This window comes from Orcinus orca, unplaced genomic scaffold (assembly GCF_937001465.1).
Source record: "Orcinus orca unplaced genomic scaffold, mOrcOrc1.1 scaffold_77, whole genome shotgun sequence".
Taxonomy (NCBI): Eukaryota; Metazoa; Chordata; class Mammalia; order Artiodactyla; family Delphinidae; genus Orcinus; species Orcinus orca.
The window spans coordinates 219054-291142 of NW_026043869.1; the positions used below are offsets into that span (position 1 = coordinate 219054).

At 44.3% G+C, this 72089-nt stretch overlaps 1 long non-coding RNA gene across 1 annotated transcript; it reads left to right on the forward strand.

The window, feature by feature from the left end:
• Positions 1–15743: 15743 nt before the first annotated feature.
• LOC125963346 (uncharacterized) lies at positions 15744–52831 on the forward strand. Its single transcript, XR_007475172.1, has 3 exons — positions 15744–15780; positions 26992–27073; positions 52800–52831. It is a non-coding gene; the product is annotated as an uncharacterized LOC125963346 (long non-coding RNA).
• Positions 52832–72089: the final 19258 nt, after the last annotated feature.

The window sequence follows — 72089 nt, forward strand, 5'->3', positions numbered from 1 at the left end:
TGTGAGCTGGCCGCAACACCGCAGGATTGCTTCAGGCCCTAATCTGGTTCCGGCATGGCACGCTGAGCCTTTGGTTAATTCCTCTTCCTGGTGGGAAATGAGAGTTAAATTTTCCCGTCCAGACACCTCCAGCTAGTCTCTCATTGGTTCTCCCTATTCCTGTTCATCTTCCACGGAATTTGCAAACTGGGCCAAACAGGAGGTTAGAGGCACTGACTCTCCAAGTCGGGAGAGTGTTAGTAAAGCATCTGGAATGTTGCACCCGAGTACCAGGGGACGAGAACTGAGACATATTTCAACACGTCTCCCGATCACACGGTTGATCATACTCTGGGTTCCACATGCATGTTTTAGCTGAAGGAAGAATCCCTTAAACCTGGAGAGTTGAGACCCGTGGAATGGGTACCATGCAATATGACTTCAAAGGGTCTTCATTTGCTCACCAAAACTCTCCAATCCTATCACTGCTGCGTTTTTGCCCCTGTACTCACGATTGATTCACTTTCAGAGACATAGCAATCCATAGGTTTTAAGATACTTACTAGTCAGGTACATTATTAGGCGTTTAATATGGGGTTTTGAGTCCATTTCGTTGAGCAAGGAGTAGCTCTTGTCTATTACATATTTGGCTTAAGGAACTTTATCTGTGCTCATTTCAATCTCTGGTTTTATGCAGCACCCCAACTCACCTTTCCCCTTAAGCAAGCATAAGTTGATTTTCTAAATTTGGGACCATGTTCTGTTTTGAAATTCAGTTCCTGTGTAGCCAAGTTTACATTCCGTGTATTAGTGATATCTTATGATGTTTCTTTTTCTGTGTGACTTATTTCAGTTAGAATCATCTTACCTGAATCCACTCATTATGCTGCTATGGGCCTGATGACATAGATGTCATTGCTGAGTGATATTGCATTGTACGTAAGTACCACAACTTCTTTATCCATTTTTCGCTTTATGCGATATTGAACTTGTACCGTAAACGAGTTTCTTGTAAACAGAGCCATTCCAAACTTTGGGGTGGCTGTGTCTTTTTGATTTTAATTTCCCTAAGCTGCAGGACCATAAGTGGAAGTGCCCTAGGCTCTGTTGCTTTGTTTTTTAGATGTTTCAGGAAACACCATACACTTCTCCCGAGTGGCTGTTGGCAATTTACATCCCGCCCATCAGCATAACAAGGCTCCCAGTTCTCCATGGCCTGTCCTGCCTTTCTGGATTTTACACTTTTTTCAGATGGCCCTTTTGACGGGGTGGGGAAGTGAAACTTCATTGTAGTGCAGATTTCCTTTGCAAGCTTGCTTGGTTGGCCAAAAAGGGCGTATGCGTTTTTTCCTGAATATATTCAGGAAAAAACGCATACGCCCTTTTTGGCCAAGTGCATCATTGTCGACCTTCTGCCTCTTTTCCTATGCTTTAAATGCAATTCCAGTCTACCTCCTGAAATCGGTTTCCTGCAATTCTGCCCGGCTTTCAAGTCCTCTTGGCAACCTTACTTCAGTATATTTTTGGATGATAGCTGTCATTTATAACTCTGCAGGTTTGTGAATTACAGTGCCCCTGAGCTCCTTTCTTCAACTCGCTTTCTTGTGAGCTGGCCGCAACACCGCAGGATTGCTTCAGGCCCTAATCTGGTTCCGGCATGGCACGCTGAGCCTTTGGTTAATTCCTCTTCCTGGTGGGAAATGAGAGTTAAATTTTCCCGTCCAGACACCTCCAGCTAGTCTCTCATTGGTTCTCCCTATTCCTGTTCATCTTCCGCGGAATTTGCAAACTGGGCCAAACAGGAGGTTAAAGGCACTGACTCTCCAAGTCGGGAGAGTGTTAGTAAAGCATCTGGAATGTTGCACCCGAGTACCAGGGGACGAGAACTGAGACATATTTCAACACGTCTCCCGATCACACGGTTGATCATACTCTGGGTTCCACATGCATGTTTTAGCTGAAGGAAGAATCCCTTAAACCTGGAGAGTTGAGACCCGTGGAATGGGTACCATGCAATATGACTTCAAAGGGTCTTCATTTGCTCACCAAAACTCTCCAATCCTATCACTGCTGCGTTTTTGCCCCTGTACTCACGATTGATTCACTTTCAGAGACATAGCAATCCATAGGTTTTAAGATACTTACTAGTCAGGTACATTATTAGGCGTTTAATATGGGGTTTTGAGTCCATTTCGTTGAGCAAGGAGTAGCTCTTGTCTATTACATATTTGGCTTAAGGAACTTTATCTGTGCTCATTTCAATCTCTGGTTTTATGCAGCACCCCAACTCACCTTTCCCCTTAAGCAAGCATAAGTTGATTTTCTAAATTTGGGACCATGTTCTGTTTTGAAATTCAGTTCCTGTGTAGCCAAGTTTACATTCCGTGTATTAGTGATATCTTATGATGTTTCTTTTTCTGTGTGACTTATTTCAGTTAGAATCATCATACCTGAATCCACTCATTATGCTGCTATGGGCCTGATGACATAGATGTCATTGCTGAGTGATATTGCATTGTACGTAAGTACCACAACTTCTTTATCCATTTTTCGCTTTATGCGATATTGAACTTGTACCGTAAACGAGTTTCTTGTAAACAGAGCCATCCCAAACTTTGGGGTGGCTGTGTCTTTTTGATTTTAATTTCCCTAAGCTGCAGGACCATAAGTGGAAGTGCCCTAGGCTCTGTTGCTTTGTTTTTTAGATGTTTCAGGAAACACCATACACTTCTCCCGAGTGGCTGTTGGCAATTTACATCCCGCCCATCAGCATAACAAGGCTCCCAGTTCTCCATGGCCTGTCCTGCCTTTCTGGATTTTACACTTTTTACAGATGGCCCTTTTGACGGGGGCGGGGGGGGGGGGAAGTGAGACTTCATTGTAGTGCAGATTTCCTTTGCAAGCTTGCTTGGTTGGCCAAAAAGGGCGTATGCGTTTTTTCCTGAATATATTCAGGAAAAAACGCATACGCCCTTTTTGGCCAAGTGCATCATTGTCGACCTTCTGCCTCTTTTCCTATGCTTTAAATGCAATTCCAGTCTACCTCCTGAAATCGGTTTCCTGCAATTCTGCCCGGCTTTCAAGTCCTCTTGGCAGCCTTACTTCAGTATATTTTTGGATGATAGCTGTCATTTATAACTCTGCAGGTTTGTGAATTACAGTGCCCCTGAGCTCCTTTCTTCAACTCGCTTTCTTGTGAGCTGGCCGCAACACCGCAGGATTGCTTCAGGCCCTAATCTGGTTCCGGCATGGCACGCTGAGCCTTTGGTTAATTCCTCTTCCTGGTGGGAAATGAGAGTTAAATTTTCCCGTCCAGACACCTCCAGCTAGTCTCTCATTGGTTCTCCCTATTCCTGTTCATCTTCCGCGGAATTTGCAAACTGGGCCAAACAGGAGGTTAAAGGCACTGACTCTCCAAGTCGGGAGAGTGTTAGTAAAGCATCTGGAATGTTGCACCCGAGTACCAGGGGACGAGAACTGAGACATATTTCAACACGTCTCCCGATCACACGGTTGATCATACTCTGGGTTCCACATGCATGTTTTAGCTGAAGGAAGAATCCCTTAAACCTGGAGAGTTGAGACCCGTGGAATGGGTACCATGCAATATGACTTCAAAGGGTCTTCATTTGCTCACCAAAACTCTCCAATCCTATCACTGCTGCGTTTTTGCCCCTGTACTCACGATTGATTCACTTTCAGAGACATAGCAATCCATAGGTTTTAAGATACTTACTAGTCAGGTACATTATTAGGCGTTTAATATGGGGTTTTGAGTCCATTTCGTTGAGCAAGGAGTAGCTCTTGTCTATTACATATTTGGCTTAAGGAACTTTATCTGTGCTCATTTCAATCTCTGGTTTTATGCAGCACCCCAACTCACCTTTCCCCTTAAGCAAGCATAAGTTGATTTTCTAAATTTGGGACCATGTTCTGTTTTGAAATTCAGTTCCTGTGTAGCCAAGTTTACATTCCGTGTATTAGTGATATCTTATGATGTTTCTTTTTCTGTGTGACTTATTTCAGTTAGAATCATCATACCTGAATCCACTCATTATGCTGCTATGGGCCTGATGACATAGATGTCATTGCTGAGTGATATTGCATTGTACATAAGTACCACAACTTCTTTATCCATTTTTCGCTTTATGCGATATTGAACTTGTACCGTAAACGAGTTTCTTGTAAACAGAGCCATCCCAAACTTTGGGGTGGCTGTGTCTTTTTGATTTTAATTTCCCTAAGCTGCAGGACCATAAGTGGAAGTGCCCTAGGCTCTGTTGCTTTGTTTTTTAGATGTTTCAGGAAACACCATACACTTCTCCCCAGTGGCTGTTGGCAATTTACATCCCGCCCATCAGCATAACAAGGCTCCCAGTTCTCCATGGCCTGTCCTGCCTTTCTGGATTTTACACTTTTTTCAGATGGCCCTTTTGACGGGGGGGAAGTGAGACTTCATTGTAGTGCAGATTTCCTTTGCAAGCTTGCTTGGTTGGCCAAAAAGGGCGTATGCGTTTTTTCCTGAATATATTCAGGAAAAAACGCATACGCCCTTTTTGGCCAAGTGCATCATTGTCGACCTTCTGCCTCTTTTCCTATGCTTTAAATGCAATTCCAGTCTACCTCCTGAAATCGGTTTCCTGCAATTCTGCCCGGCTTTCAAGTCCTCTTGGCAGCCTTACTTCAGTATATTTTTGGATGATAGCTGTCATTTATAACTCTGCAGGTTTGTGAATTACAGTGCCCCTGAGCTCCTTTCTTCAACTCGCTTTCTTGTGAGCTGGCCGCAACACCGCAGGATTGCTTCAGGCCCTAATCTGGTTCCGGCATGGCACGCTGAGCCTTTGGTTAATTCCTCTTCCTGGTGGGAAATGAGAGTTAAATTTTCCCGTCCAGACACCTCCAGCTAGTCTCTCATTGGTTCTCCCTATTCCTGTTCATCTTCCGCGGAATTTGCAAACTGGGCCAAACAGGAGGTTAAAGGCACTGACTCTCCAAGTCGGGAGAGTGTTAGTAAAGCATCTGGAATGTTGCACCCGAGTACCAGGGGACGAGAACTGAGACATATTTCAACACGTCTCCCGATCACACGGTTGATCATACTCTGGGTTCCACATGCATGTTTTAGCTGAAGGAAGAATCCCTTAAACCTGGAGAGTTGAGACCCGTGGAATGGGTACCATGCAATATGACTTCAAAGGGTCTTCATTTGCTCACCAAAACTCTCCAATCCTATCACTGCTGCGTTTTTGCCCCTGTACTCACGATTGATTCACTTTCAGAGACATAGCAATCCATAGGTTTTAAGATACTTACTAGTCAGGTACATTATTAGGCGTTTAATATGGGGTTTTGAGTCCATTTCGTTGAGCAAGGAGTAGCTCTTGTCTATTACATATTTGGCTTAAGGAACTTTATCTGTGCTCATTTCAATCTCTGGTTTTATGCAGCACCCCAACTCACCTTTCCCCTTAAGCAAGCATAAGTTGATTTTCTAAATTTGGGACCATGTTCTGTTTTGAAATTCAGTTCCTGTGTAGCCAAGTTTACATTCCGTGTATTAGTGATATCTTATGATGTTTCTTTTTCTGTGTGACTTATTTCAGTTAGAATCATCATACCTGAATCCACTCATTATGCTGCTATGGGCCTGATGACATAGATGTCATTGCTGAGTGATATTGCATTGTACGTAAGTACCACAACTTCTTTATCCATTTTTCGCTTTATGCGATATTGAACTTGTACCGTAAACGAGTTTCTTGTAAACAGAGCCATCCCAAACTTTGGGGTGGCTGTGTCTTTTTGATTTTAATTTCCCTAAGCTGCAGGACCATAAGTGGAAGTGCCCTAGGCTCTGTTGCTTTGTTTTTTAGATGTTTCAGGAAACACCATACACTTCTCCCCAGTGGCTGTTGGCAATTTACATCCCGCCCATCAGCATAACAAGGCTCCCAGTTCTCCATGGCCTGTCCTGCCTTTCTGGATTTTACACTTTTTTCAGATGACCCTTTTGACGGGGGGGAAGTGAGACTTCATTGTAGTGCAGATTTCCTTTGCAAGCTTGCTTGGTTGGCCAAAAAGGGCGTATGCGTTTTTTCCTGAATATATTCAGGAAAAAACGCATACGCCCTTTTTGGCCAAGTGCATCATTGTCGACCTTCTGCCTCTTTTCCTATGCTTTAAATGCAATTCCAGTCTACCTCCTGAAATCGGTTTCCTGCAATTCTGCCCGGCTTTCAAGTCCTCTTGGCAGCCTTACTTCAGTATATTTTTGGATGATAGCTGTCATTTATAACTCTGCAGGTTTGTGAATTACAGTGCCCCTGAGCTCCTTTCTTCAACTCGCTTTCTTGTGAGCTGGCCGCAACACCGCAGGATTGCTTCAGGCCCTAATCTGGTTCCGGCATGGCACGCTGAGCCTTTGGTTAATTCCTCTTCCTGGTGGGAAATGAGAGTTAAATTTTCCCGTCCAGACACCTCCAGCTAGTCTCTCATTGGTTCTCCCTATTCCTGTTCATCTTCCGCGGAATTTGCAAACTGGGCCAAACAGGAGGTTAAAGGCACTGACTCTCCAAGTCGGGAGAGTGTTAGTAAAGCATCTGGAATGTTGCACCCGAGTACCAGGGGACGAGAACTGAGACATATTTCAACACGTCTCCCGATCACACGGTTGATCATACCCTGGGTTCCTCATGCATGTTTTAGCTGAAGGAAGAATCCCTTAAACCTGGAGATTTGAGACCCGTGGAATGGGTACCATGCAATATGACTTCAAAGGGTCTTCATTTGCTCACCAAAACTCTCCAATCCTATCACTGCTGCGTTTTTGCCCCTGTACTCACGATTGATTCACTTTCAGAGACATAGCAATCCATAGGTTTTAAGATACTTACTAGTCAGGTACATTATTAGGCGTTTAATATGGGGTTTTGAGTCCATTTCGTTGAGCAAGGAGTAGCTCTTGTCTATTACATATTTGGCTTAAGGAACTTTATCTGTGCTCATTTCAATCTCTGGTTTTATGCAGCACCCCAACTCACCTTTCCCCTTAAGCAAGCATAAGTTGGTTTTCTAAATTTGGGAGCATGTTCTGTTTTGAAATTCAGTTCCTGTGTAGCCAAGTTTACATTCCGTGTATTAGTGATATCTTATGATGTTTCTTTTTCTGTGTGACTTATTTCAGTTAGAATCATCATACCTGAATCCACTCATTATGCTGCTATGGGCCTGATGACATAGATGTCATTGCTGAGTGATATTGCATTGTACGTAAGTACCACAACTTCTTTATGCATTTTTCGCTTTATGCGATATTGAACTTGTACCGTAAACGAGTTTCTTGTAAACAGAGCCATCCCAAACTTTGGGGTGGCTGTGTCTTTTTGATTTTAATTTCCCTAAGCTATAGGACCATAAGTGGAAGTGCCCTAGGCTCTGTTGCTTTGTTTTTTAGATGTTTCAGGAAACACCATACACTTCTCCCGAGTGGCTGTTGGCAATTTACATCCCGCCCATCAGCATAACAAGGCTCCCAGTTCTCCATGGCCTGTCCTGCCTTTCTGGATTTTACACTTTTTTCAGATGGCCCTTTTGACGGGGGGGAAGTGAGACTTCATTGTAGTGCAGATTTCCTTTGCAAGCTTGCTTGGTTGGCCAAAAAGGGCGTATGCGTTTTTTCCTGAATATATTCAGGAAAAAACGCATACGCCCTTTTTGGCCAAGTGCATCATTGTCGACCTTCTGCCTCTTTTCCTATGCTTTAAATGCAATTCCAGTCTACCTCCTGAAATCGGTTTCCTGCAATTCTGCCCGGCTTTCAAGTCCTCTTGGCAGCCTAACTTCAGTATATTTTTGGATGATAGCTGTCATTTATAACTCTGCAGGTTTGTGAATTACAGTGCCCCTGAGCTCCTTTCTTCAACTCGCTTTCTTGTGAGCTGGCCGCAACACCACAGGATTGCTTCAGGCCCTAATCTGGTTCCGGCAGGGCACGCTGAGCCTTTGGTTAATTGCTCTTCCTGGTGGGAAATGAGAGTTAAATTTGCCCGTCCAGACACCTCCAGCTAGTCTCTCATTGGTTCTCCCTATTCCTGTTCATCTTCCGCAGAAATTGCAAACTGGGCCAAACAGGAGGTTAAAGGCACTGACTCTCCACGTCGGGAGAGTGTTAGTAAAGCATCTGGAATGTTGCACCCGAGTACCAGGGGAGGAAAACTGAGACATATTTGAACACGTCTCCCGATCACACGGTTGATCATACTCTGGGTTCCACATGCATGTTTTAGCTGAAGGAAGAATCACTTAAACCTAGAGAGTTGAGACCCGTGGAATGGGTACCATGAAATATGACTTCAAAGGGTCTTCGTTTGCTCACCGAACCTCTCCAATCCTATCACTGCTGCGTTTATGACCCTCTACACATGCTTGATTCTCTTTCGGAGACATAGCAATCCATAGATTTTAAGATATTACTAGTCAGGTACATTCTTAGGCGTTTAATATGGGGTTTTGAGTCCATTTCATTGAGCAAGGAGTAGCTCTTGTCTATTACATATTTGGCTTAAGGAACTTTATTTGTGCTCATTTCAATCTCTGTTTTTATGCAGCACCCCAACTCACCTTTCCCCTTATGCAAGCATAAGTTGGTTTTCTCAATTTGAGACCCTCTTTTTTTGGAATCCAGTTCCTGTGTAGCCAAGTTTACAGTCCATGTATTAGTGATATCTTGTGATGTTTCTGTTTCTGTGTGACTTATTTCAGTTAGAGTCATCATACCTGAATCCACTCATTATGCTGCTACGGGCCTGATGACATAGATTTCATTGCTGAGTGATATTGCATTGTACGTAAGTACCACAACTTCTTTATCCATTTTTTGCTATCTGCGATATTGAACTTGGACCATAAATGAGGTTCTTGTAAACAGAGCCATCCCAAACTTTGGGGTGGCTGTGTCTTTTTGATTTTAATTTCCCTAAGCTATAGGACCATAAGTGGAAGTGCCCTAGGCTCTGTTGCTTTGTTTTTTAGATGTTTCAGGAAACACCATACACTTCTCCCGAGTGGCTGTTGGCAATTTACATCCCGCCCATCAGCATAACAAGGCTCCCAGTTCTCCATGGCCTGTCCTGCCTTTCTGGATTTTACACTTTTTTCAGATGGCCGTTTTGACCGGGGGGAAGTGAGACTTCATTGTAGTGCAGATTTCCTTTGCAAGCTTGCTTGGTTGGCCAAAAAGTGCGTATGCGATTTTTCCTGAATATAATCAGGAAAAAATGCATACGCCCTTTTTGGCCAAGTGTATCATTGTCGACGTTCTGCCTCTTTTCCTATGCTTTAAATGCAATTCCAGTCTACCTCCTGAAATCGGTTTCCTGCAATTTTGGCCTGCTTTCAAGTCCGCTTGGCAGCCTTGCTTCAGTATATTTTTGGATGATAGCTGTCATTTATAACTCTGCAGGTTTGTGAATTACCGTGCCCCTGAGCTCCTTTCTTCAACTCGCTTTCTTGTGAGCTGGCCGCAACACCGCAGGATTGCTTCAGGCCCTAATCAGGTTCCAGCACGCCACGCTGAGCCTTCGGTTAATTCCTCTTCCTGGTGGGAAATTAGAGTTAAATTTGCCCGTCCAGACACCCCCAGCTAGTCTCTCATTGGTTCTCCCTATTTCTGTTCATCTTCCGCAGAAATTGCAAACTGGGCCAAACAGGAGGTTAAAGGCACTGACTCTCCAAGTCGGGAGAGTGTTAGTAAAGCATCTGGAATGTTGCACCCAAGTACCACGGGATGAGAACTGAGACATATTTGAACACGTCTCCCGATCACACGGTTGATCATACTCTGGGTTCCACATGCATGTTTTAGCTGAAGGAAGAATCCCTTAAACCTGGAAAGTTGAGACCTGTGGAATGTGTACCATGCAATATTATTTCAAAGGGTCTTCATTTGCTCACCGAACCTCTCCAATCCTATCACTGCTGCGTTTATGCCCCTCTACACACGCTTGATTCTCTTTCGGAGACATAGCATTCCATAGGTTTTAAGATACTTACTAGTCAGGTACATTATTAGGCGTTTAATATGGGGTGTTGAGTCCATTTCGTTGAGCAAGGAGTAGCTCTTGTCTATTCCATATTTGGCTTAAGGAACTTTATCTGTGCTCATTTCAATCTCTGGTTTTATGAAGCACGCTAACTCACCTTTCCCCTTAAGCAAGCATAAGTTGGTTTTCTAAATTTGAGACCCTGTTCTCTTTTGTAATCCATTTCCTGTGTAGCCAAGTTTACATTCCGTGTATTAGTGATATCTTATGAGGTTTCTTTTTCTGTGTGACTTATTTCAGTTAGAATCATCATACCTGAATCCACTCATTATGCTGCTATGGGCCTGATGACATAGATTTCATTGCTGAGTGATATTGCATTGTACGTAAGTACCACAACTTCTTTATCCATTTTTCGCTTTCTGCGATATTGAACTTGTACCGTAAACGAGGTTCTTGTAAACAGAGCCGTCCCAAACTTTGGGGTGGCTGTGTCTTTTTGATTTTAATTTCCCTAAGCTATAGGACCATAAGTGGAAGTGCCCTAGGCTCTGTTGCTTTGTTTTTTAGATGTTTCAGGAAACACCATACATTTCTCCCTAGTGGCTGTTGGCAATTTACATCCGGCCCATCAGCATAACAAGGCTCCCAGTTCTCCATGGCCTGTCCTGCCTTTCTGGATTTTACACTTTTTTCAGATGGCCCTTTTGACCGGGGGGAAGTGAGACTTCATTGTAGTGCAGATTTCCTTTGCAAGCTTGCTTGGTTGGCCAAAAAGGGCGTATGCGTTTTTTTCTGAATATATTCAGGAAAAAACGCATACGCCCTTTTTGGCCAAGTGCATCATTGTCGACGTTCTGCCTCTTTTCCTATGCTTTAAATGCAATTCCAGTCTACCTCCTGAAATCGGTTTCCTGCAATTGTGCCTTGCTTTCAATGCCTCTTCATAGCCTTATCTCAATATATTTTTTGAAAATAGTTGGCCTTTATAACTCTGCAGGTTTTTGAATTGCAGTGGCCCTTAGCTCCATTTTTCAGCTCTTATTTTTGTGATCTTGCCTCATAACCACAGGATTCCTTCAGGCCCTATTCTTCTTCTGGGGCACCTTGCTGTGCCTTTGGTTAATTCTTCTTACTGATGTGAAATTAGAGTGACATGTGCCCATTGACACTGTTACAGCTAGTTTCTCTTTGGTTCCCCCTATTCCCATTCATCCTCCGCACTAACTGCAGACTGTGCGATACCAGAACTTAAAGGCATTGACTCTCCATGTGGGGATATTGTTAGTAAAGTGGCTGGAATGTCGATCTGGAGCCCCAGGAGAGGAAAAATGATGTGTGTTTTAGAAACCTTTCCCGATCATATGGTATACCAGTCGCTGGGTTTCCCAAGCATGGTTTAGCTGTAGGAAGATTCCCTTCAACCTGGAGTTTTGGGACCCTTGGAATGAGTAGCATGAAGTATTGCATTAAACTTTTGGCAGTTGCTCACCAAAGCTCACCAATCCTCTCAGCCCCAAGTGTCCAGCCTTATGTCTTATCCAGCTGTGGGTTTATATGTGGTCAATCCAGGTTGCATCACAGCCCCTGAGCAAATTTTGTAAGAATTTTTCTCTCTTTCATTGTTTCTGCGTTTTGTTTTTAAAATTTATTTCTATAATGGGGTTTAGCTCATTTTCACTGCTGTGTTTGTGCCGCTCTGCACACACTTGATTCCCTTATGGAGATATATCAATACATGGGTTTTAAGATTCTTATTACTCAGATATATTTCTCTGCGGTGTATAGGGTGTGTTGAGGCCAGTTCATTGAGCAAGGTGTAGATCTTGTCTAATATCTATTTGGTTTATTGAACGGTATCTGTGCTAATTTCAAACTCTGGTTTTATGCATCACCCCACCTTTCCTTTCCCCTTAAGCTGACATAAGTGTGTTTTCTAAATGTGAGACACTGTTCTGTTCTGTAATTCATTTCTTGTGCAGCCATATTTACCCTCCCTCTATAAGTGATATCTTATGATATGTTTCTTTTTCTGTTTGACTTATTTCAAGTAGTATTATCGGACCTAAATCCACTCTTTATCCTTCTACTAGCCTTATTACCTTGATTTCATGGTGAAGAGATATTCCATTGTACATAAGTACCACATCTTCTTTATCCATTGTTCTCTTTCCTGGGATATTTAAGGTGTACTGAAGTTGAGGTTCTTGTAAACAGAGTAGCCCTAAACTGTGGTGTGCTTGTGTCTTGTTGATTTTTAGACTTCCCTAGATATACTCCCATGATTGGAAGTGTCCTATGCTCTGTAGCTCTGTTTTTTAGATGATTTAGGAACCACCATACACTTCTCCAGAGTGGCTCTTGGCAGTTCACACACTGCCCATCAGCGTATAAAGGCTCCCTGTTCTCTATGGCCTGTCCTGCATTTCTGGTTTTTACAATTTTTTAGGATGGCCCTTTTGACCGGTGGGAAATGAGACTTCTTTGTTGTGCACATTTGCATTGCTTGCTTGCTTCGTTGCCCATAAAGTGCGTATGCGTTATTTCCTGGATATAATCAGGAAAAAATGCATACGCCCTTTTGGGCCAACTGCATCATTGTCGAAATTCTGCCGCTTTTCATGTGCTTTAAAGACGAGTCCAATCTATCTCTTGAAATCTGTTTCTTGCAATTCTGTCTTGCATTCAGATCCTCTTCTTTGCCTTACCTCAACATATTTTTGGACGTTAGTTTTCATTTATAACTCTGCAGGTTTGTGAATTGCAGTGACCCTGAGCTCCATTTTTTAAGTTGCTCTTTTGTGAGCTGGCCTCAAACCCGCAGGATTGCTTCAGGCCCTATTTTGGCTCCGGCGAGGCGGGCTGAGCCTTTTTTCAATTCTTATTCTTAATGGGAAATTAGAGTGATATGTGCCCGTCCAAACCCCTACAACTATTCTCTCATTGGTTCCCCCTCTTCCCATTCATCCTCCTCACAATTTGCAAAATGTGTGAAACAGAAGTTGAAATGTGCTGATTCTCCAAGTGGGGAGATTCTAAGTAACGTGGCTGGAATGGTGAACAGGTGCACCAGGAGAGGATAAATGAGCTGCATTTTAGACACATCTCCCGATCACATGGTGTACAGTCCTCTGGGTTTTCCATGCATGTTTTAGCTGTAGGAAGATCCCTTGAACCTGCAGATTTGGGACCCATTGAATGGGTACCAGGTAGTATTACTTTAAAGGGTGTGCATTTCCTCACCCAACCTCACATTTCTCTTAGTGCAAACAGTTTCCAGCCTTATGTCTCATCCTGCTGTGGGTCTAGATGTGTTCAATCCATGTTGCATCACCGTCCCTGAGGAAAAGTTGTAAGAGGTTTTCTCTGTCTCTCTGTCGTTTATTTTTGTCAATTTATTACTATATTGGTTACAGCTGATTTTCAAAGCTCTGTTTCTTGCTGCTGTACATCCACTTGATTCACGTACAGAGAGACATCAGTAAATTCTTTTTCAGATTCTTACCAGTCGTATATATTCTTTTCCGGTGACTTGAGTGTGCTGAGTGCAGTTCTTTTAGCTACCGTGTAGGCCTTGTTGATTATCAGTTTGGTATTTGGAATGGTATCTTTGCTAATTTCAACCTCCTGGATGATGCCTCACCCCTCCCCACCTTTCCCGTTTAGCAGCCTTATGCGTGTTTTCTACATATTTGACTATGTTTTTGTTTTGTAATTTATTTCATGTGTAGCCATTTTGGATTCCACCTTTAAGTGATATCTTATGATATGTGTCTTTTTCTTTTTGAATTATGTCACTTAGAAAGATCATACGTAACTCCTCCGGAGTTGTTACAACTGGCCATATTTCATTGATTTCCAGGCTGAATAATATTCCACTCTACCTAAGTACCACATCTCTATCCATTTTTTCCCTCCAGAGACATTTAAGTTATATCCTAGTCGAGGATCTTTTAAACAGAGAGGGGGTAAACATTGGGGTGCCTGTGTCCTCTCAATTTTTGTTTTTCCCAAGATATACGCCCATGAGTGCAAGTGCCCTATGCTCTGTAGCTCATTTTTTAGATGCTTTAGTAAACACAATACACTTCTCCAGAATGGCCGTTGGCAATATACATTTCCACTATAAGTCTCACAGGGCTCCCTCTTCTCCTTGCCCTGTCCTGCATTTCTGTTGTTTACGCTTTATGAGGATGGCTCTTCTGACTGATGCGAAGTGATATCTTTTGTAGTATTGACTTCCAGTGCCCACCTGTTTGGTTGGCTAAAAAAGTGTATGCCCTTTTCTTGAATATATACAGAAAAAAACGCATACACCCTTTTTGGCCAACTGCAATGTTGGCAATGTTCAGCTCCTTTTCTTGTGCTTAATGGCGAGTCCTTTCTACCTCCTCAAATCCCTTTCCTGCCATTCTCCCTTGCTTACAAGTCCTTTTCTCTGACTTTCCTCAAGACATTTTTCAGTGATGGATATTTTCAACTCTGCAGTTTCATGAATTTTACTGCCCCTGAGTTCCATTGTTCAACTTGTGTTTATGGGAACTGGCCACAAAGCAGCGGGATTTCCTCAAGCCCTATACTGTTTCCATGGGCAATCCTAGCCTTTGGTCAGTTCATCTTCCTGATTGGAAATTAGAGTGACATGTGCCTGTCTGAACACCTAGGACTTGTCTCTCATTGTTCCTCATCCTTCTGCTTCATCCTCTGGACAAATTCCAAACTGTACACAACAGGATGTTGACAGTGCTGACATCTCCAAGTGGGGAGACTGTTAGTAAAGACGCTGGAGGGGTGAACCCGAGCACCAGGAGATGAGGAGATGAGATGCCTTTTCCAAACTCTTCCCGATCAGACGGTATATCATCCTCTGGGTGTGACAGACATGTTTTAGCAGTAGGAAGAGTCCCATTCATGTAAGGAGAACACCAGGGCTTTTTCAAAATCAGTGTCTCCCCGAAACCCAAACTGGGGAATTTTTTAAGCTACGGCTACACATATGTTCATTAAGGGCCTTGGGAAGTAGGCAGAGTCCAAACTTTAGATGATTGAAGTCTTCAGGGTCAGAAGCACTCACCACCAGCTTCCCTTAGGTTACACTTTAACTGTCATTGATAGATGATGTCAATAAAAATATCTATTCTTTTCCAGATTATTTCCCCTTATAGGTTATTGCAAAATGTTGAGTGTAGTTCCCTGTGCTATACAGTAGTTCCTTGTTGATGATCTATTTTATACATAGCAGTGTGTATGTGTTAATCCCAAACTGTTAATTTATCCCTCCTCCCACCTTTCCCCTTTGGTAATAATAAATTATAAGATTTTATACTTCTCAGAAATGGGGGAGCTGAAAGAGAGGTATCATTTTCAATGGAAAAGCATTTAAAACAAGATTGAAGCTTTAACCAAGATTATTAGATGTACATCCTTGGAAAGAAATCACTTCGTTTCTCTAATATTGACCTGACAAATAAGACAAACCTTTTCACTGAACTTGCTTATAATAAAGTGATGGAAATATCAAATGGAAGTGTTAGAAACATCTTATTTTACCTGAGCCTTATACACTGTTCTATGTTAACTACAGTTTGGCTCACACATCTGTTCATTGAGGTTACAATAGTCTCAATTTCTGTTACTGATCCTCCAGAGTGGACCCCAACAAGTGTCCCCCTGCCCAGTGTCATTGGGGCCAACAGATCGAGACTGAGTTTGGTTCACAAGCAAAGGAAACTTTATATTTTGATCAGAGAATGGAGAGGTGAGAGCATGCACTACCCCATGGGCTGTGGGCTGGGCTGTTGTGTAGAGATCCTGTCAGAGTCAGTGGGAGGGAGGGGGCGGAGCTCTCGAGGGCCGGGTTGGCTGCAGCTCAGGCTCTATATCGCGGAGTCTGCACTGGGCCCCAGGAGCTGAGGTGTCGACCCAGCCATTCTGCACTAGGAAATCTGGTCTGAAGTGCCGGGTGTGGAACCTCTGCATGCGGGACCCTAGGAGCACATGAAATTAGACAAAGCACAAAGGATAAAAACGGTTAGACTTGACTTTATTGCCCAGATTCTATTTTTATCTCCCAGGGATTTTTAATGGGCTTTGCTGGGGACAAACCCCTCCTCTGCCTTTTGTCCCGTTCCTCATTCTTGGAGTGCTGAGGGTGCAGACCCTTCTTTTGTAACTGCTGAGTGCTGAGTTGGGAGCCCTCATACCCGGGGGCGAGGGTCAGAGCTTCTCCCCAGCAGCCTCCAGATGACGTTGATTGTCCCCAGGCCCCCTGCCTCCCTGCTCATCCACCTGAGCACCAGCATTGGAAGTGTTATAGATTCTAATGACCTTTAAGGGTCCAGGAAAGAGATGTGCAGAGACGCTGTGGGGACCGGTGTCACCCCGCCCCACATTTGTTCGGCCACCTTAGGCTGAGCGTTTCTGCCAGCCTAGATGCTCTGACCAGTAGTCTGCGCTTTCTTCAATTAGGCCCCTGAATTAACGTACAAACAGCACCAGGTGTCAGAGCCCTGCCCGCTCAACTCCCAGACAGTCCAGGGTCAGTGCTGATCAAGGACCATGATGGCCACTGAGTCAACAGCCTTTTTTTTTTTGAACAGTAAATTAAAGGACCATTTTGGGGGTTTTTTTGTATTTATTTAATTGTTGGCTATGCTAGGTCATTTCTGTGTGAGGGCTTTCCCTATTTGCGGCAAGCGGGGGCCACTCCTCATCGCAGTGCGCAGGCCTCTCACTATCGCGGCCTCTCTTGTGGTGGAGCACAGGCTCCAGACGCGCAGGCTCAGCAGTTGTGGCTCACGGGCCTAGTTGCTCCGCGGCATGGAGGATCCTCCCAGACCAAGGCTCGAACCCGCGTCCCCTGCATTGGCAGGCAGACTCTCAACCACTGCGCCACCAGGGAAGCCCACCTCAACAGCCTTTTGAAGTAAACAGGAGTCCAGCCAGTCTCATTGGCCACCATCATCACGGTGTCTGTAGGCTTTTCTATGGTGACAGTGTGATATACGGTTCCCCCGCCAAGATTATTAGCTCCCCTCTGGGTGCAGTAAGTCCTGCAAGCAGTAGTCTACTCTTTTGGGACACACTCTTGTTGTTTTATGAGAGAAACTCCAGGTCAAGTGATGTTCACATGAGTCGTCATGGTGCCCTGTTGCCCCGGGTTATCTCTCTGGATGTTGGAGTTGGAAGGCCTCCTCACTCGAGGTTGGTGTGCCCACAGAGCGAACCCTGCAACTTCAGAGCATGGTTGGTGGTTAGGATCACCATGTGGGGTCCTTTTCCCTTAGGAGGGAGGTGGCCTTTGGGGATGCTGATTTCCAGGTTTTTAGATACCGCCAGTATCTTGGCCAGATGTGGCAGTGGGCCAAGCCCCTTGGTGACCGTAGTTTATCCTACCTGGATGGCATTCTTGCATTGTTCCATTTCAAGTGGTCCCAGTTTTTGCACTAATTCTCCAATGGCGATTCACCTTTCACCAGGAATGTAAAGGTCAAAGGGTTTAGCTAAATTAGGGAGTTCCGGGCAAGGGTCTGAATTGACTGCTCTTTCCATTCTTGAAAGGCCACTTCTGGATTCTATTCAAAAGGATCATCAACTTTTCCTTTCAGTGTTTCATATAGAGGCCCAGCTAGTAGACTGTAGTTAGGGATCCAGAAGCAGGAAACCCTGGCCTCCCCAGGAACCCCTAAGCTGTCTTCTAGTTTTAGAAAGGGGTAAGGCTGAAAATGGTTTCTTTCCTTTCCTGGGATGGGCTTCTCCGACCTTCTGTGAGAATGAAGCCCAGGCAGGTCACCGCAGTCTGTGATATTTGAGCTTTTTCTTGGACAACTTCTATCCTTTATTGGCTTGGTAGTTCAGAGGCCTCCTTAGTAGGGCTGGCGATCAGAATGTCGTCTGCGTACTGAAGGAGAGTTTCCTTTTCCAGAGGTAGAACTTTTAGGTCTTTAGCTAAGCTTTCCCCAAAGATGGTGTGGGAATTTTTGCACCCTTGGGGCAAGACGGCCCAGAAGTATTGTTTTAGTTGTATGTTGAGTCCTGCCACTCACAAGCCAAAATTTCTTGTGACTCTGGGACTAATGGAATACAAAAGAAGGCATCATTGAAGACTAATACAGAATACCATGTCCTGGTGGTTGGTAGAATGACCAGCAGGGTGTAGGAATTAGGAGCAGCTGGAGGTATATCCTCGGTGGCTTCACTGACTGTCCTGACATCCTTTACCAGGTCCCCAGCGCCCAGTGGGCTCTCGTGGTCAGACCAATCCCAGAATATGGAGCTCACCTGGGCAGGTACCCCACCCGCACACCAGCCCACGGGGCTCTCGTGGTCAGGCCCCTCCCAGGATACAGATCTACCCTTGCAGGTACCGTGGCAGGGCTGGGCACACAGGAACCGTGCACATAGCCCTCATTGCAGAGCACCCCCAGCTCACCTGTCACTCAGAGCTGACACAGAGCACCTCAGAGCAGGACTGGAACTAACAAACAGCAGCTGCGACAGGTCTGTGACCCTGGGCATCACTCTGTGCGGCCTCCCTCCACCTGGTCTTCCAGAGACTTCCACTGCACCCGGGGCACCAGGCCTCTGTCTCCAACCACCACCCACCCCTCCTCTCCCTGACTCCTGGGCTCCTCTCATTAGCAGAGGGTTTTTTGAAGTTGTCTCCCACTCATGGGCCAGATAAAATGATTAGAAAACAAGCCAAAGCTGCAGCCCCTTGTCTATCCTGACTCTCAGGAGCCCACACCTGTTCCTTGGACCTGGCCGGTTCAGCAAGTTCCATTTTCTGCAACTGTGAGCCCCTGAGGGGTGATGATTGGCTGACCTGGGCAGCCTTACCGTGCCGGCCAGCCCTCCCCAGGTGTGCCTGGGTTGAGATCAATATAAATACCACTCCAGGCAGCAAGAGGCCCTGCAGCCATGCCTGACGCCATTTTCTCTGCCCTGTCAGCAGTCTCGGGGCTGGGCTGGTGGGAGGGAGTGAGAGGCCACGGCTTTGTGGGTGGCCCAGTGTGAGTGGGGCTCTGCTGGACTTTCTGCAGCAGTTGCCAGGCTGCCACCTGCTAAAGAAGAGGATGTGTCACCCATACCTGCTGCTGGAATTTCTCCCTGGGCAGAGGTGAGGAAGGAAAAAAGCAGTGGGGGCAGGGACAGGACGGGTATCTCAGGCAGGGAAATGGAAATCTTCCAGAAGAGCACCCAGGGCCAGGACCATCCTGGCTGGCCTGCAGGCACCAAGTCGGCCAGCATGCTGTCACTCGTGTGGCTCTATGGCCCTTCCTCTAGGCTTTCAAGTCCTTGTATATATTCAGGTGTTTTACCTGGGACGGGTGGGAATAGTTCAGCAGCAACTGGCCTGGGGCTCAGCTCACGTTTACTCACAGATGCCTCGGCACGGTGCCCCAGCTTTGCAATGAGGACGCTTGTTGCATGGGGGCTGCTGGCTGAATGGGAGACGATTCCCCACCACTGACCAACTTCAGAATTGTTTACAACTGGAGCAAGTGCCCTGATACGGATTTCCTCTGTGGAACTGGTGGGTTCTGTGATTTTTTTCTCTTTTTCGTTTTTGGTTCAAGGTAGATTTTATTCCTCTTTTTTGTATTTACAGATATAAGCATGGAAATAATTTATTCATATAAATACATGTATGTGAAGGGAATAATTGTTTTTTCTGTTTTATTTTTTAAATTTTATTTCTTTTTAATTTTGAATTTTATTTTATATTTTTATACAGCAGGTTCTTATTGGTTATCTATTTTATACATATAAATGTATACATGCCAATCCCAGTCTCTCAACTCCTCCCACCACCACCACCCCAACAGCTTTCCCCCCTTGTTGTCCATACGTTTGTTGTCTACATCTGTTGCTCTATTTATGCCTTGCAAAATGGTTAACCTGTACAGTATTTCTAGGTTCCACATATATGCATGAATATACAAGATTTGTTTTTCTCTTTCTGACTTACTTCACTCTGTATGACACTCTCTAGATCCATCGACGTCTCTACAAATGACCCAATTTCATTCCTTTTCATGGCTTACTAATATTCCATTTTATATATGTACCACAGCTTTATGCATTCGTCTGTCTGTGGGCATTTAGGTTGCTTCCATTACCTCGATATTGTAAAGAGTGAGGCAATGAACATTGCGGTGAATGTCTCTTTTTGATTTATGGTTTTGTCTGGGTATATGTCCAGAACTGGGATTGCTGTATCATATGGTAATTCTACTGTTAGTTTCTTAAGAAACTCCATATTGTTCTCCATAGTGACTGTATCAATTTATATTCCCAACAATAGTGGAAGAGGGTTCCTTTTCTCCACACCCTTTCCAGCATTTTTTGTTTGTAGATTTTCTGATGATGCCCATTCTACCAGGTGTGAGGTGATATCTCATTGTTGAGTCCATTTCCTTGAGCAAGGGGTCGGTCTTGTCTATTACATATTTAGCTTATGGAACGGTATCTGTGCTAATTTCAAACTCAGGTTTTATGCAGCACCCCAACTCACGTTCCCCCTTAAGCAAGCATAAGTTGGTTTTCTAAACATGAGACCCTGTTCTGTTTTGTAATTAAGTTCATGAGTAGCCAAGTTCTCATTCCATGTATTAGTGGTACCTTATGATGTTTTTTTTCTGTGTGACATTTTTCACTTAGAATCACCGTGCCTCAATCCACTCATTATGCTGGTACGGGCCTGGTGACATAGTTTTCATTGCTGAGAGGTATTCTGTTGTACGTAAGTACCGCAACTTCTTTATCCATTATTTGCTCTCTGACATATTTAACTTGTGCTGCAGAAGAGGTTCCTGTAAACAGAGCCGTCCCAAATTTTGGGGTGGCTGTGTCTTTTTGATTTTAATTTCCCTAAGCTATAGGACCATAAGTGGAAGTGCCCTAGGCTCTGTTGCTTTGTTTTTTAGATGTTTCAGGAAACACCATACACTTCACCCGAGTGGCTGTTGGCAATTTACATCCCGCCCATCAGCATAACAAGGCTCCCAGTTCTCCATGGCCTGTCCTGCCTTTCTGGATTTTACACTTTTTTCAGATGGCCCTTTTGACCGGGGGGAAGTGAGACTTCATTGTAGTGCAGATTTCCTTTGCAAGCTTGCTTGGTTGGCCAAAAAGGGCGTATGCGTTTTTTCCTGAATATATTCAGGAAAAAACGCATACGCCCTTTTTGGCCAAGTGCATCATTGTCAACGTTCTGCCTCTTTTCCTATGCTTTAAATGCAATTCCAGTCTACCTCCTGAAATCGGCTTCCTGCAATTCTGCCCCGCTTTCAAGTCCTCTTGGCAGCCTTACTTCAGTATATTTTTGGACGATAGCTGTCATTTATAACTCTGCAGGTTTGTGAATTACAGTGCCCCGAGCTCCTTTCTTCAACTCGCTTTCTTGTGAGCTGGCCGCAACACCGCAGGATTGCTTCAGGCCCTAATCTGGTTCTGGCACAGCAGGCTGAGCCTTTCGTTAATTCCTCTTCCTGGTGGGAAATGAGAGTTAAATTTGCCCGTCCAGACACCTCCAGCTAGTCTCTCATTGGTTCTCCCTATTCCTGTTCATCTTCCGCAGAATTTGCAAACTGGGCCAAACAGGAGGTTAAAGGCACTGACTCTCCAAGTTGGGAGAGTGTTAGTAAAGCGTCTGGAATGTTGCACCCGAGTACCAGGGGATGAGAACTGAGACATATTTGAACATGACTCACGATCACACGGTTGATCATAGTCTGGGTTCCACATGCATGTTTAGCTGAAGGTAGAATCCCTTAAACCTGGAGAGTTGAGACCCGTGGAATTGGTACCATGCAATATGACTTCAAAGGGTCTTCATTTGCTCACCAAACCTCTCCAATCCTATCACTGCTGCGTTTATGCCCCTGTACTCACGCTTGATTCTCTTTCAGAGACATAGCAATCTATAGGTTTTAAGATACTTACTAGTCAGGTACATTCTTAGGCGTTTAATATGGGGTTTTGAGTCCATTTCGTTGAGCAAGGAGTAGCTCTTTTCTATTCCATATTTGGCTTAAGGAACTTTATCTGTGCTCATTTCAATCTCTGGATTTATGCAGCACCCCAACTCACCTTTCCCCTTAAGCAAGCATAAGTTGGTTTTCTAAATTTGAGACCCTGTTCTGTTTTGTAATCCAGTTCCTGTGTATCCAAGTTTACATTCCGTGTATTAGTGATATCTTATGATGTTTCTTTTTCTGTGTGACTTATTTCAGTTAGAATCATCATACCTGAATCCACTCATTATGCTGCTACGTGCCTGATGGCATAGATTTCTTTGCTGAGTGATATTGCATTGTACGTAAGTACCAACTTCTTTATCCATTTTTCACTTTCTGCGATATTGAAATTGTACCGTAAATGAGGTTCTTCTAAACACAGCCGTCCCAAATTTTGGGGTGGCTGTGTCTTTTTGATTTTAATTTCCCTAAGCTGTAGGACCATAAGTGGAAGTGCCCTAGGCTCTGTTGCTTTGTTTTTTAGATGTTTCAGGAAACACCATACACTTCTCCCAAGTGGCTGTTGGCAATTTACATCCCACCCATCAGCATAACAAGGCTCCCAGTGCTCCATGGCCTGTCCTGCCTTTCTGGATTTTACACTTTTTTCAGATGGCCCTTTTGACCGGGGGGAAGTGACACTTCATTGTAGTGCAGATTTCCTTTGCAAGCTTGCTTGGTTGGCCAAAAAGTGCGTATGCATTTGTTCCTGAATATATTCAGGAAAAAACGCATACGCCCTTTTTGGCCAAGTGCATCATTGTCGACGTTCTGCCTCTTTTCCTATGCTTTAAATGCAATTCCAGTCTACCTCCTGAAATCGGTTTCCTGCAATTCTGCGCCGCTTTCAAGTCCTCTTGGCAGCCTTACTTCAGTATATTTTTGGATGATAGCTGTCATTTATAACTCTGCAGGTTTGTGAATTACAGTGCCCCTGAGCTCCTTTCTTCAACTCGCTTTCTTGTGAGCTGGCCGCAACACCGCAGGATTGCTTCAGGCCCTAATCTGGTTCCGGCATGGCACGCTGAGCCTTTGGTTAATTCCTCTTCCTGGTGGGAAATGAGAGTTAAATTTTCCCGTCCAGACACCTCCAGCTAGTCTCTCATTGGTTCTCCCTATTCCTGTTCATCTTCCGCAGAAATTGCAAACTGGGCCAAACAGGAGGTTAAAGGCACTGACTCTCCAAGTCGGGAGAGTGTTAGTAAAGCATCTGGAATGTTGCACCCGAGTACCAGGGGAGTCAAACTGAAATATATTTGAACACGTGTCCCGATCACACGGCTGATCATACTCTGGGTTCCACATGCATGTTTTAGCTGAAGGAAGAATCCCTTAAACCTGGAGAGTTGAGACCCGTGGAATGGGTACCATGCAATATGACTTCAAAGGGTCTTCATTTGCTCACCGAACCTCTGCAATCCTATCACTGCTGCGTTTATGCCCCTGTACACACGCTTGATTCTCTTTCGGAGACATAGCAATCCATAGGTTTTAAGATACTTACTAGTCAGGTACATTCTTAGGCGTTTAATATGGGGTGTTGAGTCCATTTCGTTGAGCAAGGAGTAGCTCTTGTCTATTACATATTTGGCTTAAGGAAATTTATCTGTGCTCATTTCAATCTCTGGTTTTATGCAGCACCCCAACTCCCCTTTCCCCTTAAGCAAGCATAAGTTGGTTTTCTAAATTTGAGACCCTCTTCTGTTTTGTAATCAGGTTCCTGTGTAGCCAAGTTTACATTCCGTGTATTACTGATATCTTATGATGTTTCTTTTTCTGTGTGACTTATTTCAGTTAGAATCATCATACCTGAATCCACTCATTATGGTGCTACGGGCCTGATGACATAGATTTCATTGCTGAGTGATATTGCTTTGTACGTAAGTACCACAACTTCTTTATCCATTTTTCGCTTTCTGCGATATTGAACTTGTACCATAAACGAGGTTCTTGTAAACAGAGCCATCCCAAATTTTGGGGTGGCTGTGTCTTTTTTATTTTAATTTCCCTAATCTATAGGACCATAATTGGAAGTGCCCTAGGCTCTGTTGCTTTGTTTTTTAAATGTTTCAGGAAACACCATACACATCTCCCGATTGGCTGTTGGCAATTTACATCCCGCCGATCAGCATAACAACGCTCCCAGTTCTCCATGGCCTGTCCTGCCTTTCTGGATTTTACACTTTTTTCAGATGGCCCTTTTGACCGGGGGGAAGTGAGACTTCATTATAGTGTATTTCCTTTTCAAGCTTCCTTGGTTGGCCTAAAAGGGCGTATGTGTTTTTTCCTGAATATATTCAGGAAAAAACACATACGCCCTTTTTTGCCAAGTGTATCATTGTCGACGTTCTGCCACTTTTCCTATGCTTTAAATGCAATTGCAGTCTACCTCCTGAAATCGGTTTCCTGCAATTCTGCCCCGCTTTGAAATCCTCTTGGCAGCCATTCTTCAGTATATTTTTGGATGATTGCTGTCATTTATAACTCTGCAGGTTTGTGAATTACAGTGCCCCTGAGCTCCTTTCTTCAACTCACTTGCTTGTAAGCTGGCCGCAACACCACAGGATTGCTTCAGGCCCTAATCTTGTTCTGGCACGGCAAGCTGAGCCTTTGGTTAATTCCTCTTCCTGGTGGGAAATGAGAGTTAAATTTGCCCATCCAGACACCTCCAGCTAGTCTCTCATTGGTTCTCCCTATTCCCGTTCATCTTCCGCTGAAATTGCAAACTGCGCAAAACAAGAGGTTAAAGGCACTGACTCTCCAAGTCGGGAGAGTGTTAGTAAAGCGTCTGGAATGTTGCACCCGAGTACCAGGGGACGAGAACTGAGACATATTGGAACACGTCTCCCGATCACACGGTTGATCATACTGTGGGCTCCACATGCATGTTTTAGCTGAAGGAAGAATCCCTTAAACCTGGAGAGTTGAGACTTGTGGAATGGGTACAATGCAATATGACCTCCAAGGGTCTTCATTTGCTCAGCGAACCTCTCCAATCCTATCACTGCTGCGTTTATGTCCCTGTACACACACTTGATTCTCTTTCGGAGACATAGAAATCCATAGGTTTTCAGATACTTACTAGTCAAGTACATTCTTAGGCGTTTAATATGGGGTGTTGAGTCCATTTCGTTGAGCAAGGAGTAGATCTTGTCTATTCCATATTTGGCTTAAGGAACTTTATCTGTGCTCATTTCAATCTCTGGTTTTATGCAGCACCCCAACTCACCTTTCCCCTTAAGCAAGCGTAAGTTGGTTTTTTAAATTTGAGACCCTCTTCTGTTTTGTAATCCAGTTCCTGTGTAGCCAAGTTTACATTCCGTGTATTAGTGATATCTTATGTTTCTTTTTCTGTGTGACTTATTTCAGTTAGAATCATCATACCTGAATCCACTCATTATGCTGCTACGGGCCTGATGACATAGATTTCATTGCTGAGTGATATTGCATTGTACGTATGTACCACAACTTCTTTATCCATTTTTCGCTTTCTGCGATATTGAAGTTGTACCGTAAACGAGGTTCTTGTAAACAGAGCCGTCCCAAACTTTGGGGTGGCTGTGTCTTTTTGATTTTAATTTCCCTAAGCTATAGGACCATAAGTAGAAGTGCCCTTGGCTCTGTTGCTTTGTTTTTTACATGTTTCAGGAAACACCATACAATTCTCCAGAGTGGCTGTTGGCAACTTACATCCCGCCCATCAGCATAACAAGGCTCCCAGTTCTCCATGGCCTGTCCTGCCTTTCTGGATGTTACACTTTTTTCAGATGGCCCTTTTGACCGGGGGGAAGTGAGACTTCATTGTAGTGCAGATTTCCTTTGCAAGCTTGCTTGGTTGGCCAAAAAGGGCGTATGCGTCTTTTCCTGAATATATTCAGGAGAAAATGCATACGCCCATTTTGGCCAAGTGCATCATTGTCGACGTTCTGCCTCTTTTCCTATGCTTTAAATGCAATTCCAGTCTACCTCCTGAAATCGGTTTCCTGCAATTCTGCGCCGCTTTCAAGTCCTCTTGGCAGCCTTACTTCAGTATATTTTTGGACGATAGCTGTCATTTATAACTCTGCAGGTTTGTGAATTACAGTGCCCCTGAGCTCCTTTCTTCAACTCGCTTTCTTGTGAGCTGGCCGCAACACCGCAGGATTGCTTCAGGCCCTAATCTGGTTCCGGCATGGCACGCTGAGCCTTTGGTTAATTCCTCTTCCTGGTGGGAAATGAGAGTTAAATTTGCCCGTCCAGACACCTCCAGCTAGTCTCTCATTGGTTCTCCCTATTCCTGTTCATCTTCCGCAGAAATTGCAAACTGGGCCAAACAGGAGGTTAAAGGCACTGACTCTCCAAGTTGGGAGAGTGTTAGTAAAGCATCTGGAATGTTGCACCCGAGTACCAGGGGAGTCAAACTGAAATATATTTGAACACGTGTCCCGATCACACGGCTGATCATACTCTGGGTTCCACATGCATGTTTTAGCTGAAGGAAGAATCCCTTAAACCTGGAGAGTTGAGACCCGTGGAATGGGTACCATGCAATATGACTTCAAAGGGTCTTCATTTGCTCACCGAACCTCTGCAATCCTATCACTGCTGCGTTTATGCCCCTGTACACACGCTTGATTCTCTTTCGGAGACATAGCAATCCATAGGTTTTAAGATACTTACTAGTCAGGTACATTCTTAGGCGTTTAATATGGGGTGTTGAGTCCATTTCGTTGAGCAAGGAGTAGCTCTTGTCTGTTACATATTTGGCTTAAGGAAATTTATCTGTGCTCATTTCAATCTCTGGTTTTATGCAGCACCCCAACTCCCCTTTCCCCTTAAGCAAGCATAAGTTGGTTTTCTAAATTTGAGACCCTCTTCTGTTTTGTAATCAGGTTCCTGTGTAGCCAAGTTTACATTCCGTGTATTACTGATATCTTATGATGTTTCTTTTTCTGTGTGACTTGTTTCAGTTAGAATCATCATACCTGAATCCACTCATTATGCTGCTACGGGCCTGATGACATAGATTTCATTGCTGAGTGATATTGCTTTGTACGTAAGTACCACAACTTCTTTATCCATTTTTCGCTTTCTGCGATATTGAACTTGTACCATAAACGAGGTTCTTGTAAACAGAGCCATCCCAAATTTTGGGGTGGCTGTGTCTTTTTTATTTTAATTTCCCTAATCTATAGGACCATAATTGGAAGTGCCCTAGGCTCTGTTGCTTTGTTTTTTAGATGTTTCAGGAAACACCATACACATCTCCCGATTGGCTGTTGGCAATTTACATCCCGCCGATCAGCATAACAACGCTCCCAGTTCTCCATGGCCTGTCCTGCCTTTCTGGATTTTACACTTTTTTCACATGGCCCTTTTGACCGGGGGGAAGTGAGACTTCATTATAGTGTAGATTTCCTTTTCAAGCTTCCTTGGTTGGCCTAAAAGGGCGTATGTGTTTTTTCCTGAATATATTCAGGAAAAAACACATACGCCCTTTTTTGCCAAGTGTATCATTGTCGACGTTCTGCCACTTTTCCTATGCTTTAAATGCAATTGCAGTCTACCTCCTGAAATCGGTTTCCTGCAATTCTGCCCCGCTTTGAAATCCTCTTGGCAGCCATTCTTCAGTATATTTTTGGATGATTGCTGTCATTTATAACTCTGCAGGTTTGTGAATTACAGTGCCCCTGAGCTCCTTTCTTCAACTCACTTGCTTGTAAGCTGGCCGCAACACCACAGGATTGCTTCAGGCCCTAATCTTGTTCTGGCACGGCAAGCTGAGCCTTTGGTTAATTCCTCTTCCTGGTGGGAAATGAGAGTTAAATTTGCCCATCCAGACACCTCCAGCTAGTCTCTCATTGGTTCTCCCTATTCCCGTTCATCTTCCGCTGAAATTGCAAACTGCGCAAAACAAGAGGTTAAAGGCACTGACTCTCCAAGTCGGGAGAGTGTTAGTAAAGCGTCTGGAATGTTGCACCCGAGTACCAGGGGACGAGAACTGTGACATATTTCAACACGTCTCCCGATCACGTGGTTGATCATACCCTGGGTTCCACATGCATGATTTAGCTGAAGGAAGAATCCCTTAAACCTGGAGAGTTGAGACCCGTGGAATGGGTACCATGCAATATGACTTCAAAGGGTCTTCATTTGCTCACCGAACCTCTCCAATCCTATCACTGCTGCGTTTATGCCCCTGTACTCACGCTTGATTCTCTTTAAGAGACATAGCAATCCATAGGTTTTAAGATACTTACTAGTCAGGTACATTATTAGGCGTTTAATATGTGGTTTTGAGTCCATTTCGTTGAGCAAGGAGTAGCTCTTGTCTATTACATATTTGGCTTAAGGAACTTTATCTGTGCTCATTTCAATCTCTGGTTTTATGCAGCACCCCAACTCACCTTTCCCCTTAAGCAAGCATAAGTTGGTTTTCTAAATTTGAGACCCTGTTCTGTTTTGTAATCCAGTTCCTGTGTAGCCAAGTTTACATTCCGTGTATTAGTGATATCTTATGATGTTTCTTTTTTTGTGTGACTTATTTCAGTTAGAATCATCATACCTGAATCCACTCATTATGCTGCTACGGGCCTGATGACATAGATTTCATTGCTGAGTGTTATTGCATTGTACGTAAGTACCACAACTTCTTTATCCATGTTTCACTTTCTGCGATATTGAACTTGTACCGTAAACGAGGTTCTTGTAAACAGAGCCGTCCCAAACTTTGGGGTGGCTGTGTCTTTTTGATTTTAATTTCCCTAAGCTCTAGGACCATAAGTGGAAGTGCCTAGGCTCTGTTGCTTTGTTTTTTAGATGTTTCAGGAAACACCATACACTTCTCCTGAGTGGCTGTTGGCAATTTACATCCCGCCCATCAGCATAACAAGGCTCCCAGTTCTCCATTGCCTGTCCTGCCTTTCTGGATGTTAAACTTTTTTCAGATGGACCTTTTGACCAGGGGGAAGTGAGACTTCATTGTAGTGCAGATTTCTTTTGCAAGCTTGCTTGGTTGGCCAGAAAGGGCATATGCGTTTTTTCCTGAATATATTCAGGAAAAAACGCATATGCCCTTTTTGGCCAAGTGCATCCTTGTGGACGTTCTGCCTCTTTTCCTATGCTTTAAATGAAATTCCAGTGTACCTCCTGAAATCGGTTTCCTGCAATTCTTCCCCACTTTCAAGTCCTCTTGGCAGCCTTACTTCAGTATATTTTTGGACGATAGCTGTCATTTATAACTCTGCAGGTGTGTGAATTACAGTGCCCCTGAGCTCCTTTCTTCAACTCGCTTTCTTGTGAGCTGGCCGCAACACCGCAGGATTGCTTCAGGCTCTAATCTGGTTGCGGCACGGCACGCTGAGCCTTTGGTTAATTCCTCTTCCTGGTGGGAAATGAGAGTTAAATTTGCCCGTCCAGACACCTCCAGCTAGTCTCTCATTGGTTCTCCCTATTCCTGTTCATCTTCCGCAGAAATTGCAAACTGGGCCAAACAGGAGGTTAAAGGCACTGACTCTCCAAGTCGGGAGACTGTTAGTAAAGCGTCTGGAATGTTGCACCCGAGTACCAGGGGTCGAAAACTGAGACATATTTGAACACGTCTCCCGATCACATGGTTGATCATACTCTCGGTTCCACATGCATGTTTTAGCTGAAGGAAGAATCCCTTAAACCTGGAGAGTTGAGACCCGTGGAATGGGTACCATGCAATATGACTTCAAAGGGTCTTCATTTGCTCTCCGAACCTCTCCAATCCTCTCACTGCTACGTTTATGCCCCTGTACTCACTCTTGATTCTCTTTCAGAGACATAGCAATCCATAGGTTTTAAGATACTTACTAGTCAGGTACATTATTAGGCGTTAAATATGGGGTTTTGAGTCCATTTCGTTGAGCAAGGAGTAGCTCTTGTCTATTACATATTTGGCTTAAGGAACATTATCTGTGCTCATTTCAATCTCTGGTTTTATGCAGCACCCCAACTCACCTTTCCCCTTAAGCAAGCATAAGTTGGTTTTCTATACTTGAGACCCTGTTCTGTTTTTTAATACAGTTCCTGGGTAGCCAAGTTTACATTCCGTGTATTAGTGATATCATATGATGTTTCTTTTTCTGCGTGACTTATTTCAGTTAGAATCATCATGCCTGAATCCACTCATTATGCTGCTATGGGCCTGATGACATAGATTTCATTGCTGAGTGATATTGCATTGTACGTAAGTACCACAACTTCTTTATCCATTTTTCACTTTCTGCGATATTGAACTTGTACCGTAAACGAGGTTCTTGTAAACAGAGCCGTCCCAAAGTTTGGGGTGGCTGTGTCTTTTTGATTTTAATTTCCCTAAGCTATAGGACCATAAGTGGAAGTGCCCTAGGCTCTGTACCTCTGTTTTTTAGATGTTTCAGGAAGCACCATACACTTCTCCCGAGTGGCTGTTGGCAATTTACATCCCGCCCATCAGCATAACAAAGCTCCCAGTTCTCCATGGCCTGTCCTGTCTTTCTGGATTTTACACTTTTTTCAGATGGCCCTTTTGACCGGGGGGAAGTGAGACTTCATTGTAGTGCAGATTTCCTTTGCAAGCTTGCTTGGTTGGCCAAAAAGGGCGTATGCGTTTTTTCCTAAATATATTCAGGAAAAAACGTATACGCCCTTTTTGGCCAAGTGCATCATTGTGGACGTTCTGCCTCTTTTCCTATGCTTTAAATGCAATTCCAGTCTACCTCCTGAAATCGGTTTCCTGCAATTGTGCCTTGCTTTCAATGCCTCTTTATAGCCTTATCTCAATATATTTTTTGAAAATAGTTGGCCTTTATAACTCTGCAGGTTTTTGAATTGCAGTGGCCCTTAGCTCCATTTTTCAGCTCTTATTTTTGTGATCTTGCCTCATAACCACAGGATTCCTTCAGGCCCTATTCTTCTTCTGGGGCACCTTGGTGTGCCTTTGGTTTATTCTTCTTACTGATGTGAAATTAGAGTGACATGTGCCCATTGAAACTGCTACAGCTAGTTTCTCACTGGTTCCCCCTATTTCCATTCATCCTCCGCACTAACTGCAGACTGTGCGATACCAGAACTTAAAGGAATTGACTCTCCATGTGGGGATATTGTTAGTAAAGCGGCTGGAATGTCGATCCTGAGCCCCAGGAGAGGAAAAATGAGGTGCGTTTTAGAAACCTTTCCCGATCATATGGTATACCAGTCGCTGGGTTTCCCAAGCATGGTTTAGCTGTAGGAAGATTCCCTTCAACCTGGAGTTTTGGGACCCTTGGAATGAGTAGCATGAAGTATTGCATTAAACTTTTGGCAGTTGCTCACCAAAGCTCACCAATCCTCTCAGCCCCAAGTGTGCAGCCTTATGTCTTATCCAGCTGTGGGTTTATATGTGGTCAATCCAGGTTGCATCACAGCCCCTGAGCAAATTTTGTAAGAATTTTTCTCTCTTTCATTGTTTCTGCGTTTTGTTTTTAAAATTTATTTCTATAATGGGGTTTAGCTCATTTTCACTGCTGTGTTTGTGCCGCTCTGCACACACTTGATTCCCTTATGGAGATATATCAATACATGGGTTTTAAGATTCTTATTACTCAGATATATTTCTCTGCGGTGTATAGGGTGTGTTGAGGCCAGTTCATTGAGCAAGGTGTAGATCTTGTCTAATATCTATTTGGTTTATTGAACGGTATCTGTGCTAATTTCAAACTCTGGTTTTATGCATCACCCCACCTCTCCTTTCCCCTTAAGCTGACATAAGTGTGTTTTCTAAATGTGAGACACTGTTCTGTTCTGTAATTCATTTCTTGTGCAGCCATATTTCCCCTCCCTCTATAAGTGATATCTTATGTTTCTTTTTCTGTTTGACTTATTTCAAGTAGTATTATCAGACCTAAATCCACTCTTTATCCTTCTACTAGCCTTATTACATTGATTTCATGGTGAAGAGATATTCCATTGTACATAAGTACCACATCTTCTTTATCCATTGTTCTCTTTCCTGGGATATTTAAGGTGTACTGAAGTTGAGGTTCTTGTAAACAGAGTAGCCCTAAACTGTGGTGTGCTTGTGTCTTGTTGATTTTTAGACTTCCCTAGATATACTCCCATGATTGGAAGTGTCCTATGCTCTGTAGCTCTGTTTTCTAGATGATTTAGGAACCACCATACACTTCTCCAGAGTGGCTCTCGGCAGTTCACACACTGCCTATCAGCGTATAAAGGCTCCCTGTTCTCCATGGCCTGTCCTGCATTTCTGGTTTTTACAATTTTTTAGGATGGCCCTTTTGACTGGTGGGAAATGAGACTTCTTTGTTGTGCACATTTGCATTGCTTGCTTGCTTCGTTGCCCATAAAGTGCGTATGCGTTTTTTCCTGGATATAATCAGGAAAAAACGCATATGCCCTTTTGGGCCAACTGCATCATTGTCGAAATTCTGCCGCTTTTCATGTGCTTTAAAGACGAGTCCAATCTATCTCTTGAAATCTGTTTCTTGCAATTCTGTCTTGCATTCAGATCCTCTTCTTTGCCTTACCTCAACATATTTTTGGACGTTAGTTTTCATTTATAACTCTGCAGGTTTGTGAATTGCAGTGACCCTGAGCTCCATTTTTTAAGTTGCTCTTTTGTGAGCTGGCCTCAAACCCACAGGATTGCTTCAGGCCCTATTTTGGCTCTGGTGAGGCGGGCTGAGCCTTTTTTCAATTCTTATTCTTAATGGGAAATTAGAGTGATATGTGCCCGTCCAAACCCCTACAACTATTCTCTCATTGGTTCCCCCTCTTCCCGTTCATCCTCCTCACAATTTGCAAAATGTGTGAAACAGAAGTTGAAATGTGCTGATTCTCCAAGTGGAGAGATTCTAAGTAACGTGGGTGGAATGGTGAACAGGAGCACCAGGAGAGGATAAATGAGCTGCATTTTAGACACATCTCCCGATCACATGGTGTACAGTCCTCTGGGTTTTCCATGCATGTTTTAGCTGTAGGAAGATCCCTTGAACCTGCAGATTTGGGACCCATTGAATGGGTACCAGGTAGTATTACTTTAAAGGGTGTGCATTTCCTCACCCAACCTCACATTTCTCTTAGTGCAAACAGTTTCCAGCCTTATGTCTCATCCTGCTGTGGGTCTAGATGTGTTCAATCCATGTTGCATCACCGTCCCTGAGGAAAAGTTGTAAGAGGTTTTCTCTGTCTCTCTGTCATTTATTTTTTTCAATTTATTACTATATTGGTTACAGCTGATTTTCAAAGCTCTGTTTCTTGCTGCTGTACATCCACTTGATTCACGTACAGAGAGACATCAGTAAATTCTTTTTCAGATTCTTACCAGTCGTATATATTCTTTTCCGGTGACTTGAGTGTGCTGAGTGCAGTTCTTTTAGCTACCGTGTGGGCCTTGTTGATTATCAGTTTGGTATTTGGAATGGTATCTTTGCTAATTTCAACCTCCTGGATGATGCCTCACCCCTCCCCACCTTTCCCGTTTAGCAGCCTTATGCGTGTTTTCTACATATTTGACTATGTTTTTGTTTTGTAATTTATTTCATGTGTAGTCATTTTGGATTCCACCTTTAAGTGATATCTTATGATATGTGTCTTTTTCTTTTTGAATTATGTCACTTAGAAAGATCATACGTAACTCCTCCGGAGTTGTTACAACTGGCCATATTTCATTGATTTCCAGGCTGAATAATATTCCACTCTACCTAAGTACCACATCTCTATCCATTTTTTCCCTCCAGAGACATTTAAGTTATATCCTAGTCGAGGATCTTTTAAACAGAGAGGGGGTAAACATTGGGGTGCCTGTGTCCTCTCAATTTTTGTTTTTCCCAAGATATACGCCCATGAGTGTAAGTGCCCTATGCTCTGTAGCTCATTTTTTAGATGCTTTAGTAAACACAATACACTTCTCCAGAATGGCCGTTGGCAATATACATTTCCACTATAAGTCTCACAGGGCTCCCTCTTCTCCTTGCCCTGTCCTGCATTTCTGTTGTTTACGCTTTATGAGGATGGCTCTTCTGACTGATGCGAAGTGATATCTTTGTAGTATTGACTTCCAGTGCCCACCTGTTTGGTTGGCTAAAAAAGTGTATGCCCTTTTCTTGAATATATACAGAAAAAAATGCATACACCCTTTTTGGCCAACTGCAATGTTGGCAATGTTCAGCTCCTTTTCTTGTGCTTAATGGCGAGTCCTTTCTACCTCCTCAAATCCCTTTCCTGCCATTCTCCCTTGCTTACAAGTCCTTTTCTCTGACTTTCCTCAAGACATTTTTCAGTGATAGATATTTTCAACTCTGCAGTTTCGTGAATTTTACTGCCCCTGAGTTCCATTGTTCAACTTGCGTTTATGGGAACTGGCCACAAAGCAGTGGGATTTCCTCAAGCCCTATACTGTTTCCATGGGCAACCCTAGCCTTTGGTCAATTCGTCTTCCTGATTGGAAATTAGAGTGACATGTGCCTGTCTGAACACCTAGGACTTGTCTCTCATTGTTCCTCATCCTTCCGCTTCATCCTCTGGACAAATTCCAAACTGTACGCAACAGGATGTTGACAGTGCTGACATCTCCAAGTGGGGAGACTGTTAGTAAAGACGCTGGAGGGGTGAACCCGAGCACCAGGAGATGAGGAGATGAGATGCCTTTTCCAAACTCTTCCTGATCAGACAGTATACCATCCTCTGGGTGTGACAGACATGTTTTAGCAGTAGGAAGAGTCCCATTCATGTAAGGAGAACACCAGGGCTTTTTCAAAATCAGTGTCTGCCCGAAACCCAAACTGGGGAATTTTTTAAGCTATGGCTACACATATGTTCATTAAGGGCCTGGGGAAGTAAGCAGAGTCCAAACTTTAGATGATTGAAGTCTTCAGGGTCAGAAGCACTCACCACCAGCTTCCCTTAGGTTACACTTTAACTGTCATTGATAGATGATGTCAATAAAAATATCTATTCTTTTCCAGATTATTTCCCCTTATAGGTTATTGCAAAATGTTGAGTGTAGTTCCCTGTGCTATACAGTAGTTCCTTGTTGATGATCTATTTTATACATAGCAGTGTGTATGTGTTAATCCCAAACTGTTAATTTATCCCTCCTCCCACCTTTCCCCTTTGGTAATAATAAATTATAAGATTTTATACTTCTCAGAAATGGGGGAGCTGAAAGAGAGGTATCATTTTCAATGGAAAAGCATTTAAAACAAGATTGAAGCTTTAACCAAGATTATTAGATGTACATCCTTGGAAAGAAATCACTTCGTTTCTCTAATATTGACCTGACAAATAAGACAAACCTTTTCACTGAACTTGCTTATAATAAAGTGATGGAAATACCAAATGGAAGTGTTAGAAACATCTTATTTTACCCGAGCCTTATACACTGTTCTATGTTAACTACAGTTTGGCTCACACATCTGTTCATTGAGGTTACAATAGTCTCAATTTCTGTTACTGATCCTCCAGAGTGGACCCCAACAAGTGTCCCCCTGCCCAGTGTCATTGGGGCCAACAGATCGAGACTGAGTTTGGTTCACAAGCAAAGGAAACTTTATATTTTGATCAGAGAATGGAGAGGTGAGAGCATGCACTACCCCGTGGGCTGTGGGCTGGGCTGTTGTGTAGAGATCCTGTCAGAGTCAGTGGGAGGGAGGGGGCGGAGCTCTCAAGGGCCGGGTTGGCTGCAGCTCAGGCTCTATATCGCGGAGTCTGCACTGGGCCCCAGGAGCTGAGGTGTCGTCCCAGCCATTCTGCACTAGGAAATCTGGTCTGAAGTGCCGGGTGTGGAACCTCTGCATGCGGGACCCTAGGAGCACATGAAATTAGACAAAGCACAAAGGATAAAAAAGGTTAGACTTGACTTTATTGCCCAGATTCTATTTTTATCTCCCAGGGATTTTTAATGGGCTTTGCTGGGGACAAACCCCTCCTCTGCGTTTTGTCCCGTTCCTCATTCTTGGAGTGCTGAGGGTGCAGACCCTTCTTCTGTAACTGCTGATTTGGGAGCCCTCATACCCAGGGGCGAGGGTCAGAGCTTCTCCCCAGCAGCCTCCAGGTTACGTTGATTGTCCCCAGGCCCCCTGCCTCCCTGCTCGTCCACCTGAGCACCAGCATTGGAAGTGTTATAGATTCTAATGACCTTTAAGGGTCCAGGAAAGAGATGTGCAGAGACGCTGTGGGGGTCGGATTCACCCCGCCCCACATTTGATCGGCCACCTTAGGCTGACCGTTTCTGCCAGCCTAGATGCTCTGACCAGTAGTCTGCGCTTTCTTCAATTAGGTCCCTGAATTAATGTACAAACAGCACCAGGTGTCAGAGCCCTGCCCGCTCAACTCCCAGACAGTCCAGGGTCAGTGGTGATCAAGGACCATGATGGCCACTGAGTCAACAGCCTTTTGAAGTAAACAGGAGTCCAGCCGGTCTTATTGGCCAAGATCATCACGGTGTCTGTAGGCTTTTCTATGGTGACAGTGTGATATACGGTTCCCTCGCCAAGATTATTAGCTCCCCTCTGGGTGCAGTATGTCCTGCAAGCAGTAGTCTACTCTTTTGGGACACACTCTTGTTGTTTTATGAGAGAAACTCCAGGTCAAGTGATGTTCACACGAGTCGTCATGGTGCCCTGTTGCCCCCGGTTATCTCTCTGGATGTTGGAGTTGGAAGGCCTCCTCACTCGAGGTTGGTGTGCCCACAGAGCGAACCCTGCAACTTCAGGGCATGGCTGGTGGTTAGGATCACCACGTGGGGTCCTTTTCCCTTAGGAGGGAGGTGGCCTTTGGGGCTGCTGATTTCCAGGTTTTTAGATACCACCAGTATCTTGGCCAGATGTGGCAGTGGGCCAAGCCCCTTGGTGACCGTAGTTTATCCTACCTGGATGGCATTCTTGCATTGTTCCATTTCAAGTGGTCCCAGTTTTTGCACTAATTCTCCAATGGCGATTCACCTTTCACTGGGAATGTAAAGGTCAAAGGGTTTAGCTAAATTAGGGAGTTCCAGGGCAAGGGTCTGAATTGACTGCTCTTTCCATTCTTGAAAGGCCACTTCTGGATTCTATTCAACAGGATCATCATCTTTTCCTTTCAGTGTTTCATATAGAGGCCCAGCTAGTAGACTGTAGTTAGGGATCCAGAAGCAGCAAACCCTGGCCTCCCCAGGAACCCCTAAGCTGTCTTCTAGTTTTAGAAAGGGGTAAGGCTGAAAATGGTTTCTTTCCTTTCCTGGGATGGGCTTCTCCGACCTTCTGTGAGAATGAAGCCCAGGCAGGTCACCGCAGTCTGTGATATTTGAGCTTTTTCTTGGACAACTTCTATCCTTTATTGGCTTGGTAGTTCAGAGGCCTCCTTAGTAGGGCTGGCGATCAGAATGTCATCTGCGTACTGAAGGAGGGTTTCCTTTCCCAGAGGTAGAACTTTTAGGTCTTTAGCTAAGCTTTCCCCAAAGATGGTGTGGGAATTTTTGCACCCTTGGGGCAAGACGGCCCGGAAGTATTGTTTTAGTTGTATGTTGAGTCCTGCCACTCACAAGCCAAAATTTCTTGTGACTCTGGGACTAATGGAATACAAAAGAAGGCATCATTGAAGACTAATACAGAATACCATGTCCTGGTGGTTGGTAGAATGACCAGCAGGGTGTAGGAATTAGGAGCAGCTGGAGGTATATCCTCGGTGGCTTCACTGACTGTCCTGACATCCTTTACCAGGTCCCCAGCAGCCCATGGGGCTCTCGTGGTCAGACCAATCCCAGAATATGGAGCTCACCTGGGCAGGTACCCCACCCCCACCCCAGCCCACGGGGCTCTCGTGGTCAGGCCCCTCCCAGGATACAGAGCTACCCTTGCAGGTACTGTGGCAGGGCTGGGCACACAGGAACCGTGCACATAGCCCTCATTGCAGAGCACCCCCTGCTCACCTGTCGCTCAGAGCTGACACAGAGCACCTCAGAGCAGGACTTGAACTAACAAACAGCAGCTGCGACAGGTCTGTGACCCTGGGCATCACTCTGTGCGGCCTCCCTCCACCTGGTCTTCCAGAGACTTCCACTGCACCCGGGGCACCAGGCCTCTGTCTCCAACCACCACCCACCCCTCCTCTCCCTGACTCCTGGGTTCCTCTCATTAGGAGAGGGTTTTCTTGAAGTTGTCTCCCACTCATGGGCCAGATAAAATGATTAGAAAACAAGCCAAAGCTGCAGCCCCTTGTCTATCCTGACTCTCAGGAGCCCACACCTGTTCCTTGGACCTGGCCGGTTCAGCAAGTTCCATTTTCTGCAACTGTGAGCCCCTGAGGGGTGATGATTGGCTGACCTGGGCAGCCTTACCGTGCCGGCCAGCCCTCCCCAGGTGTGCCTGGGTTGAGATCAATATAAATACCACTCCAGGCAGCAAGAGGACCTGCAGCTGTGCCTGACGCCATTTTCTCTGCCCTGTCAGCAGTCTCGGGGCTGGGCTGGTGGGAGGGAGTGAGAGGCCACGGCTTTGTGGGTGGCCCAGTGTGAGTGGGGCTCTGCTGGACTTTCTGCAGCAGTTGCCAGGCTGCCACCTGCTAAAGAAGAGGATGTGTCACCTATACCTGCTGCTGGAATTTCTCCCTGGGCAGAGGTGAGGAAGGAAAAAAGCAGTGGGGGCAGGGACAGGATGGGTATCTCAGGCAGGGAAATGGAAATCTTCCAGAAGAGCACCCAGGGCCAGGACCATCCTGGCTGGCCTGCAGGCACCAAGTCGGCCGGCATGCTGTCACTCGTGTGGCTCTATGGCCCTTCCTCTAGGCTTTCAAGTCCTTGTATATATTCAGGTGTTTTACCTGGGACGGGTAGGAATAGTTCAGCAGCAACTGGCCTGGGGCTCAGCTCACGTTTACTCACAGATGCCTCGGCACGGTGCCCCAGCTTTGCAATGAGGACGCTTGTTGCATGGGGGCTGCTGGCTGAATGGGAGACGATTCCCCACCACTGACCAACTTCAGAATTGTTTACAACTGGAGCAAGTGCCCTGATACGGTTTTCCTCTGTGGAACTGGTGGGTTCTGTGATTTTTTTCTCTTTTTCGTTTTTGGTTCAAGGTAGATTTTATTCCTCTTTTTTGTATTTACAGATATAAGCATGGAAATAATTTATTCATATAAATACATGTATGTGAAGGGAATAATTGTTTTTTCTGTTTTATTTTTTAAATTTTATTTCTTTTTAATTTTGAATTTTATTTTATATTTTTATACAGCAGGTTCTTATTGGTTATCTATTTTATACATATAAATGTATACATGCCAATCCCAGTCTCTCAACTCCTCCCACCACCACCCCCCCAACAGCTTTCCCCCCTTGTTGTCCATACGTTTGTTGTCTACATCTGTTGCTCTATTTATGCCTTGCAAAATGGTTAACCTGTACAGTTTTTCTAGGTTCCACATATATGCATGAATATACAAGATTTGTTTTTCTCTTTCTGACTTACTTCACTCTGTATGACACTCTCTAGATCCATCGACGTCTCTACAAATGACCCAATTTCATTCCTTTTCATGGCTTAGTAATATTCCATTTTATATATGTACCACAGCTTTATGCATTCGTCTGTCTGTGGGCATTTAGGTTGCTTCCATTACCTCGATATTGTAAAGAGTGAGGCAATGAACATTGCGGTGAATGTCTCTTTTTGATTTATGGTTTTGTCTGGGTATATGTCCAGAACTGGGATTGCTGTATCATATGGTAATTCTACTGTTAGTTTCTTAAGAAACTCCATATTGTTCTCCATAGTGACTGTATCAATTTATATTCCCAACAATAGTGGAAGAGGGTTCCATTTCTCCACACGCTTTCCAGCATTTTTTGTTTGTAGATTTTCTGATGATGCCCATTCTACCAGGTGTGAGGTGATATCTCATTGTTGAGTCCATTTCCTTGAGCAAGGGGTCGGTCTTGTCTATTACATATTTAGCTTATGGAATGGTATCTGTGCTAATTTCAAACACAGGTTTTATGCAGCACCCCAACTAACCTTCCCCCTTAAGCAAGCATAAGTTGGTTTTCTAAACATGAGAACCTGTTCTGTTTTGTAATTCAGTTCATGTGTAGCCAAGTTCGCATTCCATGTATTAGTGGTACCTTATGAGGTTTCTTTTTCTGTGTGGCTTTTTTCACTTAGAATCACCGTGCCTCAATCCACTCATTATGCTGGTAAGGGCCTGGTGACATAGTTTTCATTGCTGAGAGGTATTCTGTTGTACGTAAGTACCACAACATCTTTATCCATTATTTGCTCTCTGGCATATTTAACTTGTGCTGCAGAAGAGGTTCCTGTAAACAGAGCCGTACCAAATATTGGGGTGGCTGTGTCTTTTTGATTTTAATTTCCCTAAGCTATAGGACCATAAGTGGAAGTGCCCTAGGCTCTGTTGCTTTGTTTTTTAGATGTTTCAGGAAACACCATACACTTCTCCCGAGTGGCTGTTGGCAATTTACATCCCGCCCATCAGCATAACAAGGCTCCCAGTTCTCCATGGCCTGTCCTGCCTTTCTAGATTTTACACTTTTTTCAGATGGCCCTTTTGACCGGGGGGAAGTGAGACTTCATTGTAGTGCAGATTTCATTTGCAAGCTTGCTTGGTTGGCCAAAAAGGGCGTATGCGTTTATTACTGAATATATTCAGGAAAAAACGCATACGCCCTTTTTGGCCAAGTGCATCATTGTGGACGTTCTGCCTCTTTTCCTATGCGTTAAATGCAATTCCAGTCTACCTCCTGAAATCGTCTTCCTGCAATTCTGCCCCGCTTTCAAGTCCTCTTGGCAGCCTTACTTCAGTATATTTTTGGACGATAGCTGTCATTTATAACTCTGCAGGTTTGTGAATTACAGTGCCCGGAGCGCCTTTCTTCAACTCGCTTTCTTGTGAGCTGGCCGCAACAACGCAGGATTGGTTCAGGCCGTAATCTGTTTCCGGCACGGCACGCTGAGCCTTTGGTTAATTCCTCTTCCTGGTGGGAAATGAGAGTTAAATTTGCCCGTCCAGACACCTCCAGCTAGTCTCTCATTGGTTCTACCTATTCCTGTTCATCTTCCGCAGAAATTGCAAACTGGGCCAAACAGGAGGTTAAAGGCACTGACTCTCCAAGTCGGGAGAGTGTTAGTAAAGCATCTGGAATGTTGCACCCGAGTTCCAGGGGACGAGAACTGAGACATATTGGAACACGTCTCCCGATCACACGGTTGATCATACTCTGGGTTCCACATGCATGCTTTAGCTGAAGGAAGAATCCCTTAAACCTGGAGAGTTGAGACCCGTGGAATGGGTACCATGCAATATGACTTCAAAGGGTCTTCATTTGCTCACCGAACCTCTCCAATCCTATCACTGCTGCGTTTATGCCCCTGTACACACGTTTGATTCTCTTTTGGAGACATAGCAATCCATAGGTTTTAAGATACTTACTAGTCAGGTATATCCTTAGGCATTTAATATGGGGTGTTCAGTCCATTTCGTTGAGCAAGGAGTAGCTCTTGTCTATTCCATATTTGGCTTAAGGAACTTTATCTGTGCTCATTTCAATCTCTGGTTTTATGCAGCACCCCAACTCACCTTTCCCCTTAAGCAAGCATAAGTTGGTTTTCTATATTTGAGACCCTGTTCTGTTTTGTAATCCAGTTCCTGTGTAGCCAAGTTTACATTCCGTGTATTAGTGATATCTTATGATGTTTCTTTTTCTGTGTGACTTATTTCAGTTAGAAACATCATACCTGAATCCACTCATTATGCTGCTACGGGCCTGATGACATAGATTTCATTGCTGAGTGATATTGCATTGTACATAAGTACCACAACTTCTTTATCCATTTTTCACTTTCTGCGATATTAAACTTGCCCCGTAAACGAGTTTCTTGTAAACAGAGCCGTCCCAAACTTTGGGGTGGCTGTGCCTTTTTGATTTTAATTTCCCTAAGCTATAGGACCATAAGTGGAAGTGCCCTAGGCTCTGTTGTTTTGTTTTTTAGATGTTTCAGGAAACACCATACACTTCTCCCGAGTGGCTGTTGGCAATTTACATCCCGCCCATCAGCATAACAAGGCTCCCATTTCTCCATGGCCTGTCCTGCCTTTCTAGATTTTACACTTTTTTCAGATGGCACTTTTGACCGGGGGGAAGTGAGACTTCATTGTAGTGCAGATTTCCTTTGCAAGCTTGCTTGGTTGGCCAAAAAGGGCGTATGCGTTTTTTCCTGAATATATTCAGGAAAAAACGCATACGCCCTTTTTGGCCAAGTGCATCATTGTCGACGCTTTGCATCTTTTCCTATGCTTTAAATGCAATTCCAGTCTACCTCCTGAAATCGGTTTCCTGCAATTCTGCCCCGCTTTCAAGTCCTCGTGGCAGACTTACTTCAGTATATTTTTGGATGATAGCTGTCATTTATAACTCTGCAGGTTGGTGAATTACAGTGCCCCTGAGCTCCTTTCTTCAACTCGCTTTCTTGGGAGCTGGCCGCAACACCGCAGGATTGCTTCAGGCCCTAATCTGGTTCCGGCACGGCACGCTGAACCTTTGGTTAATTCCTCTTCCTGGTGGGAAATGAGAGTTAAATTTGCCCGTCCAGACACCTCCAGCTAGTCTCTCATTTGTTCTCCCTATTCCTGTTCATCTTCCGCGGAAATTGCAAACTGGGCCAAACAGGAGGTTAAAGGCACTGACTCTCCAAGTCGGGAGAGTGTTAGTAAAGCGTCTGGAATGTTGCACCCGAGTACCAGGGGACGAGAACTGAGACATATTGGAACAAGTCTCCCGATCACACGGTTGATCATACTCTGGGTTCCACATGCATGATTTAGCTGAAGGAAGAATCCCTTAAACCTGGAGAGTTGAGACCCGTGGAATGGGTACCATGCAATATGACTTCAAAGGGTCTTCATTTGCTCACCGAACCTCTCTAATCCTATAATTGCTGCATTTATGCCCCTGTACACACGCTTGATTCTCTTTCGGAGACATAGCAATCCATAGGTTTAAAATACTTACAAGGCAGGTACATTCTTAGGCGTTTAAGATGGGCTGTTGAGTCCATTTCGTTGAGCAAGGAGTAGCTCTTGTGTATTACATATTTGGCTTAAGGAACTTTATCTGTGCTCATTTCAGTCTCTGGTTTTATGCAGCACCCCAACTCACCTTTCCCCTTAAGCAAGCATAAGTTGGTTTTCTAAATTTGAGACCCTGTTCTGTTTTGTAATCCAGTTCCTGTGTAGCCAAGTTTACATTCCGTGTATTAGTGATATCTTATGATGTTTCTTTTTCTGTGTGACTTATTTCAGTTAGAATCATCATACCTGAATCCACTCATTATGCTGCTACGGGCCTGATGACATAGATTTCGTTGCTGAGTGATATTGCATTGTACGTAAGTACCACAACTTCTTTATCCATTTTCCACTTTCTGTGATATTGAACTTGTACCATAAACGCGGTTCTTGTAAACAGAGCCATCCCAAACTTTGGGGTGGCTGTGTCTTTTTGATTTTAATTTCCCTAAGCTATAGGACCGTAAGTGGAATTGACCTAGGCTCTGTTGCTTTGTTTTTTAGATGTTTCAGGAAACACCATACACTTCTCCTGAGTGGCTGTTGGGAATTTACCTCCCGCCCATCAGCATAACAAGGCTCCCAGTTCTCCATGGCCTGTCCTGCCTTTCTGGATTTTACACTTTTTTCAGATGGCCCTTTTGACCAGGGGGAAGTGAGACTTCATTGTAGTGCAGATTTCCTTTGCAAGCTTGCTTGGTTGGCCAAAAAGGGCGTATGCGTTTTTTCCTGAATATATTCAGGAAAAAACGCATATGCCCTTTTTGGCCAAGTGCATCATTGTGGATGTTCTACCTCTTTTCCTATGCTTTAAATGCAATTCCAGTCTACCTCCTGAAATCGGTTTCCTGCAATTCTGCCCCGCTTTCAATTCGTCTTGGCAGCCTTACTTCAGTATATTTTTGGACGATAGCTGTCATTTATAACTCTGCAGGTTTGTGAATTACAGTGCCCCTGAGCTCCTTTCTTCAACTCGCTTTCTTGTGAGCTGGCCGCAACACCGCAGGATTGCTTCAGGCCCTAATCTGGTTCCGGCACGGCACGCTGAGCCTTTGGTTAATTCCTCTTCCTGGTGGGAAATGAGAGTTAAATTTGCACGTCCAGACACCTCCAGCTTGTCTCTCATTGGTTCTCCCTATTCCTGTTCATCTTCCACGGAAATTGCAAACTGGGCCAAACAGGAGGTTAAAGGCACTGACTCTCCAAGTTGGGAGAGACTTAGTAAAGCGTCTGGAATGTTGCACCCGAGTACCAGGGGACGAGAACTGAGACATATTGGAACATGTCTCCCGATCACACGGTTGATCATACTCTGGATTCCACATGCATGTTTTAGCTGAAGGAAGAATCCCTTAAACCTGGAGAGTTGAGACCCGTGGAATGGGTACCATGCAATATGACTTCAAAGGGTCTTCATTTGCTCACCGAACCTCTCCAATCCTATCACTGCTGCGTTTATGCCCCTGTACACACGCTTGATTCTCTTTCGGAGACATAGCAATCCATAGGTTTTAAGATATTTACTAGTCAGGTACATTCTTAGGCGTTTAATATGGGGTGTTGAGTCCATTTCGTTGAGCAAGGAGTAGCTCTTGTCTATTACATATTTGGCTTAAGGAACTTTATCTGTGCTCATTTCAATCTCTGGTTTTATGCAGCACCCCAACTCACCTTTCCCCTTAAGCAAGCATAAGTTGGTTTTCTAAATTTGAGACCCTGTTGTGTTTTGTAATCCAGTTCCTGTGTAGCCAAGTTTACATTCCGTGTATTAGTGATATCTTATGATGATTCTTTTTCTGTGTGACTTATTTCAGTTAGAATCATCATACCTGAATCCACTCATTATGCTGCTACGGGCCTGATGACATAGATTTCATTGCTGAGTGATATTGCATTGTACGTAAGTACCCCAACTGCTTTATGCATTTTTCACATTCTGCGATATTGAACTTGTCCCTTAAACGAGTTTCTTGTAAACAGAGCCGTCCCAAACTTAGCGGTGGCTGTGTCTTTTTGATTTTAATTTCCCTAAGCTATAGGACCATAAGTGGAAGTGCACTAGGCTCTGTTGCTTTGTTTTTTAGATGTTTCAGGAAACACCATACACTTCTCCTGAGTGGCTGTTGGCAATTTACATCCCGCCCATCAGCATAACAAGGCTCCCAGTTCTCCATGGCCTGTCCTGCCTTTCTGGATTTTACACTTTTTTCAGATGGCCCTTTTGACCAGGGGGAAGTGAGACTTCATTGTAGTGCAGATTTCCTTTGCAAGCTTGCTTGGTTGTCCAAAAAGGGCATATGCATATTTTCCTGAATATATTCAGGAAAAAACGTATACGCACTTTTTGGCCAAGTGCATCATTGTCGACGTTCTGCCTCTTTTCCTATGCTTTAAGTGCAATTCCAGTCTACCTCCTGAAATCGTTTTCCTGCAATTCTGCCCCGCGTTCAAGTCCTCTTGGCAGCCTTACTTCAGTATATTTTTGGACGATAGCTGTCATTTATAACTCTGCAGGTTTGTGAATTACAGTGCCCCTGAGCTCCTTTCTTCAACTCGCTTTCTTGTGAGCTGGCCGCAACACCGCAGGATTGCTTCAGGCCCTAATCTTGTTCTGGCACGGCCCGCTGAGCCTTTGGTTAATTCCTCTTCCTGGTGGGAAATGAGAGTTAAATTTGCCCGTCCAGACACCTCCAGCTAGTCTCTCATTGGTTCTCCCTATTCCTGTACATCTGCCGCAGAAATTGCAAACTGGGCCAAACAGGAGGTTAAAGGCACTGACTCTCCAAGTCGGGAGAGTGTTAGTAAAGCGTCTGGAATGTTGCACCCGAGTACCAGGGGTCGAGAACTGAGACATATTGGAACACGTCTCCCGATCACATGGTTGATCATACTCTGGGTTCCACATGCGTGATTTAGCTGAAAAAAGAATCCCTTAACCTGGGGCGTTGAGACCCGTGGAATGGGTACCATGCAATATGACTTCAAAGGGTCTTCATTTGCTCACCGAACCTGTCCAATCTTATCACTGCTGCGTTTATGCCCCTGTACACACGCTTGATTCTCTTTCGGAGACATACCGATCTATAGGTTTTAAGATACTTACTAGTCAGGTACATTATTAGGCGTTTAATATGGGGTGTTGAGTCCATTTCGATGAGCAAGGAGTAGCTCTTGTCTATTACATATTTGGTTTAAGGAACTTTATCTGTGCTCATTTCAATCTCTGGTTTTATGCAGCACCCCAACTCATCTTTCCCCTTAAGCAAGCATAAGTTGGGTTCCTACATTTGAGACCCTGTTCTGTTTTGTAATCCAGTTCCTGTGTAGCCAAGTTTACATTCCGTGTATTAGTGATATCTTATGATGTTTCTTTTTCTGTGTGACTTATTTCAGTTAGAATCATCATACCTGAATCCACTCATTATGCTGCTACGGGCCTGATGACATAGATTTCATTGCTGAGTGATATTGCATTGTACGTAAGTACCACAACTTCTTTATCCATTTTTCACTTTCTGCGATATTGAACTTGTCCCGTAAATGAGTTTCTTGTAAACAGAGCCGTCCCAAACTTAGGGGTGGCTGTGTCTTTTTGATTTTAATTTCCCTAAGGTATAGGACCATAAGTGGAAGTGCCCTAGGCTCTGTTGCTTTGTTTTTTAGATGTTTCAGGAAACACCATACACTTCTCCTGAGTGGCTGTTGGCAATTTACATCCCGCCCATCAGCATAACAAGGCTCCCAGTTCTCCATGGCCTGTCCTGCCTTTCTGGATTTTACACTTTTTTCAGATGGCCCTTTTGACCAGGGGGAAGTGAGACTTCATTGTAGTGCAGATTTCCTTTGCAAGCTTGCTTGGTTGGCCAAAAAGGGCGTATGCGTTTTTTCCTGAATATATTCAGGAAAAAACGCATTCGCCCTTTTTGGCCAAGTGCATCATTGTCGACGTTCTGCCTCTTTTCCTATGCTTTAAGTGCAATTCCAGTCTACCTCCTGAAATCGTTTTCCTGCAATTCTGCCCCACTTTCAAGTCCTCTTGGCAGCCTTACTTCAGTATATTTTTGGACGATAGCTGTCATTTATAACTCTGCAGGTTTGTGAATTACAGTGCCCCTGAGCTCCTTTCTTCAACTCGCTTTCTTGTGAGCTGGCCGCAACACCGCAGGATTGCTTCAGGCCCTAATCTTGTTCTGGCACGGCCCGCTGAGCCTTTCGTTAATTCGTCTTTCTGGTGGGAAATGAGAGTTAAATTTGCCCGTCCAGACACCTCCAGCTAGTCTCTCATTGGTTCTCCCTATTCCTGTTCATCTTCCGCAGAAATTGCAAACTGGGTCAAACAGGAGGTTAAAGGCACTGACTCTCTAAGTCGGGAGAGTGTTAGTAAAGCGTCTGGAATGTTGCACCCGAGTACCAGGGGACGAGAACTGAGACATATTGGAACACGTCTCCCGATCACATGGTTGATCATACTCTGGGTTCCACATGCATGCTTTAGCTGAAGGAAGAATCCCTTAAACGGGAAGAGTTGAGACCCATGGAATGGGTACCATGCAATATGACTTCAAAGGGTCTTCATTTGCTCACCGAACCTCTCCAATCCTATCACTGCTGCGTTTATGCCCCTGTACACATGCTTGATTCTCTTTCGGAGACATAGCAATCCATAGGTTTTAAGATACTTACAAGTCAGGTACATTCTTTGGCGTTTAATATGGGGTGTTGAGTCCATTTCATTGAGCAAGGAGTACCTCTTGTGTATTCCATATTTGGCTTAAGGAACTTTATCTGTGCTCATTTCAATCTCTGGTTTTATGCAGCACCCCAACTCACCTTTCCCCTTAAGCAAGCATAAGTTGGTTTCCTACATTTGAGACCCTGTTCTGTTTTGTAATCCAGTTCCTGTGTAGCCAAGTTTACATTCCGTGTATTAGTGATATCTTATGATGTTTCTTTTTCTGTGTGACTTATTTCAGTTAGAATCATCATACCTGAATCCACTCATTATGGTGCTACGGGCCTGATGACATAGATTTCATTGCTGAGTGATATTGCATTGTACATAAGTACCACAACTTCTTTATCCATTTTTCACTTTCTGTGATATTGAACTTGTCCCGTAAACGAGTTTCTTGTAAACAGAGCCGTCCCAAACTTTGAGGTGGCTGTGTCTTTTTGATTTTAATTTCCCTAAGCTATAGGACCATAAGTGGAAGTGCCCTAGGCTCTGTTGCTTTGTTTCTTAGATGTTTCAGGAAACACCATACACTTCTCCCGAGTGGCTGTTGGCAATTTACATCCCGCCCATCAGCATAACATGGCTCCCAGTTCTCCATGGCCTGTCCTGCATTTCTGGATTTTACACTTTTTTCAGATGGCCCTTTTGTCCGGGGGGAAGTGAGACTTCATTGTAGTGCAGATTTCCTTTGCAAGCTTGCTTGGTTGGCCAAAAAGGGCGTATGCGTTTTTTCCTGAATATATTCAGGAAAAAACGCATACGCCCTTTTTGGCCAAGTGCATCATTGTCCACGTTCTGCCTCTTTTCCTATGCTTTAAATGCAATTCCAGTCTACCTCCTGAAATCGGTTTCCTGCAATTCTGCCCGGCTTTCAAGTCCTCTTGGCAGCCTTACTTCAGTATATTTTTGGACGATAGCTGTCATTTATAACTCTGCAGGTTTGTGAATTACAGTGCCCCTGAGCTACTTTCTTCAACTCGCTTTCTTGTGAGCTGGCCGCAACACCGCAGAATTGCTTCAGGCCCTAATCTTGTTCTAGCACGGCCCGCTGAGCCTTCGGTTAATTCCTCTTCCTGGTGTGAAATGAGAGTTAAATTTTCCCGTCTAGACACCTCCAGCTAGTCTCGCATTGGTTCTCCCTATTCCTGTTCATCTTCCGCAGAAATTGCAAACTGGGCCAAACAGGAGGTTAAAGGCACTGACTCTCCAAGTCGGGAGAGTGTTAGTAAAGCGTCTGGAATGTTGTACCCGAGTACCAGGGGACGAGAACTCAGACATATTTGAACACGTCTCCCGATCACACGGTTGATCATACTCTGGGTTCCACATGCATGCTTTAGCTGAAGGAAGAATCCCTTAAACGTGGAGAGTTGAGACCCGTGCAATGGGTACCATGCAATATGACTTCAAGGGGTCTTCATTTGCTCACCGAACCTCTCCAATCCTATCACTGCTGCGTTTTTGCCCCTGTACACACGCTTGATTCTCTTTCGGAGACATAGCAATCCATAGGGTTTAAGATACTTACTAGTCAGGTACATTCTTAGGCGTTTAATATGGGGTGTTGAGTCCATTGCGTTGAGCAAGGAGTAGCTCTTGTCTATTACATATTTGGCTTAAGGAACTTTATCTGTGCTCATTTCAATCTCTGGTTTTATGCAGCACCCCAACTCACCTTTCCCCTTAAGCAAGCATAAGTTGGTTTTCTAAATTTGAGACCCTGTTGTGTTTTGTAATCCAGTTCCTGTGTAGCCAAGTTTACATTCCATGCATTAGTGATATCTTATGATGTTTCTTTTTCTGTGTGACTTATTTCAGTTAGAATCATCATACCTGAATCCACTCATTATGCTGCTACGGGCCTGATGACATAGATTTCATTGCTGAGTGATATTGCATTGTACGTAAGTATCACAACTGCTTTATGCATTTTTCACTTTCTGCAATATTGAACTTGTCCCGTAAACGAGTTTCTTGTAAACAGAGCCGTCCCAAAATTAGGGGTGGCTGTGTCTTTTTGATTTTAATTTCCCTAAGATATAGGACCATAAGTGGAAGTGCCCTAGGCTCTGTTGCTTTGTTTCATAGATGTTTCAGGAAACACCATACACTTCTCCTGAGAGGCTGTTGGCAATTTACATCCCGCCCATCAGCATAACAAGGCTCCCAGTTCTCCATGGCCTGTCCTGCCTTTCTGGATTTTACACTTTTTTCAGATGGCCCTTTTGAAAAGTGGGAAGTGAGACTTCATTGTAGTGCAGATTTCCTTTGCAAGCTTGCTTGGTTGGCCAAAAAGGGCGTATGCGTTTTTTCCTGAATATATTCAGGAAAAAACGTATACGCATTTTTTGGCCAAGTGCATCATTGTCGACGTTCTGCCTCTTTTCCTATGCTTTAAGTGCAATTCCTGTCTACCTCCTGAAATCGTTTTCCTGCAATTCTGCCCCACTTTCAAGTCCTCTTGGCAGCCTTACTTCAGTATATTTTTGGACGATAGCTGTCATTTATAACTCTGCAGGTTTGTGAATTACAGTGCCCCTGAGCTCCTTTCTTCAACTCGCTTTCTTGTGAGCTGGCCGCAACACCGCAGGATTGCTTCAGGCCCTAATCTTGTTCTGGCACGGCCCGCTGAGCCTTTGGTTAATTCCTCTTCCTGGTGGGAAATGAGAGTTAAATTTGCCCGTCCAGACACCTCCAGCTAATCTCTCATTGGTTCTCCCTATTCCTGTTCATCTTCCGCAGAAATTGCAAACTGGGCCAAACAGGAGGTTAAAGGCACTGACTCTCCAAGTCGGGAGAGTGTTAGTAAAGCGTCTGGAATGTTGCACCCGAGTACCAGGGGACGAGAACTGAGACATATTGGAACACGTCTCCCGATCACATGGTTGATCATACTCTGGGTTCCACATGCATGCTTTAGCTGAAGGAAGAATCCCTTAAACGGGGAGAGTTGAGACCCATGGAATGGGTACCATGCAATATGACTTCAAAGGGTCTTCATTTGCTCACCGAACCCTCCAATCCTATCACTGCTGCGTTTATGCCCCTGTACACACGCTTGATTCTCTTTCGGAGACATACCGATCCATAGGTTTTAAGATACTTACAAGTCAGGTACATTCTTAGGCGTTTAATATGGGGTTTTGAGTCCATTTCGTTGAGCAAGGAGTAGCTCTTGTCTATTACATATTTGGCTTAAGGAACTTTATCTGTGCTCATTTCAATCTCTGGTTTTATGCAGCACCCCAACTCACCTTTCCCCTTAAGCAAGCATAAGTTGGTTTTCTAAATTTGAGACCCTGTTCTCTTTTGTAATCCAGTTCCTGTGTAGCCAAGTTTACATTCCGTGTATTAGTGATATCTTATGATGTTTCTTTTTCTGTGTGACTTATTTCAGTTAGAATCATCATACCTGAATCCACTCATTATGCGGCTACGGGCCTGATGACATAGATTTCATTGCTGAGTGATATTGCATTGTACGTAAGTACCACAACTTCTTTATCCATTTTTCACTTTCTGTGATATTGAACTTGTCCCGTAAACGAGTTTCTTGTAAACAGAGCCGTCCCAAACTTTGGCGTGGCTGTGTCTTTTTGATTTTAATTTCCCTAAGCTATAGGACCATAAGTGGAAGTGCCCTAGGCTCTGTTGCTTTGTTTCATAGATGTTTCAGGAAACACCATACACTTCTCCCGAGTGGCTGTTGGCAATTTACATCCCGCCCATCAGCATAACAAGGCTCCCAGTTCTCCATGGCCTGTCCTGCATTTCTGGATTTTACACTTTTTTCAGATGGCCCTTTTGACCGGGGGGATGTGAGACTTCATTGTAGTGCAGATTTCCTTTGCAAGCTTGCTTGGTTGGCCAAAAAGGGCGTATGCTTTTTTTCCTGAATATATTCAGGAAAAAACGCATACGCCCTTTTTGGACAAGTGCATCATTGTCGACGTTCTGCCTCTTTTCCTATGCTTTAAATGCAATTCCAGTCTACCTCCTGAAATCGGTGTCCTGCAATTCTGCCTCTCTTTCAAGTCCTCTTGGCAACCTTACTTCAGTATATTTTTGGACGATAGCTGTCATTTATAACTCTGCAGGTTTGTGAATTACAGTGCCCCTGAGCTCCTTTCTTCAACTCGCTTTCTTGTGAGCTGGCTGCAACACTGCAGGATTGCTTCAGGCCCTAATCTGGTTCCGGCACGGCACGCTGAGCCTTTGGTTAATTCCTCTTCCTGGTGGGAAATGAGAGTTAAATTTGCCCGTCCAGACACCTCCAGCTAGTCTCTCATTGGTCCTCCCTATTCCTGTTCATGTTCTGCAGAAATTGCAAACTGGGCCAAAGAGGAGGTTAAAAGCACTGACTCTCCAAGTCGGGAGAGTGTTAGTAAAGCGTCTGGAATGTTGCACCCGAGTACCAGGGGATGAGAACTGAGACATATTTGAACATGTCTCCCTATCACATGGTTGATCATACTCTGGGTTCCACATGTATGTTTTAGCTGAAGGAAGAATCCCTTAAACCTGGAGAGTTGAGACCCGTGGAATGGGTACCATGCAATATGACTTCAAAGGGTCTTCATTTGCTCACCGAACCTCTCCAATCCTATCACTGTTGCGTTTATGCCCATGTACACACGCTTGATTCTCTTTCGGAGACATAGTAATCCATGGGTTTTAAGATACTTACTAGTCACGTACACACTTAGGCGTTTAATATGGGGTGTTGAGTCCATTTCGTTAAGCAAGGAGTAGCTCTTGTCTATTCAATATTTGGCTTAAGGAACTTTATCTGTTCTCATTTCTATCTCTGGTTTTATGCAGCACCCCAACTCACCTTTCCCCTTAAGCAAGCATAAGTTGGTTTTCTAAATTTGAGACCCTGTTCTGTTTTGTAATCCAGTTCCTGTGTAGCCAAGTTTACATTCCGTGTATTAGTGATATCTTATGATGTTTCTATTTCTGTGTGACTTATTTCAGTTAGAATCATCATACCTGAATCCACTCATTTTGCTGCTATGGGCCTGATGTCATAGATTTCATTGCTGAGTGATATTGCATTGTACGTAAGTACCACAACTTCTTTATCCATTTTTCACTTTCTGCGATATTGAACTTGTACCGTAAACGAGGTTCTTGTAAACAGAGCCGCCCAAAACTTTGGGGTGGCTGTGTCTTTTTGATTTTAATTTCCCAAAGCTATAGGACTATAAGTGGAAGTGCCCTAGGCTCTGTTACATTGTTTCTTAGAACTTTCAGGAAACACCATACACTTCTCCCCAGTGGCTGTTGGCAATTTACATCCTGCCCATCAGCATAACAAGGCTCCCAGTTCTCCATGGCCTGTCCTGCCTTTCTGGATTTTACACTTTTTTCAGATGGCCCTTTTGACTGGGGGGAAGTGAGACTTCATTGTAGTGCAGATTTCCTTTGCAAGCTTGCTTGGTTCGCCAAAAAGGGCGTATGCGTTTTTTCCTGAATATATTCAGGAAAAACCGCATACGCCCTTTTTGGCCAAGTGCATGATTGTCGACGTTCTGCCTCTTTTCCTATGCTTTAAATGCAATTCCAGTCTACCTCCAGAAATCGGTGTCCTGCAATTCTGCCTCTCTTTCACGTCCTCTTGGCAACCTTACTTAGTATATTTTTGGACGATAGCTGTCATTTATAACTCTGCAGGTTTGTGAATTAAAGTGCCCCTGAGCTCCTTTCTTCAACTCGCTTTCTTGTGAGCTGGCTGCAACACCGCAGGATTGCTTCAGGCCCTAATCTGGTTCTGGCACGGCACGCTGAGCCTTTGGTTAATTCCTCTTCCTGGTGGGAAATGAGAGTTAAATTTGCCCGTCCAGACACCTCCATCTTGTCTCTCATTGGTTCTCCCTATTCCTGTTCATCTTCCGCAGAAATTGCAAACTGGGCCAAACAGGAAGTTAAAGGCCCTGACTTTCCAAGTCGGGAGAGTATTAGTAAAGCGTCTGGAATGTTGCATCCGAGTACCAGGGAACGAACACTGAGACATATTTGTACACGTCTCCCTATCACACGGTTGATCATACTCTGGGTTCCACATGTGTGTTTTAGCTGAAGGAAGAATCCCTTAAACCTGGAGAGTTGAGACCCGTGGAATGGGTACCATGCAATATGACTTCAAAGGGTCTTCATTTGCTCACTGAACCTCTCCAATCCTATCAGTGCTGCTTTTATGCCCCTGTACACATGCTTGATACTCTTTCGGAGACATAACAATCCATAGGTTTTAATATACTTACTAGTCAGGTACATTCTTAGGCGTTTAATATGGGGTGTTGAGTCCATTTCGTTGAGCAAGGAGTATCTCTTGTCTATTCCATATTTGGCTTAAGGAACATTATCTGTGCTCATTTCAATCTCTGGTTTTATGCAGCACCCCAACTCACCTTTCCCCTTAAGCAAGCATAAGTTGGTTTTCTAAATTTGAGAACTTATTCTGTTTTGTAATTCAGTTCCTTTGTAGCAAGTTTACATTCCTTGTATTAGTGATATCTTATGATGTTTCTTTTTCTGTGTGACTTATTTCAGTTAGAATCATCATACCTGAATCCACTCATTATGCTGCTACGGCCCTGATGACATAGATGTCATTGCTGAGTGATATTGCATTGTACGTAAGTACCACAACTTCTTTATCCATTTTTCGCTTTCTGCAATATTGAACTTGTACCGTAAACGAGGTTCTTGTAAACAGAGCCGTCCCAAACTTTGGGGTGGCTCTGTCTTTTTGATTTTAATTTCCCTAAGCTATAGGACCATAAGTGGAAGTGCCCTAGGCTCTGTTGCTTTGTTTTTTAGATGTTTCAGGAAACACCATACACTTCTCCGGAGTGGCTGTTGGCAATTTACATCCCACCCATCAGCATAACAAGGCTCCCAGTTCTCCATTGCCTGTCCTGCCTTTCTGGATTTTACAGTTTTTTCAGATGGCCCTTTTGACTGGGGGGAAGTGAGACTTCATTGTAGTGCAGATTTCCTTTGCAAGCTTGCTTGGTTGGCCAAAAAGGGCGTATGCGTTTTTTCCTGAATATATTCAGGAAAAAACGCATACGCCCTTTTTGGCCAAGTGCATCATTGTCGACGTTCTGCCTCTTTTCCTATGCTTTAAATGCAATTGCAGTCTACCTCCTGAAATAGGTTTCCTTCAATTCTGCCTTCCTTTCAATGCCTCTTCATAACCTTACCTCAATATAGTTTTTGAAAATAGTTGGCCTTTATAACTCTGCATGTTTTTGAATTGCAGTGGCCCTTAGCTCCATTTTTCAGCTCATATTTTTGTGATCTTGCCTCATAACCACAGGATTCCTTCAGGCCCTATTCTTCTTCTGGGGCACCTTGCTGTGCCTTTGGTTTATTCTTCTTACTGATGTGAAATTAGAGTGACATGTGCCCATTGAAACCGCTACAGCTTGTTTCTCACTGGTTCCCCCTATTCCCATTCATCCTCCGCACTAACTGCAGACTGTGCGATACCAGAACTTAAAGGCATTGACTCTCCATGTGAGGATGTTGTTAGTAAAGCGGCTGGAATGTCGATCCGGAGCCCCAGGAGAGGAAAAATGAGGTGCGTTTTAGAAACCTTTCCCGATCATATGGTATACCAGTCGCTGGGTTTCCCAAGCATGGTTTAGCTTTAGGAAGATTCCCTTCAACCTGGATTGTTGGGACCCTTGGAATGAGTAGCATGAAGTATTGCATTAAACTTTTGGCAGTTGCTCACCAAAACTCACCAATCCTCTCAGCCCCAAGTGTCCAGCCTTATGTGTTATCCAGCTGTGGGTTTATATGTGGTCAATCCAGGTTGCATCACAGCCCCTGAGCAAATTTTGTAAGAATTTTTCTCTCTTTCATTGTTTCTGCGTTTTGTTTTTAAAATTTATTTCTATAATGGGGTTTAGCTCATTTTCACTGCTGTGTTTGTGCCGCTCTGCACACACTTGATTCCCCTATGGAGATATATCAATACATGGATTTTTTTTTTTTCTTTTGCGATACGTGGGCCTCTCACTGTTGTGGCCTCTCCTGGCGTGGAGCACAGGCTCCGGATGCGCAGGCTCAGCGGCCATGGCTCACGGGCCCAGCCACTCCGCGGCACATGGGATCCTCCTGGACCGGGGCACGAACCCGCGTCCCCTGCATCGGCAGGCGAACTCTCAACCACTGTGCCACCAGGGAAGCCCAATACATGGATTTTAAGATTCTTATTACTCAGATATATTTCTCTGTGGTTTATAAGGTGTGTTGAGGCCAGTTCATTGAGCAAGTGTAGATCTTGTCTAATATCTATTTGGTTTATTGAACGGTATCTGTGCTAATTTCAAACTCTGGTTTTATGCATCACCCCACCTCTCCTTTCCCCTTAAGCTGACATAAGTGTGTTTTCTAAATGTGAGACACTGTTCTGTTCTGTAATTCATTTCTTGTGCAGCCATATTTACCCTCCCTCTATAAGTGATATCTTATGATATGTTTCTTTTTCTGTTTGACTTATTTCAAGTAGTATTATCGGACCTAAATCCACTCTTTATCCTTCTACTAGCCTTATTACATTGATTTCATGGTGAAGAGATATTCCATTGTACATAAGTACCACATCTTCTTTATCCATTGTTCTCTTTCCTGGGATATTTAAGGTGTACTGAAGTTGAGGTTCTTGTAAACAGAGTAGCCCTAAACTGTGGTGTGCTTGTGTCTTGTTGATTTTTAGACTTCCCTAGATATACTCCCATGATTGGAAGTGTCCTATGCTCTGTAGCTCTGTTTTTTAGATGATTTAGGAACCACCATACACTTCTCCAGAGTGGCTCTCGGCAGTTCACACACTGCCCATCAGCGTATAAAGGCTCCCTGTTCTCCATGGCCTATCCTGCATTTCTGGTTTTTACAATTTTTTAGGATGGCCCTTTTGACCGGTGGGAAATGAGACTTCTTTGTTGTGCACATTTGCATTGCTTGCTTGCTTCGTTGCCCATAAAGTGCGTATGCGTTTTTTCCTGGATATAATCAGGAAAAACGCATACGCCCTTTTGGGCCAACTGCATCATTGTCGAAATTCTGCCGCTTTTCATGTGCTTTAAAGACGAGTCCAATCTATCTCTTGAAATCTGTTTCTTGCAATTCTGTCTTGCATTCAGATCCTCTTCTTTGCCTTACCTCAACATAGTTTTGGACGTTAGTTTTCATTTATAACTCTGCAGGTTTGTGAATTGCAGTGACCCTGAGCTCCATTTTTTAAGTTGCTCTTTTGTGAGCTGGCCTCAAACCCGCAGGATTGCTTCAGGCCCTATTTTGGCTCTGGTGAGGCGGGCTGAGCCTTTTTTCAATTCTTATTCTTAATGGGAAATTAGAGTGATATGTGCCCGTCCAAACCCCTACAACTATTCTCTCATTGGTTCCCCCTCTTCCCGTTCATCCTCCTCACAATTTGCAAAATGTGTGAAACAAGTTTAAATGTGCTGATTCTCCAAGTGGGGAGATTCTAAGTAACGTGGCTGGAATGGTGAACAGGAGCACCAGGAGAGGATAAATGAGCTGCATTTTAGACACATCTCCCAATCACATGGTGTACAGTCCTCTGGGTTTTCCATGCATGTTTTAGCTGTAGGAAGATCCCTTGAACCTGCAGATTTGGGACCCATTGAATGGGTACCAGGTAGTATTACTTTAAAGGGTGTGCATTTCCTCACCCAACCTCACATTTCTCTTAGTGCAAACAGTTTCCAGCCTTATGTCTCATCCTGCTGTGGGTCTAGATGTGTTCAATCCATGTTGCATCACCGTCCCTGAGGAAAAGTTGTAAGAGGTTTTCTCTGTCTCTCTGTCGTTTATTTTTTTCAATTTATTACTATATTGGTTACAGCTGATTTTCAAAGCTCTGTTTCTTGCTGCTGTACATCCACTTGATTCATGTACAGAGAGACATCAGTAAATTCTTTTTCAGATTCTTACCAGTCGTATATATTCTTTTCCGGTGACTTGAGTGTGCTGAGTGCAGTTCTTGTAGCTACCGTGTAGGCCTTGTTGATTATCAGTTTGGTATTTGGAATGGTATCTTTGCTAATTTCAACCTCCTGGATGATGCCTCACCCCTCCCCACCTTTCCCGTTTAGCAGCCTTATGCGTGTTTTCTACATATTTGACTATGTTTTTGTTTTGTAATTTATTTCATGTGTAGTCATTTTGGATTCCACCTTTAAGTGATATCTTATGATATGTGTCTTTTTCTTTTTGAATTATGTCACTTAGAATGATCATACGTAACTCCTCCGGAGTTGTTACAACTGGCCATGTTTCATTGACTTCCAGGCTGAATAATATTCCACTCTACCTAAGTACCACATCTCTATCTATTTTTTCTCTCCAGAGACATTTAAGTTATATCCTAGTCGAGGATCTTTTAAACAGAGAGGGGGTAAACATTGGGGTGCCTGTGTCCTCTCAATTTTTGTTTTTCCCAAGATATACGCCCATGAGTGCAAGTGCCCTATGCTCTGTAGCTCATTTTTTAGATGCTTTAGTAAACACAATACACTTCTCCAGAATGGCCGTTGGCAATGTACATTTCCACTATAAGTCTCACAGGGTTCCCTCTTCTCCTTGCCCTGTCCTGCATTTCTGTTGTTTACGCTTTATGAGGATGGCTCTTCTGACTGATGCGAAGTGATATCTTTTGTAGTATTGACTTCCAGTGCCCACCTGTTTGCTTGGCTAAAAAAGTGTATGCCCTTTTCTTGAATATATACAGAAAAAAACGCATACACCCTTTTTGGCCAACTGCAATGTTGGCAATGTTCAGCTCCTTTTCTTGTGCTTAATGGCGAGTCCTTTCTACCTCCTCAGATCCCTCTCCTGCCATTCTCCCTTGCTTACAAGTCCTTTTCTCTGACTTTCGTCAAGACATTTTTCAGTGATGGATATTTTCAACTCTGCAGTTTCGTGAATTTTACTGCCCCTGAGTTCCATTGTTCAACTTGTGTTTATGGGAACTGGCCACAAAGCAGTGGGATTTCCTCAAGCCCTATACTGTTTCCATGGGCAACCCTAGCCTTTGGTCAATTCGTCTTCCTGATTGGAAATTAGAGTGACATGTGCCTGTCTGAACACCTAGGACTTGTCTCTCATTGTTCCTCATCCTTCCGCTTCATCCTCTGGACAAATTCCAAACTGTACGCAACAGGATGTTGACAGTGCTGACCTCTGCAAGTGGGGAGACTGTTAGTAAAGACGCTGGAGGGGTGAACCCGAGCACCAGGAGATGAGGAGATGAGATGCCTTTTCCAAACTCTTCCCGATCAGACGGTATACCAACCTCTGGGTGTGACAGACATGTTTTAGCAGTAGGAAGAGTCCCATTCATGTAAGGAGAACACCAGGGCTTTTTCAAAATCAGTGTCTGCCCGAAACCCAAACTGGGGAATTTTTTAAGCTACGGCTACACATATGTTCATTAAGGGCCTGGGGAAGTAGGCAGAGTCCAAACTTTAGATGATTGAAGTCTTCAGGGTCAGAAGCACTCACCACCAGCTTCCCTTAGGTTACACTTTAACTGTCATTGATAGATGACAATGACAATAAAAATATCTATTCTTTTCCAGATTATTTCCCCTTATAGGTTATTGCAAAATGTTGAGTGTAGTTCCCTGTGCTATACAGTAGTTCCTTGTTGATGATCTATTTTATACATAGCAGTGTGTATGTGTTAATCCCAAACTGTTAATTTATCCCTCCTCCCACCTTTCCCCTTTGGTAATAATAAATTATAAGATTTTATACTTCTCAGAAATGGGGGAGCTGAAAGAGAGGTATCATTTTCAATGGAAAAGCATTTAAAACAAGATTGAAGCTTTAACCAAGATTATTAGATGTACATCCTTGGAAAGAAATCACTTCGTTTCTCTAATATTGACCTGACAAATAAGACAAACCTTTTCACTGAACTTGCTTATAATAAAGTGATGGAAATATCAAATGGAAGTGTTAGAAACATCTTATTTTACCCGAGCCTTATACACTGTTCTATGTTAACTACAGTTTGGCTCACACATCTGTTCATTGAGGTTACAATAGTCTCAATTTCTGTTACTGATCCTCCAGAGTGGACCCCAACAAGTGTCCCCCTGCCCAGTGTCATTGGGGCCAACAGATCGAGACTGAGTTTGGTTCACAAGCAAAGGAAACTTTATATTTTGATCAGAGAATGGAGAGGTGAGAGCATGCACTACCCCGTGGGCTGTGGGCTGGGCTGTTGTGTAGAGATCCTGTCAGAGTCAGTGGGAGGGAGGGGGCGGAGCTCTCGAGGGCCGGGTTGGCTGCAGCTCAGGCTCTATATCGCGGAGTCTGCACTGGGCCCCAGGAGCTGAGGTGTCGTCCCAGCCATTCTGCACTAGGAAATCTGGTCTGAAGTGCCGGGTGTGGAACCTCTGCATGCGGGACCCTAGGAGCACATGAAATTAGACAAAGCACAAAGGATAAAAACGGTTAGACTTGACTTTATTGCCCAGATTCTATTTTTATCTCCCAGGGATTTTTAATGGGCTTTGCTGGGGACAAACGCCTCCTCTGCCTTTTGTCCCGTTCCTCATTCTTGGAGTGCTGAGGGTGCAGACCCTTCTTCTGTAACTGCTGAGTGCTGAGTTGGGAGCCCTCATACCCGGGGGCGAGGGTCAGGGCTTCTCCCCAGCAGCCTCCAGGTGACGTTGATTGTCCCCAGGCCCCCTGCCTCCCTGCTCGTCCACCTGAGCACCAGCATTGGAAGTGTTATAGATTCTAATGACCTTTAAGGGTCCAGGAAAGAGATGTGCAGAGACGCTGTGGGGGCCGGTTTCACCCCGCCCCACATTTGTTCGGCCACCTTAGGCTGACCGTTTCTGCCAGCCTAGATGCTCTGACCAGTAGTCTGCGCTTTCTTCAATTAGGCCCCTGAATTAATGTACAAACAGCACCAGGTGTCAGAGCCCTGCCCGCTCAACTCCCAGACAGTCCAGGGTCAGTGGTGATCAAGGACCATGATGGCCACTGAGTCAACAGCCTTTTGAAGTAAACAGGAGTCCAGCTGGTCTTATTGGCCACCATCATCACGGTGTCTGTAGGCTTTTCTATGGTGACAGTGTGATATACGGTTCCCCCGCCAAGATTATTAGCTCCCCTGTGGGTGCAGTAAGTCCTGCAAGCAGTAGTCTACTCTTTTGGGACACACTCTTGTTGTTTTATGAGAGAAACTCCAGGTCAAGTGATGTTCACACGAGTCGTCATGGTGCCCTGTTGCCCCCGGTTATCTCCCTGGATGTTGGAGTTGGAGGGCCTCCTCACTCGAGGTTGGTGTGCCCACGGAGCGAACCCTGCAACTTCAGGGCATGGTTGGTGGTTAGGATCACCACGTGGGGTCCTTTTCCCTTAGGAGGGAGGTGGCCTTTTGGGCTGCTGATTTCCAGGTTTTTAGATACCGCCAGTATCTTGGCCAGATGTGGCAGTGGGCCAAGCCCCTTGGTGCCCGTAGTTTATCCTACCTGGATGGCATTCTTGCATTGTTCCATTTCAAGTGGTCCCAGTTTTTGCACTAATTCTCCAATGGCGATTCACCTTTCACCGGGAATGTAAAGGTCAAAGGGTTTAGCTAAATTAGGGAGTTCCAGGGCAAGGGTCTGAATTGACTGCTCTTTCCATTCTTGAAAGGCCACTTCTGGATTCTATTCAAAAGGATCATCATCTTTTCTTTTCATTGTTTCATATAGAGGCCCAGCTAGTAGACTGTAGTTAGGGATCCAGAAGCAGCAAACCCTGGCCTCCCCAGGAACCCCTAAGCTGTCTTCTAGTTTTAGAAAGGGGTAAGGCTGAAAATGGTTTCTTCCCTTTCCTGGGATGGGCTTCTCCGACCTTCTGTGAGAACGAAGCCCAGGCAGGTCACCGCAGTCTGTGATATTTGAGCTTTTTCTTGGACAACTTCTATCCTTTATTGGCTTGGTAGTTCAGAGGCCTCCTTAGTAGGGCTGGCGATCAGAATGTCGTCTGCGTACTGAAGGAGGGTTTCCTTTCCCAGAGGTAGAACTTTTAGGTCTTTAGCTAAGCTTTCCCCAAAGATGGTGTGGGAATTTTTGCACCCTTGGGGCAAGACGGCCCAGAAGTATTGTTTTAGTTGTATGTTGAGTCCTGCCACTCACAAGCCAAAATTTCTTGTGACTCTGGGACTAATGGAATACAAAAGAAGGCATCATTGAAGACTAATACAGAATACCATGTCCTGGTGGTTGGTAGAATGACCAGCAGGGTGTAGGAATTAGGAGCAGCTGGAGGTATATCCTTGGTGGCTTCACTGACTGTCCTGACATCCTTTACCAGGTCCCCAGCAGCCCATGGGGCTCTCGTGGTCAGACCAATCCCAGAATATGGAGCTCACCTGGGCAGGTACCCCACCCCCACCCCAGCCCACGGGGCTCTCGTGGTCAGGCCCCTCCCAGGATACAGAGCTACCCTTGCAGGTACCGTGGCAGGGCTGGGCACACAGGAACCGTGCACATAGCCCTCATTGCAGAGCACCACCAGCTCACCTGTCGCTCAGAGCTGACACAGAGCACCTCAGAGCAGGACTTGAACTAACAAACAGCAGCTGCGAAAGGTCTGTGACCCTGGGCATCACTCTGTGCGGCCTCCCTCCACCTGGTCTTCCAGAGACTTCCACTGCACCCGGGGCACCAGGCCTCTGTCTCCAACCACCACCCACCCCTCCTCTCCCTGACTCCTGGGTTCCTCTCATTAGGAGAGGGTTTTCTTGAAGTTGTCTCCCACTCATGGGCCAGATAAAATGATTAGAAAACAAGCCAAAGCTGCAGCCCCTTGTCTATCCTGACTCTCAGGAGCCCACACCTGTTCCTTGGACCTGGCCGGTTCAGCAAGTTCCATTTTCTGCAACTGTGGGCCCCTGAGGGGTGATGATTGGCTGACCTGGGCAGCCTTACCGTGCCGGCCAGCCCTCCCCAGGTGTGCCTGGGTTGAGATCAATATAAATACCACTCCAGGCAGCAAGAGGCCCTGCAGCCGTGCCTGACACCATTTTCTCTGCCCTGTCAGCAGTCTCGGGGCTGGGCTGGTGGGAGGGAGTGAGAGGCCACGGCTTTGTGGGTGGCCCAGTGTGAGTGGGGCTCTGCTGGACTTTCTGCAGCAGTTGCCAGGCTGCCACCTGCTAAAGAAGAGGATGTGTCACCCATACCTGCTGCTGGAATTTCTCCCTGGGCAGAGGTGAGGAAGGAAAAAAGCAGTGGGGGCAGGGACAGGACGGGTATCTCAGGCAGGGAAATGGAAATCTTCCAGAAGAGCACCCAGGGCCAGGACCATCCTGGCTGGCCTGCAGGCACCAAGTCGGCCGGTATGCTGTCACTCGTGTGGCTCTATGGCCCTTCCTCTAGGCTTTCAAGTCCTTGTATATATTCAGGTGTTTTACCTGGGACGGGTGGGAATAGTTCAGCAGCAACTGGCCTGGGGCTCAGCTCACGTTTACTCACAGATGCCTCGGCACGGTGCCCCAGCTTTGCAATGAGGACGCTTGTTGCGTGGGGGCTGCTGGCTGAATGGGAGACGATTCCCCACCACTGACCAACTTCAGAATTGTTTACAACTGGAGCAAGTGCCCTGATACGGTTTTCCTCTGTGGAACTGGTGGGTTCTGTGTTTTTTTTCTCTTTTTCGTTTTTGGTTCAAGGTAGATTTTATTCCTCTTTTTTGTATTTACAGATATAAGCATGGAAATAATTTATTCATATAAATACATGTATGTGAAGGGAATAATTGTTTTTTCTGTTTTATTTTTTAAATTTTATTTCTTTTTAATTTTTAATTTTATTTTATATTTTTATACAGCAGGTTCTTATTGGTTATCTATTTTATACATATAAATGTATACATGCCAATCCCAGTCTCTCAACTCCTCCCACCACCACCCCCCCCAACAGCTTTCCCCCCTTGTTGTCCATACGTTTGTTGTCTACATCTGTTGCTCTATTTATGCCTTGCAAAATGGTTAACCTGTACAGTTTTTCTAGGTTCCACATATATGCATGAATATACAAGATTTGTTTTTCTCTTTCTGACTTACTTCACTCTGTATGACAGTCTCTAGATCCATCGACGTCTCTACAAATGACCTAATTTCATTCCTTTTCATGGCTTAGTAATATTCCATTTTATATATGTACCACTGCTTTATGCATTCGTCTGTCTGTGGGCATTTAGGTTGCTTCCATTACCTCAATATTGTAAAGAGTGATACAATGAACATTGCGGTGAATGTCTCTTTTTGATTTATGGTTTTGTCTGGGTATATGTCCAGAACTGGGATTGCTGTATCATATGGTAATTCTACTGTTAGTTTCTTAAGAAACTCCATATTGTTCTCCATAGTGACTGTATCAATTTATATTCCCAACAATAGTGGAAGAGGGTTCCATTTCTCCACACGCTTTCCAGCATTTTTTGTTTGTAGATTTTCTGATGATGCCCATTCTACCAGGTGTGAGGTGATACCTCATTGTTGAGTCCATTTTGTTGAGCAAGGGGTAGGTCTTGTCTATTACATATTTAGCTTATGGAACGGTATCTGTGCTAATTTCAAACTCTGCTTTTATGCAGCACCACAACTCACCTTCCCCCTTAAGCAAGCATAAGTTGGTTTTCTAAACATGAGACCCTGTTCTGTTTTGTAATTCAGTTCATGTGTAATCAAGTTCACATTCCATGTATTAGTGATACCTTATGATGTTTCTCTTTCTGTGTGACTTTTTTCACTTAGAATCACCGTGCCTCAATCCACTCATTATGCTGGTATGGGCCTGGTGACATAGTTTTCATTGCAGAGAGGTATTCTGTTGTACGTAAGTACCGCAACTTCTTTATCCATTATTTGCTCTCTGGCATATTTAACTTGTGCTGAAGAAGAGGTTCCTGTAAAAGAGCCGTCCCAAATTTTGGGGTGGCTGTGTCTTTTTGATTTTAATTTCCCTAAGCTATAGGACCATAAGTGGAAGTGCCCTAGGCTCTGTTGCTTTGTTTTTTAGATGTTTCAGGAAACACCATACACTTCTCCCGAGTGGCTGTTGGCAATTTATATCCCACCCATCAGCATAACAAGGCTCCCAGTTCTCCATGGCCTGTCCTGCCTTTCTGGATTTTACACTTTTTTCAGATGGCCCTTTTGACCGGGGGGAAGTGAGACTACATTGTAGTGCAGATTTCCTTTGCAAGCTTGCTTGGTTGGCCAAAAAGGGCGTATGCGTTTTCTTCTGAATATATTCAGGAAAAAACGCATACGCCCTTTTTGTGCAAGTGCATCATTCTGGACGTTCTGCCTCTTTTCCTATGCTTTAAATGCAATTCCAGTCTACCTCCTGAAATCGGGTTCCTGCAATTCTGTCCCGCTTTCAAGTCCTCTTGGCAGCCTTACTTCAGTATATTTTTGGACGATAGCTGTCATTTATAACTCTGCAGGTTTGTGAATTACAGTGCCCCTGAGCTCCTTTCTTCAACTCGCTTTCTTGTGAGCTGCCCGGAACACCGCAGGATTGCTTCAGGCCCTAATCTGGTTCCGGCACGGCACGCTGAGCCTTTGGTTAATTCCTCTTTCTGGTGGGAAATGAGAGTTAAATTTGCCCGTCCAGACACCTCCAGCTAGTCTCTCATTGTTTCTCGCTATTCCTGTTCATCTTCCGCAGAAATTGCAAACTGGGCCAAACAGGAGGTTAAAGGCACTGACTCTCCAAGTCGGGAGAGTGTTAGTAAAGCATCTGGAATGTTGCACTCGAGTACCAGGGGACGGGAACTGAGACATATTTGAACACATCTCCCGATCACACGGTTGATCATACTCTGGGTTCCACATGCGTGTTTTAGCTGAAGGAAGAATCCCTTAAACCTGGAGAGTTGAGACCCGTGGAATGGTAACATGCAATATGACTTCAAAGGGTCTTCATTTGCTCACCGAACCTCTCCAATCCTATCACTGTTGCGTTTATGCCCCTGTACACATGCTTGATTCTCTTTCGGAGACACATAGCAATCCATAGGTTTTAAGATACTTACTAGTCAGGTACATTTTTAGGCGTTTAATATGGGGTGTTGAGTCCATTTCGTTGAACAAGGAGTAGCTCTTGTCTATTCCATATTTGGCTTAAGGAACTTTATCTGTGCTCATTTCAATCTCTGGTTTTATGCAGCACCCCAACTCACCTTTCCCCTTAAGCAAGCATAAGTAGGTTTTCTAAATTTGAGACCCTGTTCTGTTTTGTAATCCAGTTCCTGTGTAGCCAAGTTTACATTCCGTGTATTAGTGATATCTTATGATGTTTCTTTTTCTTGTGACTTATTTCAGTTAGAATCATCATACCTGAATCCACTCATTATGCTGCTACGGGCCTGATGACATAGATTTCATTGCTGAGTGGTATTGCATTGTACGTAAGTACCACAACTTCTTTATCCATTTTTCACTTTCTGCCATATTGAACTTGTAGCGTAGACGAGGTTCTTGTAAACAGAGCCGTCCCAAACTTTTGGGTGGCTGTGTCTTTTTGATTTTAATTTCCCTAAGCTATAGGACCATAAGTGGAAGTGCCCTAGGCTCCGTTGCTTTGTTGTTTAGATGTTTCAGGAAACACCATACACTTCTCCCGAGTGCCTGTTGGCAATTTACATCACGCCCATCAGCATAACAAGGCTTCCAGTTCTCCATGGCCTGTCCTGCCTTTCTGGATTTTACACTTTTTTCAGATGGCCCTTTTGACCGGGGGGAAGTGAGACTTCATTGTAGTGCAGATTTCCTTTGCAAGCTTGCTTGGTTGGCCAAAGAGGGCGTATGCTTTTTTTCCTGAATATATTCAGGAAAAAACACATACACACTTTTTGGCCAAGTGCATCATTGTCGACGTTCTGCCTCTTTTCCTATGCTTTAAATGCAATTCCAGTCTACCTCCTGAAATCGGTTTCCTGCAATTCTGCCCCGCTTTCAAGTCCTCTTGGCAGCCTTACTTCAGTATATTTTTGGATGATAGCTGTCATTTATAACTCTGCAGCTTTGTGAATTACAGTGCCCCTGAGCTCCTTTCTTCAACTCGCTTTCTTGTGAGCTGGCCGCAACACCGCAGGATTGCTTCAGGCCCTAATCTGGTTCCGGCACGGCACGCTGAGCCTTTGGTTAATTCCTCTTCCTGGTGGGAAATGAGAGTTAAATTTGCCCGTCCAGACACCTCCAGCTAGTCTCTCTTTGGTTCTCCCTATTCCTATTCTTCTTCCACAGAAATTGCAAACTGGGCCAAACAGGACGTTAAAGGCACTGACTCTCCAAGTCGGGAGAGTGTTAGTAAAGCGTCTGGAATGTTGTACCCGAGTACCAGGGGAGAAAACTGAGACATATTGGAACACGTCTCCCGATCACACGGTTGATCATACTCTGGGTTCCACATGCATGTTTTAGCTGAAGGAAGAATCCCTTAAACCTGGAGAGTTGAGACCCGTGGAATGGGTACCATGCAATATGACTTCAAAGGGTCTTCATTTGCTCACCAAACCTCTCCAATCCTATCACTGCTGCGTTTATGCCCCTGTACACATGCTTGATTCTCTTTCGGAGACATAGCAATCCATAGGTTTTAAGATACTTACTAGTCAGGTACATTCTTAGGCGTTTAATATGGGGTGTTGAGTCCATTTCGTTGATCAAGGAGTAGCTCTTGTCTATTACACATTTGGCTTAAGGAACTTTATCTGTGATCATTTCAATCTCTGTTTTTATGGACCACCCCAACTCACCTTTCCCCTTAAGCAAGCATAAGTTGGTTTTCTAAATTTGAGACCCTCTTCTGTTTTGTAATTCAGTTAGTGTGTAGCCAAGTTTACATTCCGTGTATTAGTGATATCTTATGATGTTTCTTTTTCTGTGTGACTTATTTCACTTAGAATCATCATACCTGAATCCACTCATTATGCTGCTACGGGCCTGATGACATAGATGTCATTGCTGAGGGATATTGCATTGCACGTAAATACCACAACATCTTTATCCATTTTTCGCTTTCTGTGATATTGAACTTGTACCGTAAACGAGGTTCTTGTAAACAGAGCCATCCCAAACTTTGGGGTGGCTGTGTCTTTTTGATTTTAATTTCCCTAAGCTATAGGACCATAAGTGGAAGTGCCCTAGGCTCTGTTGCTTTTTTTTTTAGATGTTTCAGGAAACACCATACACTTCTCCCGAGTGGCTGTTGGCAATTTACATCCGGCCCATCAGCTTAACAAGGCTCCCAGTTCTCCATGGCCTGTCCTGCCTTTCTGGATTTTACACTTTTTTCAGATGGCCCTTTTGACCGGGGGGAAGTGACACTTCATTGTAGTGCAGATTTCCTTTGCAAGCTTGCTTGGTTGGCCAAAAAGTGCGTATGCGTTTTTTCCTGAATATATTCAGGAAAGAATGCATACGCCCTTTTTGGCCAAGTGCATCATTGTCGACGTTCTGCCTCTTTTCCTATGCTTTAAATGCAATTCCAGTCTACCTCCTGAAATCGGTTTCCTGCAATTCTGCCCCGCTTTCAAGTCCTCTTGCCAGCCTTACTTCAGTATATTTTTGGACGATAGCTGTCATTTATAACTCTGCAGGTTTGTGAATTACAGTGCCCCTGAGCTCCTTTCTTCAACTCGCTTTCTTGTGAGCTGGCCGCAACACCGCAGGATTGCTTCAGGCCCTAATCTGGTTCCGGCACGGTACGCTGAGCCTTTGGTTAATTCCTCTTCCTGGTGGGAAATGAGAGTTAAGTTTGCCCGTCCAGACACCTCCAGCTAGTCTCTCATTGGTTCTCCCTATTCCTGTTCATCTTCTGCAGAAATTGCAAACTGGGCCAAACAGGAAGTTAAAGGCACTGACTCTCCAAGTCGGGAGAGTGTTAGTAAAGTGTCTGGAATGTTGCACCCGAGTACCAGGGGATGAGAACTGAGATATATTGGCACACATCTTCCGATCACACGGTTGATCATACTCTGGGTTCCACATGCATGTTTTAGCTGAAGGAAGAATCCCTTAAACCTGGAGAGTTGAGACCCGTGGAATGGGTACCATGCAATATGACTTCAAAGGGTCTTCGTTTGCTCACCGAACCTCTCCAATCCTATCACTGCTGCGTTTATGCCCCTGTACACACGCTTGATTCTCTTTCGGAGACATAGTGATCCATAGGTTTTAAGATACTTACTAGTCAGGTACATTCTTAGGCGTTTAATATGGGGTGTTGAGTCCATTTCGTTGAGCAAGGAGTAGCTCTTGTCTATTACATATTTGGCTTAAGGAACTTTATCTGTGCTCATTTCAATCTCTGGTTTTATGCAGCACCCCAACTCACCTTTCCCCTTAAGCAAGCATAAGTTGGTTTTCTAAATTTGAGACCCTGTTCTGTTTTGTAATCCAGTTCCTGTGTAGCCATGTTTACATTCCGTGTATTTGTGATATCTTATGATGTTTATTTTTCTGTGTGACTTATTTCAGTTAGAATCATCATACCTGAATCCACTCATTATGCTACTACGGGCCTCATGACATACATTTCATTGCTAAGTGATATTGCATTGTACGTAAGTACCACAACTTCTTTATCCATTTTTCACTTTCTGCGATATTGAACTTGTACCCTAAATGAGGTTCTTGTAAACAGAGCCGTCCCAAACTTTGGGTTGGCTGTGTCTTTTTGATTTTAATTTCCCTAAGGTCTAGGAACATAAGTGGAAGTGCCCTAGGCTGTGTTGCTTTGTTTTTTATATGTTTCAGGAAACACCATACACTTCTCCCGAGGGGCTGTTGGCAATTTACATCCCACCCATCAGCATAACAGGGCTCCCAGTTCTCCATGGCCTGTCCTGCCTTTCTGGATTTTACACTTTTTCCAGATGGCCCTTTTGACCGGGGGAAAGTAAGACTTCATTGTAGTGCAGATTTCCTTTGCAAGCTTGCTTGGTTGGCCAGAAAGGGCGTATGCGTTTTCTTCTGAATATATTCAGGAAAAAACGCATACGCCCTTTTTGGCCAAGTGCATCATTGTGGACGTTCTGCCTCTTTTCCTATGCTTTAAATGCAATTCCAGTCCACCTCCTGAAATCGGTTTCCTGCAATTCTGCCCCGCTTTCAAGTCCTCTTTGCAGCCTTACTTCAGTATATTTTTGGACGATAGCTGTCATTTATAACTCTGCAGGTTTGTGAATTACAGTGCCCCTGAGCTCCTTTCTACATCTCGCTTTCTTGTGAGCCGGCCGCAACACCACAGGATTGCTTCAGGCCCTAATCTTGTTCTGGCACGGCACGCTGAGCCTTTGGTTAATTCCTCTTCCTGGTGGGAAATCAGAGTTAAATTTGCCCGTCCAGACACCTCCAGCTAGTCTCTCATTGGTTCTACCTATTCCTGTTCATCTTCCGCAGAAATTGCAAACTGGGCCAAACAGGAGGTTAAAGGCACTGACTCTCCAAGTCGGGAGAGTGTTAGTAAAGCGTCTGGAATGTTGCACCCGAGTACCAGGGGAGGAGAACTGAGACATATTGGAACACGTCTCCCGATCACACGGTTGATCATACTCTGGGTTCCACATGCATGATTTAGCTGAAGGAAGAATCCCTTAAACCTGGAGAGTTGAGACCCGTGGAATGGGTACCATGCAATATGACTTCAAAGGGTCTTCATTTGCTCACCGAACCTCTCCAATCCTATCACTGCTGCGTTTATGCCCCTGTACACACGCTTGATTCTCTTTCGGAGACAGAGCGATCCATAGGTTTTAAGATACTTACTAGTCAGGGACATTCTTAGGCGTTTAATATGGGGTGTTGAGTCCATTTCGTTGAGCAAGGAGTAGCTCTTGTCTATTCCATATTTGGCTTAAGGAACTTTATCTGTGCTCATTTCAATCTCTGGTTTTATGCAGCACCCCAACTCATCTTTCCCCTTAAGCAAGCAAAAGTTGGTTTTCTAAATTTGAGACACTGTTCTCTTTTGTAATCCAGTTCCTGTGTAGCCAAGTTTACATTCCGTGTATTAGTGATATCTTATGATGTTTCTTTTTCTGTCTGACTTATTTCAGTTAGAATCATCATACCTGAATCCACTCATTATGCTGCTACGGGCCTGATGACATAGATTTCATTGCTGAGTTATATTGCATTGTACGTAAGTACCACAACTTCTTTATCCATTTTTCACTTTCTGCGAAATTGAACTTGTACCGTAAACGAGGTTCTTGTAAACAGAGCCGTCCGAAACTTTGGGGTGGCTGTGTCTTTTTGATTTTAATTTCCCTAAGCTATAGGACCATAAGTGGAAGTGCCCTAGGCTCTGTTGCTTTGTTTTTTATATGTTTCAGGAAACATCATACACTTCTCCCGAGTGGCTGTTGGCAATTTACATCCCGCTCTTCAGCATAACAAGGATCCCAGTTCTCCATGGCCTGTCCTGCCTTTCTGGATTTTACACTTTTTTCAGATGGCCCTTTTGACCGGGGGGCAGTGAGACTTCATTGTAGTGCAGATTTCCTTTGCAAGCTTGCTTGGTTGGCCAAAAAGGGTGTATGCGTTTTTTCCTGAATATATTCAGGAAAAAACGCATACACACTTTTTGGCCAAGTGCATCATTGTGGACGTTCTGCCTCTTTTCCTATGCTTTAAATGCAATTCCAGTCTACCTCCTGAAATCGGTTTCCTGTAATTCTGCCCCGCTCTCAAGTCCTCTTGGCAGCCTTACTTCAGTATAGTTTTGGACGATAGCTGTCATTTATAACTCTGCAGGTTTGTGAATTACAGTGCCCCTGAGCTCCTTTCTTCAACTCGCTTTCTTGTGAGCTGGCCGCAACACCGCAGGATTGCTTCAGGCCCTAATCTGGTTCCGGCACGGCACGCTGAGCCTTTGGTTAATTCCTCTTCCTGGTGGGAAATGAGAGTTAAATTTGCCCGTCCAGACACCTCCAGCTAGTCTCTACCTGGTTCTCCCTGTTCCTGTTCATCTTCCACAGAAATTGCAAACTGGGCCAATCAAGAGGTTTAAGGCACTGAGTCTCCAAGTTGGGAGAGTGTTAGTAAAGCATCTGGAATGTTGCACCCGAGTACTAGGGGAGGAAATCTGAGACATATTTGAACACGTCTCCCGATCACACGGTATATCATACTCTGGGTTCCACATGCATGTTTTAGATGAAGGAAGAATCCCTTAAACCTGGAGAGTTGAGACCCGTGGAATG